Raw genomic sequence first — 69,891 nt, 5'->3', positions numbered from 1 at the left:
GACATTGATGGGGTCACTGTTGGGGACGTGGTGGGGACATGTTGGGGTCACCATTGGGGATGTGGTGGGGACACCGTTGGGGACACCATTGGGGACATGTTGGGGACATTGATGGGGATGCGGTGGGGACGTGGTGGGGACATGTTGGGGATATTGATGGGGTCACCATTGGGGACGTGGTGGGGACACCGTTGGGGACATGGTGGGGACACGGGGGCATTGATGGGGACACGGTGGGGACATGTTGGGGACATGGTGGGGACATTGATGGGGATGCGGTGGGGACACCATTGGGGACATGGGGACATTGATGGGGTCACCATTGGGGACGTGGTGGGGATGTGGTGGGGACATGTTGGGGTCATCTTGGGGACATGTTGGGGACATTGATGGGGACGCGGTGGGGACACAGTGGGGACACGTTGGGGACATTGATGGGGACGCGGTGGGGACACAGTGGGGACATTGATGGGGTCACCATTGGGGCTGCGGTGGGGACACGTTGGGGATATTGATGGGGACATGATGGGGACACAGTGGGGACATTTTGGGGACATTGATGGGGTCACCATTGGGGATATGGTGGGGACATGTTGGGGACATTGATGGGATCACCATTGGGGACGTGGTGGGGACATGTTGGGGACACCATTGGGGACATGTTGGGGACATTGATGGGGTCACCGTTGGGGACGTGGTGGGGACACGTTGGGGACACAGTGGGGACATATTGGGGATGTGGTGGGGACATGTTGGGGACACTGTTGCGGATACTATTGGGGACATGGTTGGGACGCGGGGACATGTTGGGGACATGCTGGGGACGCATTGGGGACACGGGGACGCGTTGCGGACATGTTGGGGACATGGGGACGCGTTGGGGACGCGGCGGTGGCCTGTCCCAGCGCCCCCATCAGGATGTTCGCCTCCTTCCACCCGTCCGCCAACACGGCCCGGAGCGCCAGGTGAGGGGACAGCGGGGACAGCGGGGACACCGGGGTGGCCCTGGGGCCATGGGGGTGTCCCCAGGGCAATGGCGACACGAGGGCTGTCCCTGGGGTGTCCCCAAGGTGATGGGGACACTGGGGCTGTCCCCAGGGTAAGGGGACACCGGGGTGGCCCTGGGAGCATGGGGGTGTCCCCAAGGCGATGGGGACACCAGGGCTGTCCCCAGGGTTGGGGGGACACCAGGGTGGCCCTGGGAGCATGGGGGTGTCCCCAAGGGGATGGGGACACTGGGGCTGTCCCCAGGGTAAGGGGACACTGGGGGCGCCCTGGGAGCATGGGGGTGTCCCCAAGGCGATGGGGACACCAGGGCTGTCCCCAGGGTAAGGGGACACCAGGGTGGCCCTGGGAGCATGGGGGTGTCCCCAAGGGGATGGGGACAATGGGGCTGTCCCCAGGGTAAGGGGACACCAGGGTGGCCCTGGGAGCATGGGGGTGTCCCCAAGGTGATGGGGACACTGGGGCTGTCCCCAGGGTAAGGGGACATTGGGGTGGCCCTGGGAGCATGGGGGTGTCCCCAAGGTGATGGGGACACCAGAACTGTCCCCAGGGTAAGGGGACACTGGGGTGGCCCTGGGAGCATGGGGGTGTCCCCAAGGCGATGGGGACACCAGAACTGTCCCCAGGGTAAGGGGACACCGGGGTGGCCCTGGGGCCATGGGGGTGTCCCCAAGGGGATGGGGACAATGGGGCTGTCCCCAGGGTTGGGGGGACACCAGGGTGGCCCTGGGAGCATGGGGTGTCCCCAAGGGGATGGGGACAGTGGGGCTGTCCCCAGGGTTGGGGGGACACCAGGGTGGCCCTGGGAGCATGGGGGTGTCCCCAAGGCGATGGGGACACCAGAACTGTCCCCAGGGTAAGGGGACATTGGGGTGGCCCTGGGAGCATGGGGGTGTCCCCAAGGCGATGGGGACACCAGGGCTGTCCCCAGGGTAAGGGGACACCAGGGTGGCCCTGGGAGCATGGGGGTGTCCCCAAGGCGATGGGGACACCAGGACTGTCCCCAGGGTAAGGGGACACTGGGGTGGCCCTGGGAGCATGGGGGTGTCCCCAAGGCGATGGGGACAATGGGGCTGTCCCCAGGGTAAGGGGACACTGGGGTGGCCCTGGGAGCATGGGGGTGTCCCCAAGGGGATGGGGACAGTGGGGCTGTCCCCAGGGTTGGGGGGACACCAGGGTGGCCCTGGGAGCATGGGGGTGTCCCCAAGGCGATGGGGACACCAGGGCTGTCCCCAGGGTAAGGGGACACCAGGGTGGCCCTGGGAGCATGGGGTGTCCCCAAGGCGATGGGGACAGTGGGGCTGTCCCCAGGGTTGGGGGGACACCAGGGTGGCCCTGGGAGCATGGGGGTGTCCCCAAGGGGATGGGGACAATGGGGCTGTCCCTGAGGTGCCCCAAGGCGATGGGGACACCAGGACTGTCCCCAGGGTAAGAGGACACCGGGGTGGCCCTGGGACCATGGGGGTGTCCCCAAGGGGATGGGGACACTGCGCTTGTCCCCAGGGTTGGGGGGACACTGAGATGGCTCCTGGGGTGGTGGGGACACCACAGTGGTCCCCAGATGTCCCCAAGGTGACAAGGTCCCCCAACTCCATCCCTAAAGTGCCAGGGTCCCCCAGGGGACCCCCAGGGATTGTCCCCAAACCTCTGATGTCCCCGGACTCAGAAGGGACCTCAGGGTTGTCCCCAAAGTGCCAGGATTGTCCCCAAAGCACCAGGGTCCCCCAGGGCTGTCCCCAAAGTGCCAAGATGTCCCCAAAGCACCAAGATTGTCCCCAAAGCACCGGGATTGTCCCCAAAGCTCTGATGTCCCCAGACTCAGAAGGGACCCAAGAGCTGTCCCCAAGGCTCTGATGTCCCCAAAGCAGCAGGGTCCCCAGGGTTGTCCCCAAAGTGCCGAGATTGTCCCCACAGCACCAGGATTGTCCCCAAAGCACCAGAGTCCCCCAGGGCTGTCCCCAAAGTGCCAGGATTGTCCCCAAAGCGCCAGAGTCCCCCAGGTTGTCCCCAAAGCGTCGGGATTGTTCCCAAAGCGCCAAGATTGTCCCCAAAGTGCTGGGATTGTCCCCAAAGCGCCGGGATTGTCCCCAAAGCACCAGGATTGTCCCCAAAGCACCAGAGTCCCCCAGGGCTGTCCCCAAAGCACCAGGATTGTCCCTAAAGCACCAAGATTGTCCCCAAAGCACCAGCGTCCCTCAGAGTTGTCCCCGAAGTGCCAGGATTGTCCCCAAAGCACCAGGGTCCCCCAGGGTTGTCCCCAAAGGGCCGAGATTGATCCCAAAGCACCAGCGTCCCCCAGGCTGTCCCCAAAGCACTGGGATTGTCCCCAAAGCACCAAGATTGTCCCCAAAGCGCCAAGATCGTCCCCAAGGCGCTGGGATTGTCCCCAAAGCACCAGCGTCCCTCAGGTTGTCCCCAAAGCGCCAGGATTGTCCCCAAAGCACCAGGGTCCCCAGAGTCAGAAGGGACCCAAGAGCTGTCCCCAAGGCTCCGATGTCCCCAAAGCGCCAGAGTCCCCCAGGGCTGTCCCCAAAGCACCAAGATTGTCCCCAAAGCGCCGGGATTGTCCCCAAAGCACCAGGGTCCCCCAGGCTGTCCCCGAAGTGCCAAGATTGTCCCCAAAGCACCGGGATTGTCCCCAAAGCACCAGGGTCCCCCAGGTTGTCCCCAAAGTGCCAGGATTGTCCCCAAAGCACCAGGGTCCCCCAGGCTGTCCCCAAAGCACCAGGATTGTCCCTAAAGCACCAAGATTGTCCCCAAACCGCCAAGATTGTCCCCAAAGGGCTGAGATTGTCCCCAAAGCACCAAGATTGTCCCCAAAGTGCTGGGATTGTCCCCAAAGCGCCAGGATTGTCCCCCAAAGCGCCAAGATCGTCCCCAAAGCGCCAGGATTGTCCCCAAAGCACCAAGATGGTCCCCAAAGCGCCAAGATTGTCCCCAAAGCACCAGGATTGTCCCCAAAGCGCCAGGCTCCCCCCGCGTGGCCGTGTCCCCACTGTCCCCCCCTGTCCCCAGCAGCAGGAGCCCGGAGCCGGCGCGCGCCAGCCCCGAGCGGCCGGTGACGTCCCCCGGCGTCCCCCGCTGTCCCCCGTCCCCGCCGGTGGCCCCCGGCGCGGGGGGGCGGCCACCGCGGCCCGCGGGGGACGTGGCCCGGGTGCTGGCCCGGCGGGTGACACTCGATGGCACCGTCCAGTACCTGGTGGAGTGGGGTGGCAGCGCCATCCTCTGAGGGGACATCGGGGACATCGGGGACATCGGCGCGGAGGGGACATCGGCGCGGAGGGGGGGGCACCGGCGGCAATAAAGAGCGGGCGGCTCCGCGGGGACAAGCGAGGGGACCTCGGGGACGTTTATTGAGGCGCGCGGTGGCACTCGTCACCCGCTGTCACCGGCGTCCTCGCGCGGTGGCACTTGTCACCCGCTGTCGCTGTCACCGGCGCCCTCGGGGACGGCGTCCTGCACCCAGCGCAGGTAGGGGGGGTTGCCCTGCGTCACCGGCACCGCGATGACCTCGGCCACCTCGTAGGGGTGCGCGGAGCTGGGGACACCGCGCGGGGACACGCGGCGGTCAGCGCCCGTGGCACCCGGTGTCACCCCGGTGTCACCCGGTGTCACCCGGTGTCACCCGCCGCTCACCGCACGAACTCGGCCAGCGCCGGGATGCGGGAGCTCCGCGTCTTGATCATCTGCGGGGACAACGGGGACAACAGTGACGCGGCCCCGCGGGTGACACCGGCCGCGGGTGACATCGTCCCAGGGGTGACACGTCACCCCGCGGGTGACGCTGCCCTTGTCCCCACTCACCAGCAGGACCTCGCTGTCCTCCTCCACCTTCCCCTTCCACTCATAGCTGCGGGTGACAAAGCGCCGTGTCCCCGTGTCCCCAACCCCCATGTCCCCAACCTCCCGTGTGTCCCCGTGTCCCCGATCTCCCGTGTCCCCCACCTCCCGTGTCCCCCATGTCCCCAACCTCCTGTGTCCCCAACCTCCTGTGTCCCCAGCCCCTCATGTCCCCAACCCCGTGTCCTCCATGTCCCCAACCTCCTGTGTCCCCATGTCCCCAATTCCCCATGTCCCCAACCCCGTGTCCTCCATGTCCCCAACCTCCTGTGTCCCCAACCCCCTATGTCCTCATGTCCCCAACCCCCCATGTCCCCAACCTCCTGTGTCCCTGACCTCCCGTGTCCCTATGTCCCCAACCCCCTATGTCCCCATGTCCCCAACCTCCTGTGTCCCTGACCTCCTGTGTCCCTATGTCCCCAACCCCCCATGTCCTCATGTCCCCAACCCCCCATGTCCCCAACCTCCTGTGTCCCCAACCCCCATGTCCCCAACCCCCCGTGTCCCCAACCCCCATGTCCCCCATGTCCCCAACCCCTCGTGTCCCCAACCTCCTGTGTCCCCATGTCCCCAACCCCCCATGTCCCTGACCTCCCATGTCCCCCATGTCCCCAACCCCCATGTCCCCAACCCCCGTGTCCCCAACCTGTGTCCCCTATGTCCCCAACTTCCTGTGTCCCCAACCTCCCATGTCCCCCATGTCCCCAACCCGTGTCCCCCACCTCCTGTGTCCCCCACCTCTTATGTCCCCAACCCCCGTGTCCCCAACCTCCTGTCCCCCATGTCCCTAACCCCATGTCCCCAACCCCGTGTCCCCATGTCCCCAACCCCGTGTGTCCCCAAGCCCATGTCCCCCATGTCCCCACCCTCCTCTGTATCCTCCCCCGCCCCGGGCCACCCATGTCCCTCCACCCTGTGCCACCACTGTCCCCATGTCCCCCTGCCAGCACCCGCTCCCTGTATCAACCCCCCCCCCGGCCACCCCCGTGTCCCCTAGTCCCCAACAACTCCCACCCCAGTGTCACCCAGGGCCACCTCCCTGTCCCCATGTCCCCCAGGTCACCCCCATGTCCCCTTGTCCCCAATGACTCCCACACCAGTGTCACCCAGGGCCACCTCCATGTCCCCCTGTCCCCATCCGCATGTCCCCCAGGCCACCCCCATGTCCCCTTGTCCCCAACAACTCCCACCCCAGTGTCACCCAGGGCCACCTCCACATCCCCCTGTCCCCATCCCCATGTCCCCTTGTCCCCAATGACTCCCGTCCTGATGTCCCTCAGGGCCACCTCCACGTCCCCCTCTCTTCATCCCCATGTCCCCCGGGCCACCCCCATGTCCCCTGCGGTGTCACCCGCGGTGTCACCCGTGTCCCCGCTCACATGGAGGTGACCTGGGGCACCACGTTGACACAGGCCGCCAGCCGCTTCTCCACCAGGGCCCTGTGGGAGGGGACAGTGCGTCACCGCGACGTCCCCAAGTGTCCCCAATTGTCCCCAAGCGTCCCCAGATCTCCCTGAAGGTCCCCGAGCACCCCTGAGCGTCCCCAGGTGTCCCTTGGCATCCCCGATCGTCCCCAAGTGTCCCCTGGTGTCGCTAAGCGTCCCTGACCACCTCCAAGTGTCCCTGAGTGTCCCCGAGTGTCCCCAACCACCCCTGGGTGTGCCCCAGTGTCCCCAGGTGTCCCTACGTGAGTGTCCCTGAGTGTCCCCAGGTGTCCCCAACCATCCCCGACCACCTCTGGTTGTCCCCAAGTGTCTCCGAGTGTCCCCAGCCACCCCTGGGTGTGCCCCGGTGTCCCCAGGTGTCCCCACGTGAGTGTCCCTGACCGCCCTTGGTTGTCCCCAAGTGTCCCCAGGTGTCCCTAAGCATCCCCATGAGAGTGTCCCCCAGTGTCCCTGTGAGTCCCCAACCACCCCTGGGTGTCCCCAGGTGTCCCCGTGTGAGTGTCCCCAAGTGACACCAGGTGTCCCCAACCATCACCTGGGTGTCCCTGAGTGTTGCTCGGTGTCCCCAAGGGTCCCCAAGTGTCCCCGAGCGTCCCCAACCACCTCTGGGTGTCCTTCAGTGTCTCCCAGTGTCCCCGACCACCCCGGATTGTCCCCTGTTGTCCCCTGGTGTCCCCCAGCATCCCCAACGACCACCCAGGTGTCCCTGAGTGTCTCCATGTGAGTGTCCCCCAGTGTCCCCAAGCATCCCCGACCACCCCTGGTTGTCCCCAAGTGTCCCCAGATGTCCCCGTGTGAGTGCCCCCAAGTGACCCCAGGTGTCCTCAAGTGTCCCCAACCATCACCTGGGTGTCCCTGAGTGTAATCCAGTGTCCCCAAGTGTCCCCGACCGCCCCTGGGTGTCCCTCAGTGTCCCCGAGTGTCCCCACATAAATGTCCCCCAGTAGCCCCGACCACCCCGATTGTCCCCTGCTGTCCCCCAGTGTCCCCAAGCGCCTCCATGTGAGTGTCCCCCAGTGTCCCATGGTGTCCCCCAGTGTCCCTGACCACCACCTGGGTGTCCCTGAGTGTCCCCCAGTGCCACCAAGCGTCCCTGACCACCCGTGGGTGTCCCCAGGTGTCCCCAAGCGTCCCCGACCACCCCTGGGTGTCCCCCAGTGTCCTCAAGTGTCCCTATGCGAGTGTCCCCCGGTGTCCCCAACCACTCCTGGTTGTCCCCAGGTGTCCCTGTATGAGTGTCCCCAACCACCCCTGGGTGTCCCCCAGTGTCCCCAAGTGTCCCCGACCACCCCTGGTTGTCCCCAAGTGTCCCTGAGCATCCTCATGTGAGTGTCCCCCACTGTCCCCAAGTGTCCCCGACCGCCCCTGGTTGTCCCCAAGTGTCCCTAGGTGTCCCTGAGCATCCCCATGCGAGTGTCCCCCAATGTCCCCAACCACCTCTGCGTGTCCCCCAGTGTCCCCAGGTGTCCCCACACGAGTGTCCCCCGGTGTCCCCAAGTGCCACCCACCTGGCGAGCTCCTTGGCCACCTTCTCGCTGGGGCAGGTGACAAAGGCGGCCGAGAGGCTGCCGGGGACGTAGGTGCCGGTGGCCATGGCCAGGAGGCGCCGGGGACCGAGTGACACCGACGCCACCAGGGCCACCAGCGCCAGCGCCTGTTGGGGGGGGGGGGGAAGGGGTGACACCCGGAATGTCACGACGGCCGGAATGTCGCGACACCGGGAATGTCACGACGGTCGGAATGTCGCGACAGCCGGCGCATGGTGACACCCGGAATGTCGCGACACCTGGCACGTGGTGACACCCGGAATGCTGCGACATGCGGAATGTCGTGACACCCGGAATGTCGTGACACCCCGCACGTGGTGGCACCCGGAATGTCGCGACAGCCGGCGCATGGTGACACCGGGAATGTCGCGACAGCCGGAATGTCACGACACCGGGAATGTCGCGACACCGGGAAATGTTGTGACACTGGGAATGTCACGACAGCCGGCGCATGGTGACACCGGGAATGTCGCAACACCCGGAATGTCGTGACACCTGGCACGTGGGGACACCCGGAATGTCGTGACATGCACAATGTCATGACACGGGGAATGTTGCGACACCCGGTGTGTGGTGACAGCCGGAATGTCACGACACCCGGAATGTCGTGACACAGGGAATGTCATGACACCCAGCATGTCATGACACCCGGAATGTCGCAACACCTGGCGCGTGGTGACACGTGGAATGTCACGACATGCGGAATGTCGCGACATGGGAAATGTCGCAACACCCGGCGCATGGCAACATCCAGAATGCCGCAACACCCGGAAAGTCGTGACACCTGGAATGTCGTGACAGCCGGCACGTGGTGACACCCGGAATGTTGTGACACGGGGAATGTCCCGACACCGTGTGTGTGGTGACACCCAGAATGTCACGACACCCGGAATGTCGTGACACAGGGAAAGTCGTGACACCCGGTGCATGGTGACACCCGGAATGTCGTGACATGGGGAACGTCGCGACACCCGGCAGGTCCCCAGGGCCACCCGTGTCACCACATCCAGTCCCCGTCTATCGCGACACCCGTCCCCAGGGCGTCCCCATCTATCGCGATATCCAGCCCGGGGGGGTCCCTATCGCGATACCTGTCTCCAAGGGGTCCCTATCACTTTGGGGGGTTCCCTATCGCGATTCCCATCTCTGGGGAGGTCCCTATTGCCCCAGGGGGTCCCTATCACGACAGGGGGTCCCTATCACGACAGGGGGGTCCCTATCGCGATACTGGTCCCCAGGGGCGTCCCTATTGTCCCGGGGGGGGGTCCCGATTGTCCCAGGGGGTTCCTATCACGACAGGGGGTCCCTATCACCACAAGGGGTCCCTATCGCGACAGGAGGGTCCCTATCATGATACCGGTCCCCGAGGGGTCCCTATTGCCCCAGGAGGGGTCCCCATCATCCCAGGGGGTTCCTATCGTGACAGGGGGTCCCTATCATGACAGGAGGATCCCTATCGTGATACCGGTCCCCGCGGGGTCCCTATTGCCCCACGGGGGGTCCCTATCACCCCAGGGGGTTCCTATCGCGACAGAGGGGTCCCTATCGCGATACCGGTCCCTGGGGGGTCCCTATTGCCCCAGGAGGAGTCCCCATCATCCCAGGGGGTTCCTATCGTGACAGGAAGTCTCTATCACGACAGGAGGGTCCCTATCGCGATACTGGTCCCTGAGGGGTCCCTAATACCCCGAGGCGGGTCCCTATCGTGACAGGAGGGTCCCTATCGCGACGGGGGGGTCCCTATCGCGACGGGGGGGGTCCCTATCGCGACGGGGGGGTCCCTATCGCGACGGGCGCTGACTCACGGCGCAGCCCGGCCTCATTGCGGGGTGGGGGGGGGACCGTCCTGCCGGAAGAGCCAGCGCCGCGTCACCCCCCCCCCCGCCCCCTATAGGCCCTATAGGGACCCCCCTGCCCCACATACCCCCCCCCAAGGGCCCCTATAGGGTCCCCCCAGCCCCATATATGGCCCCGAGTGCCCCCCCCAGCCGCACGTGCTGCCCCCCCAGCCCTATAGACAGCCCCGAGCCCATATAGGGACCCCCAGCCCCATATATGGTCCCCCTCGGCCCTATAGATAGCCCCAAGACGGTCCCCCCACCCCATGTATTGCCCCCCTGTCCCCATACATGGACTCCCAGCCCCATATACGGCCCCAATCTCCCTCCAGGCCCCACACCCTGCGCCCCCGGCCCTATATACGCCCCCCCCAGCCCCATATACGGCCCCCAACCCCATATATGGCCCCCCAGCCCCCTATACGACCCCTCCAGTCCCATATACGGTCCCCCCAGCCCCACATATGGCCCTCTATACCCCATATATGGCCCCCAACCCCATATACGGCCCTCTATACCCCATATATGTCCCTCCAACCCATATATGGCCCCCCAACCCCATATACGGCCCCTCCAGCCCCACATACAGGCCCCTAGTCCCATATACACCCCCCACAGCCCCATATACGGCCCCCAGCCCCATATATGGCCCTCTATACTCCCCCAAGGCGCCTCCCCCAACTCCTATACGTCCCATAGCCCCGCCCCCCGTCCCCCATAGGGCCCCTATAGACCCTCCCCCCCAGCCCCATATATGGCCCCCCCCGCACCCTATAGGGCCCCCCCGCGCGGGCTCCGCGCTGCGCCCGTACCCGCCGCCGCTCCAGCGCGCCTGACGTCACCGCGCCCCGCCCCCTGACGTCACCGCGCCCCGCCTCTCGCGGCCGGCGTGCCCCGCCCCTTCCCCCGTTACGTCACCGCGCCCCGGCGAGTCCCCGCCCTCCCCTGCACGTCATTGGCCCCGCCCCTTCCTCGCGTCACCGCGCTCCGCCCCCCCCTCCCGCCGTAGCCCCGCCCCCCCACCCGGACACGCCCCCTCCTCGGCGCGCGCGCGCGGGAGCGGGGGAAGGGGCGGGGCCTGCGGGGGCCGCGCGCGTCCCCGCGGCCACGTGGGCGGGAGCGGGACCCCCCCCCCCCGTTAAAGGGACCCTCCCCCGCCGCAACGACCCCCCCCCGTGTGCAACGACCGCGCCGTGTGCAAAGACTCCCCCGTGTGCAACAACCCCCCCGTGTGCAACGACCCCCCCGTGTGCAACAACCCCCCCGTGTGCAACGACCGCGCCGTGTGCAAAGACTCCCCCGTGTGCAACAACCCCCCCGTGTGCAACAACCCCCCCGTGTGCAATGACCCCCCGTGTGCAACGACCCCCCCGCGTGTGCAAAGACCCCGCCGTGTGCAAAGACTCCCCCGTGTGCAACAACCCCCCCGTGTGCAACGACCCCCCCCGTGCAATGACCCCCCCCGCGTGTGCAACCCCTTTTGCACATGCAAATGCCCGTGCAAATCCCCGTGCAAGCACCGCCCACGGGCGTGCAAATTCCACGTGTGCAACGCGCCCAGCGCGGGCACGATCCTGCGTGTGCAAATGCTCGTGCAAAGCCCATGCATGTGCAAATCCTCGTGCATGCGGGGCCTCCGGGCGTGCAAACCCCCTGCGTGTGTGCAAATCCCCATGCACTCGCCACACAGAGGTGTGCAAATCCTATGCATGTGCAAAGCTTTTGCACGCAGGGCTTTTGGGTGTGCCAAGCCCAGTGCGTGTGCAAATCCTCGCGCAAGCGCCACACATAGGTGTGCAAACCCTGAGTGTGTGCAAATCCTTGTGCAAACCCTGAGCATGTGCAAACCCCCGTGCAAGCCTTGGCCTGGGCGTGCAAATCCCCCTGCATGTGCAAATCCCCATGCAAGTACCCCCCCATGAATGTGCAAATCCTCGTGCAAAGCCCATGCATGTGCAAATCCTTATGCACGCACGGCTTCTGGGTGTGCAAACCACAGTGCGTGTGCAAATCCCCATGCAAGCCCTGGTCTGCACATGCAAATCCCCTGCTTGTGCAAATCCCCGTGCAAGCAGCACTCACAAGTGTGCAAACCCCGTGCGTGTGCAAACCTTTGTGCAAGCACCCGAGTGTGCAAATGCTCCTGCAAGCCCCTGCACGTGCAAGCAGCACTCACGAGTGTGCAAACCCTGTGCGTGTGCAAATCCTTGTGCAAGCACCCGAGTGTGCAAATGCTCCTGCAAGCCCCTGTGCATGCAAATCCCCGTGCAAGCAGCACTCACGAGTGTGCAAACCCTTGTGCAAGCACCCGAGTGTGCAAATGCTCCTGCAAGCCCCTGTGCATGCAAATCCCCGTGCAAGCAGCACCCACGAGTGTGCAAATCCTTGTGCAAGCACCCGAGTGTGCAAATGCTCCTGCAAGCCCCTGCACGTGCAAGCAGCACTCACGAGTGTGCAAACCCTGTGTGTGTGTAAATCCTTGTGCAAGCACCCGAGTGTGCAAATGCTCCTGCAAGCCCCTGTGCATGCAAATCCCTGTGCAAGCAGCACTCACGAGTGTGCAAATCCTTGTGCAAGCACCCGAGTGTGCAAATGCTCCTGCAAGCCCCTGCACGTGCAAATCCCCGTGCAAGCAACACTCACGAGTGTGCAAATCCTTGTGCAAGCACCCGGGTGTGCAAATGCTCCTGCAAGCCCCTGCACGTGCAAATCCCTGTGCAAGCAGCACCCACGAGTGTGCAAACCCTCGTGCAAACCCTGCGCGTGTGCAACCCCCACCCACATTGTCACTGTCACCGTCCCTGTGTCCCCCCCTTGCACAGTCGTCCCCCCCTTGCACACGCGTGTGCAACCCCCCCGCCCTCCCTGGTGACCCTGGCGGCCCCCAGTGGCCCTGGGGACACTGGTGCCATCTGGGACATTGGTGACACTGGGGACCCTGGTGCCACTTGGGACGTTGATGACACTGGTGGCCCCAGGGACCCTGGTGCCACCTGGGATGTTGGTGACACTGGTGGCCCTGGGAATGGGTGACACTGGTGGCCCTGGAGACCCTGGTGGCCCTGGGGACACTGATGCCACCAGGGGCCTTGGTGGCCCCGGTGCGGCTGGTGACCCTGGTGCCACATCAGACCCTGGTGACATCAGTGACACTGATGGCCCCGGGGACACCGGTGCCACCTGGGACATTGATGACACTGGTGGCCCTGGGAATGGGGGACACTGGTGGCCCTGGGGACACCGGTGGCACCCAGGACCTTGGGGACACTGGTGCCACCAGGGGCTTTGGTGGCCCTGGTGTGGCTGGTGACCCTGGTGCTACCTCAGATGTCAGTGACATCGGTGACACTGGTGGCCCCTGGTGGCCCTGGGGACACTGGTGCCACTTGGGACGTTGATGACACTGGTGGCCCTGGAGACTCTGGTGGCCCGGGAGACACTGGTGCCACCAGGGATGTCAGTGACACTGGTGGCCCTGGGGACACCAGTGTCACCAGGGGCCTTGGTGGCCCTGATGCGACTGGTGACCCTGGTGCCACTTCAGATGTCAGTGACATCGGTGACACTGGTGGCCCCTGGTGGCCCTGGGGACACTGGTGCCGCTTGGGACATTTATGACACTGGTGGCCCTGGGAATGGGCGACACTGGTGGCCCTGGTGACCCTGGTGGCCCTGGGGACACCGATGCCACCAGGGGCCTTGGTGGCCCCAGTGCAGCTGGTGCCACATCAGACCCTGGTGACATTGGTGACACTGGTGGCCCTGGGGACACCGGTGCCACCTGGGACATTGATGACGCTGGTGGCCCTGGGAACGGGGGACACTGGTGGCCCTGGGGACCCTGGTGGCCCTGGGGACACTGGTGCCACCAGAGGCCTTGGTGGCCCCAGTGCAGCTGGTGACCCTGGTGCCATCAGTGACACTGGTGGCCCTGGGGACACCGATGCCACCCGGGACGTTGGTGGCCCTAGTGCAGCTGGTGCCACATCAGACCCTGGTGCCATCAGTGACACTGGTGGCCCTGGGGACACTGATGCCACCCGGGACGTTGGTGGCCCTGGTGGCACCGGGGGGAGGGGGGGGGTCTCGGTGCCACCCGCGTCGCCGTCCCCGCGAATTGGGGGGGGGGAGGGAGGGAGGGGCGGCCCTTAAAGGGGCCGCGGCCCTTTCCGCCCCCCCCAACCGCAGCCGCCGCCGCCGCGAGCGCCCGGACGCCGGGGCCCCCCCCCACCCCCAACAACCGCTTCCAGCCCCCCCCCCCCGCCCGGACGCCGGGGCCCCTCCCGGACGCCGGGGCCCCTCCCGGACGCCTGGGCCCCGCCCCGGGCGGCTGTGGGTGCCCCCGCGCCGCCCATGCCCGGAGCCCGGGGGTAGCGGAGGAACCACCATGTCCTATGTCCCCTTCCGAGGTACCGGGGGGGGGACACGGCGACAACGGGGGGGGGACATGGTGACAACGGGGGGGGGGACATGGTGACAACGTGGGGGGGGGACATGGCGACAACGCGGGGGGGGGATATGGTGACAACGGGGGGGGGGACGCGGCGACAACGCGGGGACAGCGCCGGGTGGGGGGGGTGACAACGCGGGGGGGGACATGGATGGGGGGGGTCGGTGCTGGGGGGGGGGGTGACAACGCGGGGACCGGGTGGGGGGGGGACCCGGCGGCGCCTTCAGCACCGCGGACAGCGACGGGGGATGGGGGGGGGAACCGGGACCGGAACCGGGACCGGAGCGGGGGGGGGGGGGGGGGACAAGCGACCTGCCCCCCCCCCCCCGGCTCGGCCTGACCCAGTTGGGGACAGAAATGGGGCCGGGGGGGGGCCCAGGCGTCCGGGTGCCCCCCCCCCCCCGCCGTTATGGCCGTGGGAGGCCCAAAGGGGCCCAGGCGTCCGGTCCCCCCCCCGCCCCAACATAGAAGGGGCCCAGGCGTCCGGCCCCCCCCCCCCGCCATTAACAGCGAGGGGGGCCCAGGCGTCCGGGCCCCTCCCTATTGCCCGTGGGAGGCCCAAGGGGGCCCAGGCGTCCGGGCCACCCCCCCTCCCCCAATATATGGGACCTGCCCCCCCCCCCCCCAAATCAACGCGGGGGTGGAGGGGGCCCAGGCGTCCGGGTCCCACCCCCCCAATATAAACGGGCTCCTGGAGGGGCCCAGGCGTCCGGGCGGGAGCGTGGGAGGCCGGAGGGGCCCAGGCGTCCGGGTGCCACCCCCGCGGGGGGGGGTTGGTTATGGGAGGGGGGCCCAGGCGTCCGGGGGGGGGGGGGATAGAGAGGAGGGGGGGCCCAGGCGTCCGGGGATGCTGCGGGGGGGGGCCCAGGCGTCCGGCTGCCCCCCCCCCCAAAAAAAAAAAAACCGCATCGGGGGGAAGGGGCCCAGGCGTCCGGGCCGCCCCCACCCCCACGCGCGCGGGTGGGCCGCGGTTGCCGGGCAACGGCGGCGGCTGCGCGGCCCCTCCCCCACCCCCGGCTTTTTGGGGGGGAATCGCCCGATTTGGGGAGTTTCGCCCCGTTGCGGGGGAATTTCCCCCCGTTTCGGGCAGCTTCCCCCCGGATTTGGGGCGTTTCGCCCCGATTTGGGGGGAGCTTCCCCCCGATTTGGGGAGTTTCGCCCCGTTTTGGGGGAAAACTGCCCCGGTTTGGGGCATTTGCGGCGGTTTCGGGCACTTTGGGCCGTTTTCGGGGGGGGGCGGATTTTGGGGTGATTTATCGGGTTTTTGGGTTTTTTTGCGGGGGGTCACCCACATTGGCGGGGGACCCCGTTTTGGGGTAGAATCCCCCCTTTTAAGTCTATAATTTCCCCATTTAGGGGTAGAATCTCATTATTTTGGGCCTGGAACCCCCATTTTGGGGTAGAATCCCCCCCTTTTGGGTTAGGACCCCCCCATTTTGAGGTAAAATGACCCAATTTGGGGTAGGATCCCCTCAATTTGGGATAGAAACCATCCTTTTGGGGGTAAAATCCCCCATTTTGGATCGGAATCCCCCAATTCTTAACTAGAAATCCCCGTTTTTGGGTGAGTCCCTCATTTGGGGCTAGAACCCCCCATTTGGAGGCAAAATCTTTCAATTTGGGTTAGAAACCCCACATTTTGGGCTAGAACCCCCTCTTTTAGAGCTGAAATCCCCCATTTTGGGGTAGTATTTCCCCATTTTTGGGTAGAATTACCCCATTTTGGGGTGAAATCCCCCGATTTGGGCTATAATTCCCCTTTTTAGACTAGAATCTCCCACATTTTGGGGTGAAATCCCCCAATTTGGCCTAGAACCCCCCCATTTTGGGCTAATAATCCCCCTTTTTGGCCTAGAATCTCCCACTTTGGGGTATACATCCCCTATTTGGGGCTAGAATACCCAGGTTTTGGGCAAATTCCTCCCATTTTGGGGTAATATCCCCTAATTTGGGCTTGAAATCCCCATTTTGGGCTAGAATCTCCTCATTTGGGCTAGAAATCCCCCGTTTTGACCTAGACACCTCCCTTTTTGGGCTATAATTCCCTCATTTTTTGATAGAATCCCCCATTTTAGGGTAAAATCACCCAATTTGGCCTGGAAACCCCCCATTTTAGCTAGAAATCCCCATTTAGGGCTAGAATTCCCCACATTTTGGGGTAAAATCCCCAATTTTGGACTGGAACGCCCCATTTTGGGTTAGTAATCCCCGTTTTCGGGCTAGAATCTCCCATTTTGGGGTGAAATCCCCCAGTTTGGGGTAGAACCTCCACATTTAGGAACAGAATCCCCCATTTTGGGGTAGGACACCCCATTTTGGGGTAGAAACTCCCCATTTTGGGTTTGAATTCCCCTATTTTGGGGTGAAATCCCCCGATTTGGGCTATAATTCCCCTTTTTGGACTAGAATCCCCCACATTTTGGGGTGAAATCCCCCAATTTGGGCTAGAAACCCCCATTTTGGGGTAGAAACTTGTTATTGTGGGCTAGAATATCCCCATTTTTGGCTAGAAACCCCCCATTTTGGGATAGAATCCCCACATTTTGGGGTAAAATCCCCCAGTTTGGGCTAGAAATCGCCCTTTTAGGGCTAGAATCCCCCATTTTTGGGTAGAGTCCCCCCATTTTAGGCTAGAATTCCCCTTTTTGCGGTAGAATTCCCCTATTTTGGGGTAAATTCCCCTGATTTGGGCTAGCAACACCCCGTTTTTGAGTAGGACCCTCCCATTTTAGGGCTAGAAACTCCCATTTTGGGGTAGAAACCCCCGTTTTGGGGTAGAATTCCTTCCTTTTGGGGTAAAACCCCCCAAATTGGGCTAGCAACTGCCCATTTTTGGGCTAGAACCCCCAAGTTTGGGCTAGAAACCCCTCATTTTGAATTCAAATCCCTCAGTTTGGGCCAGCAATTCCCCATTTTGGGCTAGAACCTCCCATTTTTGGGCTAGAATCCCTCATTTTGGGGTAGAACTCCCTCTTTTTGCACTAAAATCCCCCAATTCGGGCTGGAATCCCCCATTTTGGGGCAGGACCCCCCATTTTGGGCTAGAAACTCCCCATTTTGGGGTAGAATCCCTGTATTTTGGGCTAGAACCCCCCTTTTTAGGGCTAGAATCCCCCAATTTTTGGGTAGGACCCCCCATTTTGGGCTACAACCCCCCATTTTGGGGTAAAATTCCCCCATTTTGGGGTAAAATCCCCCAAAATGGGCTAGAACCCCAATTTTGGGGATAGAATTCCCCTATTTTGGGGTAAAAACCCCAATTTGGGCTACAACCCCCCATTTTGGGGTAGAATTGCCTCATTTTGGGGTTAAATCCCCCACTTCAGGCTAGCAAATCCCCATTTTGGGGCAGAATCCCTGCATTTTTGGGGAAAAAAAACACAGTTCGGGCTAGAAACCTCTCTTTTGGGGCTAGAATCCCCCATTTTTGGGTAGGACCCCTCCTTTTGGGGTAAATTCCCCCATTTTGGGCGAGAACCACCCAATTTGGGCTGGAACCTCCACATTTGGGGCTAAAACCCTCCTTCTAGGGCAAAAATCCCCCGTTTTTATGTAGGATCCTCCTATTTTGGGCTAGAAACTCCCCATTTTGGGCTAGAATTCCCCCAGTTTGGGGTAAAATCCCCCAATATGGACTAAAAACCCCCATTTAGGGCTAGAATCCCCCATTTTTGTGTAGGACCCCCCCCATTTTGGGGTAGAAACTCCCCTTTCTGGGGTAGAATTCCCCCATTTTGGGCTAGAACCCCCCATTTTGGGCTAGAACTCCCCAATTTATGGCAAGAACGCCCCCCTTTTAGGGCTAGAATCACCCACGTTGGGGTAAAATCCCCCAGTTCGGGCTTGAAACTTTCCATTTTGGGCTAGAACTCCCCATTTTGGGGCTAGAACCCCCAATTTTGGGGTAGAATTCCCTCCTTTTGGGGTAAAATCCCACAATTTGAACTAGAAACACCCATTTTGGGCTAGAATTCCCCCATTTGGGGGTAAAATCCCCCTGTTTGGGCTAGAACCCCCACATTTGGGGCTAGAATCTCCCCCTTTTAGGGCTAGAATCCCCCATTTTGGGGTAGAATTCCCTCATTTGGGGGTAATATCCCCCAATCTGGGCTAGCAACTCCCCATTTTGGGGTGGAATTCCCCCTTTTTGGGCTAGAATCCCCCTTTTTGGGTAGGACCCCCCCATTTTGGACTAGAAACTCCCCATTTTGGGGAAAAATCCTCCAGTTGGGGCTAGAAACCCCCCTTTTAGAGCTAGAACCCCCCATTTTGGGGTAGAATTAGCCCATTTTGGGGGTAAATTTTTCCAATTTGGGCTAGCAACTCCCCATTTTGGGGTAGAATTCCCTCATTTTGGTGTAAAAAGCCCCCAGTTTGGGCTAGAAATCCCCTTTTTGGGATAGAATCCTCACATTTTGGGGTAAAATCCCCCATTTTGGGCTAGAAATCCCTCTTTTAGGGCTATAATCCCCCTTTTTGGCCTAACACCCCCCATTTCGGGCTAGCAACTCCCCATTTTGGGGTAGAATCCCTGTATTTTGGGGGAAAAAATCCCCAAATTTGGGCTAGAATCCCCCCTTTTACGGCTGGAATCCCCCATTTTTGGATAGAACCCCCTCATTTTGGGCTACAACCCCCCATTTTGGGGTAGTATTACCCCATTTTGGGGTAAAATCTTCCAATCTGGCCTAGCAACTCCGCATTTTGGGATAGAATCCCCACATTTTGGGATAAAATTTCCCTATTTGGGCTAGAAATCCCTATTTTGGGGCTAGAAATCCTTATTTCGGGGCTAGAATGCCCCAGTTTTGGGCTAGAACGCCCCATTTTGGGGTAGAACCCCCACATTTTGGGGTAAAATCCCCCAATTTGGGCTAGAACTCCCCATTTGAAGTAGAACCCCCACATTTTGGGGTAAAACCCCCCAATTTGGGCCAGAAACCCCCATTTTGCCCCCCCTTAACCCCTTCCATAGGTGCCTCCCCCGTCCCATCCCACCTTGTCCGGGGGGGGGGGGGTGCCCCATTTTGGGGCCGTTTTCCCTCATTTTGGGGGCTTTTTTCACCGGGTTTTTGCACATCTGGAGGGGGGGGCCGCCCGGGCTCCCCGCTGACCCCCCCATTTTTGGGGTCCCCCCTCCAGATGTGCGAGGAGCCCCCCTGTCCCGCGGGCCCTACGTGTCGCCCTACGAGCGCCCGCCCTGGAGCCCCCGGTTCTGCATCATCTCCGGGAACCAACTGCTGATGCTGGACGAGGAGGAGGTGAGGGGACACGGGGACACTTGGGGACACCAGGGGACACCGGGGGACACTTGGGGGGACACTTGGGAATGGCACTTGGGGACACTTGGGGACATGGGGGACACTTGTGGACACCAGGGGACATGGGGGGGCACCTGGGGGTGGCACTTGTGGACACTTGGGGACATGGGGGGACCCCTGGGGACATGGGGGGATGCTTGGGGGGACACTTGGGGTGGCACTTGGGGACCCCTGGGGACACTTGGGGACAAGAGGGGACACTGGGGGGGACATGGGGGACACTTGAGAATGGCACTTGGGGACATTTGGGGACACTTGGGGACATGGGGACACAAGGGGGGCACTCAGGGACACCAGGGGGACACTTGGGGACCCCTGGGGACACTTGGGGACAGGCGGGGACATGGGGGGACACTGGGCGGACATGGGGGACGCTTGAGAATGGCACTTGGGGACACTTGGGGACATGGAAACACTGGGGGGACACTTGGGGACACCAGGGGACATGGGGGGGACACTTGGGGGGACACTTGGGGCTGCCACTTGGGGACCTCTGGGGACACTTAGGGACAGGAGGGCACATGGGCAGACACCAGGGGAGACATGGGGACACTTGGGAATGGCACTTGGGGACACTTGGGGACACCAGGGGGGCACTTGGGAATGGCACTTGGGGATCCCTGGGGACACTTGGGGACAGGCGGGGACATGGGGGGACAGCGGGGGACACTTGGGAATGGCACTTGGGGACACTTTGGGAACATGGGGACGCCAGGGAGCCACTCAGGGACACCAGGGGACATGGGGGGACACTTGGGAATGGCACTTGGGGACTCCTGGGGACATTTGGAGACACTTGGGGACATGGGGACACTCGGGGACACCGGGGAGGACACATGGGGACCCCTGAGGACACTCAGGGACACCTGGGGGACATGAGGGGACATGGGGGGGGGGGCACTTGGGAATGGCACTTGGGGACACCAGGGGGGACATGGGGCCACTTTGGGGACATATGGACCCCTGGGGACACTCAGGGACACCTGGGCAGGACACTCAAGGATGACACTTGGGGACCCTTAGGGAGACTGGGGGGACATTGGGGACCCCTGGGGACACTGGAGGACTTTGGGGGACCCTTGGGGACACTGGGGGACATTGGGGACCCCTGGGGACATTGGGGGACACTGGGGGACCCTTGGGGATATGGGGGGGACCTTTGGGGACCCTGCAGGACATTGGAGGACACTTGAGGACATTGGGGACATTGGGGGACCCTTGGGGACATAGGGGACCCTTGGGGACATTGGGGGACACTGGGGGCCATGGGGCACCTTTGGGGACACTGGGGGACTCTTGGGGAAACTTGGGGAAACTTGGGGACATTGGGGACATTGGGGACACTGGGGGACTCTTGGGGACATTGGGGGACACTGGGGCCCATTGGGGCCATTGGGGGACCCTTGGGGACACTGGGGGACATTGGGGACCCCTGGGGACATTGGGGGACACTGGGGGACCCTTGGGGATATGGGGGGGGACCTTTGGGGACCCTGCAGGACATTGGGGGACACTTGAGGACATTGGGGACATTGGGGGACCCTTGGGGACATAGGGGACCCTTGGGGACATTGGGGGACACTGGGGGCCATGGGGCACCTTTGGGGACACTGGGGGACTCTTGGGGAAACTTGGGGAAACTTGGGGACATTGGGGACATTGGGGACACTGGGGGACTCTTGGGGACATTGGGGGACACTGGGGCCCATTGGGGCCATTGGGGGACACTTGGGGAAACTGGGGGACATTGGGGGGACCTTTGGGGACACTGGGGACCGTGGGGGACATTGGCAGACATTGGGGGACACTGGGGTCCATTGTGGCCATTGGGGGGACACTGGGGACCCTGGGGGACATTGGGGACATTGAGGGACATTGGGGGGACCCTTGGGGACATTGGGACCATTGGCAGACACTGGGGGACCTTTGGGGACATTGGGGACATTGGCGGACATTGGGGGACCATTGGGGACATTGGGAGATATTGGGGGACACTGGGGGACACTGGGGAACCCTTGGGGACAATGAGGACATAGGGGGACATTGGGGCGCATTGGGGCCATTGGGGGACACTGGGGGCAACTTGGGGAAATTGGGAGACATTGGGGGGACCTTTGGGGACACTGGGGACCCTGGGGGACATTGGGGGACCCTGGGGGACATTGGGGGACACACTGGGGGACACAGGGGGACACTTCGGGACATTGGGGCCATTGGTGGACATTGGGGGACCCTTGGGGACCTTTCGGGACATCGAGGGACCCTTGGGGACATTGGGGCTATTGGTGAACATTGGGGGACCCTTTGGGACATTGGGGACATTGGGGGACACTGGGGGGACATTGGTGGGACCTTTGGGGACATCAGGGGACCCTTTGGGACATTGGGGACATTGGGGGACACTGGGGTCCATTGTGGCCATTGGGGGGACACTGGGGACCCTGGGGGACACTGGGGCGCATTGGGGGACACAGGGGGACACTTGGGGACATTGGGGGGATCTTTGGGGACATCAGGGGACCCTTGGGGACATTGGGGACATTGGGGACCCCTGGGGACATTGGGGGACACAGGGGGTCCCTTGGGGATACGGGGGGGGGGACCTTTGGGGACCCTGCAGGACATTGGGGGACCCTTGGGGACATTGGCAGACACTGGGACGCATTGGGGCCATTGGGGGACACTGGGGGCAACTTGGGGAAACGGGGGGACATTGGGGGGACCATTGGGGACACTGGGGGACCCTTGGGGACACTGGGGGACCCTTGGGGACAATGAGGACATAGGGGGACATTGGGGCGCATTGGGGCCATTGGGGGACACTGGGGGCGACTGGGGGAAACTGGGGGACATTGGGGGGACCTTTGGGGACATCAAGGGACCCTTGGGGACACTGGGGGACCCTTGGGGACACCGGGGGACCCTTGGGGACATTGGGGACGCTGAGGCCGCGTGTCCCCCCCCCAGATCCACCCGCTGCTGCTGCGCGAGCGCCGGGCCCAGCCCTGCAGGAGCAAAGTGCTGAGGAGGACGGTGAGCGTCCCGGTGGAGGGGCGGCCGGCGCCGGAGCACGGTACGGACACGGAGCGGGACGGAGCGGGATGGAGCGGGAGACGGAGCGGGATGGAGCGGGATGCGGAGTGGGAGACGGAGCGGGATATGGAGCGGGAGACGGAGCACGGTACGGACACGGAGCGGGACGGAGCGGGATGCGGAGCGGGATGGAGCGGGAGACGGAGCGGGAGATGGAGCACGGGACGGACACGGAGCGGGACGGAGCGGGAGATGGAGCGGGATGGAGCGGGAGATGGAGCGGGAGATGGAGCGCAGGATGGAGCGGGAGACGGAGCACGGGATGGACACGGAGCGGGACGGAGCGGGATGGAGCAGGATGCGGAGCACGGGACGGACACGGAGCGGGATGCGGAGCGGGATGCGGAGCGGGAGACGGAGCGGGATATGGAGCGGGAGACGGAGCACGGGACGGACACGGAGCGGGACGGAGCGGGATACGGAGCGGGAGACGGAGCAGGATGTGGAGCGGGATGGAGCGGGAGACGGAGCGGGAGACGGAGCGGGAGACGGAGCAGGATGCGGAGCGCGGGATGGACACGGAGCGGGATGCGGAGCGGGAGATGGAGCGGAAGACGGAGCGGGATGCGGAGCGCGGGACGGAGCGGGATACAGAGCGGGAGACGGAGCACGGGACGGACACGGAGCGGGATGGAGCGGGATGCGGAGCGGGATGGAGCGGGATGGAGCGGGATGCGGAGCGGGAGACGGAGCGGGATACGGAGCACGGGACGGACACGGAGCGGGATGCGGAGCCGGATACGGAGCGGGAGATGGAGCGGGATACGGAGCGGGATACGGAGCAGGATGCGGAGCGGGATACGGAGTGGGATACGGAGCGGGATACGGAGCGGGATGCGGAGCGGGATGCGGAGCGGGAGACGGAGCACGGGATGGACACGGAGCGGGATGCGGAGCCGGAGATGGAGCGGGATACGGAGCGGGATACGGAGCAGGATGCGGAGCGGGATACGGAGCGGGAGACGGAGCGGGATACGGAGCAGGATGCGGAGCACGGGACGGACACGGAGCGGGATGCGGAGCGGGAGACGGAGCACAGGATGGACACGGAGCGGGATGGAGCGGGAGACGGAGCGGGATATGGAGCGGGAGACGGAGCACGGGACGGACACGAGCGGGAGACGGAGCAGGAGACGGAGCGGGATGCGGAGCGCGGGACGGATCGGGATACAGAGCGGGAGATGGAGCGGGATACGGAGCAGGATGCGGAGCGGGAGATGGAGCGGGATGCGGAGTGGGAGATGGAGCGGGATGCGGAGTGGGAGATGGAGCGCGGGACGGAGCAGGATGCGGAGCGGGATGCGGAGCACGGGACGGACACGGAGCGGGATGCGGAGCGGGAGATGGAGCGGGATGCGGAGCGGGAGATGGAGCACGGGATGGACACGGAGCGGGATGCGGAGCCGGAGATGGAGCGGGATACGGAGTGGGAGACGGAGCACGGGACGGAGCGCGGGATGGAGCGGGATACAGAGCGGGGGACGCGGGACGGAGCCCGGACGCCGGGGCCCTTCCCTGGATCCATCCCCATGTGTGAGCCCAAATGCCGGGGCCCTTCCCTGGGTCCATCCCTATGTGCGAGCCCAGATCCATTCCTGTGTGTGAGCCCAGATCCATCCCCATGTGTGAGCCCGGACACCGGGGCCCTTCCCTGGATCCATCCCTGTGTGTGAACCCGGACACCGGGGCCCTTCCCGGATCCATCCCCATGTGTGAACCCAGATCCATTCCCGTATGTGAGCCCGGACACCAGGGCCCTTCCCCGAATCCATCCCTATGTGTGAACCTGGATCCATTCCCATGTGTGAGCCCGGACACCGGGGCCCTTCCCGGATCCATCCCTGTGTGTCAACCCAGATCCATCCCCATGTGCAAGCCCGGACGCCAGGGCCCTTCCTTGGATCCATCCCCATTTGTGAACCCAGATCCATCCCTGTGTGTGAGCCCGGACGCCTGGGCCCTTCCCGGATCCATCCCCGTGTGTGAGCCCGGATGCCGGGGCCCTTCCCGAATCCATCCCTATGTGTGAGCCCGGATCCATCCCCATGTTTGAGCCCGGACGCCTGGGCCCTTCCCCGGATCCATCCCCATGTGACCCCCCCCCCCCCGGACGCCGGGGCCCCTCCTGTTCATCCCACCCCCCCCCCCCCCGCCGGCCCTGGCAACCGCCCCCATCCCATAATAGCCGCTGCCCTGGAGACGGCACCGCGGGCGCCCGGCAACCGTTGCCAGGGCAACCCGGGGCGCTGCTGGCGGCTCCGGGGCGGGGGGGGGGGGCGGGGGGAGGGGGTTGGGGACACTCGTGGCCCCGCCCCCAAAGTGGCTTTTTTTGGTCCCCGAAGCGTCGCCATGGAAACGGGGGGGGGGGGTGACGCGGCCACCGTCACCGGGGGGGGGGGGGGGGGGGGGGGGGAATTGTCACCGGCAGCGACGGAGGCACCGCGGCCACCAGGCCCTGTCCCCAATGTCCCCCCATGTCCCCCACGTCCCCCCCATGTCCCCTAATGTCCTCCCTTGTCCCCCCGTGTCCCTCCGTGTCCCCCCATGTCTCCAATGTCCCCCTGTGTCCCCCCATGTCCCCTCATGTCCCCCATGTCCCTCCATGCCCCCCCACATCCCTCCATGTCCCTCCATGTCCCCCCACGTCCCCCCCGTGTCCCTCCGTGTCCCCCCATGTCCCCTAATGTCCTCCCTTGTCCCCCCGTGTCCCTCCGTGTCCCCCCATGTCCCCAATGTCCCCCCATGTCCCCTCATGTCCCCCCATGTCCCTCCATGCCCCCCCACATCCCTCCATGTCCCTCCATGTCCCCCCACGTCCCCCCCGTGTCCCTCCGTGTCCCCCCATGTCCCCATGTCCCATGTCCCCCAATGTCCCCCCATGTCCCCCCATGTCCCCCCGTGTCTCCCCATGTCCCCCCACGTCTCCAATGTCCCCCCATGTCCCCCCATGTCCCCATGTCCCCCCGTGTCCCCCGTGTCCCCTCATGTCCCCCCATGTCCCTCCACGTCTCCTCCCCCCCCCCCCCCGCAATGACGCGCGCCCCGGCCAAGGGGGCGGAGCCCCCGCCCGGGGCGGGGCGCGTGGGCGTGGCCTCCGCGCACGCACCGCGCATGCGCCTCCCCGTCCCCTCCGCGCACGCGCAGTTCCCCGCACGCACCGGCGTGGGGGGGGGGGGGAGGGCGGGGCGTCCGCGTCGCCCGGGCAACCGCTCCGCGCGCCCCCCCCCTCCGCCCCCGCCCGCTGCCCGCGCGCGCCCCCGCCGGCCCCGCCCCCGGCCCCGCCCCCGGCCCCCCCTTTTCCCGCGCGCGCGCCCCCCGTTCGCGCGCTCCCGTGTCCCCCCCCCCCCCCCCCCTTTTCCAATGGCCCCGGGCGCGGCCGCGAGGCGCTGAGGTGAGTGCGGGGGGGGGGGGCGAGTGTGCAAGGAGGGGGGGGGTTACACGGGGGGGGCGAGTGTGCAAGGGGGAGGGTGGGGGTTGCACGCGGGGGTGGGGGGGGCGCCGGCAGGGGGAACCGCTCGTGCAAGGGGGGGGGTCGGTTGCACGCGGGGGAGGGGAGGGTTCGAGCGTGCAATGGAGGGGGGGGTGATTTGCACGTGGAGGGGGGGTTGCACGTGGAGGGGGGGGTTGCACGTGGAAGGGGGGGTTGCACGTGGGGGGGGGGGTTGCACGTGGGGGGGCACGCGGAGCCGTGCGTGGTGCTGCGGGGGGGGGTGAGTGTGCACGTGTGTGCGGGAGGATGTGAGCGTGCGCGGGGGGGGTAAGTGTGCACGGCGGGGGGGGGAGCGTGCATGGGGCTGGGAGCGAGTGTGAGTGTGAGTGGATGGGGGGGCAGCGTGCCGGGAGTGTGTGTGAGCGTGCAAGGCCCCGGGGGAGCGTGCAAGGGCAAAGGGGACCGTGCACAGTGCCGGGTGAGCGTGCAAGGCCCCGGGTGAGCGTGCAAGCCCCTTGGAGCGAGTGTGAGCGTGCAGGGCTTGCAGCGAGCGTGCCGGGCTGGGAGACGGGGAGCATGCAGCGTGCTGGGGGTGCGTGTGCGTGTGCATGGCCCGGGGTGAGCGTGCAAGGCCAGGGGTGAGTGTGCATGGTCAGGGTGAGTGTGCAAGCCTCCCGGAGTGAGTGTGAGCATGCAGGGCTTGCAGTGAGTGTGCAGAGCTCGAGGCAACGTGCATGGGGTGAGTGTGCAGCATGCATGGGGTGCATGTGTGTGTGCATGGTCCTGGGTGAGTGTGCAAGGCCGGGGTGAACGTGCATGGTCAGGGTGAGCGTGCAAGCCTCCTGGAGTGAGTGTGAGCGTGCAGGGCTTGCAGTGAGCGTGCAGGGCTCGAGGCAACGTGCATGGGGTGAGTGTGCAGCATGCATGGGGTGCATGTGTGTGTGCATGGTCCTGGGTGAGTGTGCAAGGCCGGGGTGAGCGTGCATGGTCAGGGTGAGTGTGCAAGCCTCCCGGAGTGAGTGTGAGCGTGCAGGGCTTGCAGTGAGCGTGCAGGGCTCGGGGCAACGTGCATGGGGTGAGTGTGCAGCGTGCTGGGGGTGCGTGTGCGTGTGCAAGGCCAGGGATGAGTGTGCAAGGCCAGGGATGAGCGTGCATGGTCTGGGTGAGTGTGCAAACCCCTCGGAGTGAGTGTGAGCATGCAGGGCTTGCAGCGAGCGTGCAGGGCTCGGGGCAACGTGCATGGGGTGAGTGTGCAGCGTGCTGGGGGTGCGTGTGCAAGGTCAGGGATGAGTGTGCAAGGCCAGGGATGAGCGTGCATGGTCTGGGTGAGTGTGCAAGGCCCTTGGAGTGAGCGTGAGCATGCAGGGCTTGCACTGAGCGTGCACGCCTCAGGGGAATGTGCATGGGGTGAGTGTGCAGCGTGCTGGGGGTGCGTGTGCGTGTGCAAGGCCAGGGATGAGCGTTCATGGTCTGGGTGAGTGTGCAAGCCTCCCAGAGTGAGTGTGAGCGTGCAGGGCTTGCAGTGAGTGTGCAGGGCTGGAGGGGGGGAGCATGTGGGTTGCGTTTAGTGCATATGGGTGTGCAAGGCCAGGGGCGAGTGTGCATGGTGGGGGTGAGTGTGCAAGTCTCCTGGAGCAAATGTGAGCGTGCAGGGCTTGCAGCGAGCATGTGGGGCTGAGCGTGCAGTGTGCCAGGAGTGTATGTGTGTGTGCATGGCCCAGAGTGAGCGTGCAAGGCTAGGGGCGAGCGTGCATGGTCGGGGTGAGTGCAAGGCTCCCAGAGCGAGCGTGAATATGCATGGCTTGCGGCAAGTGTGCAAGGCTCAGGGCAACTGCATGATGGGTGAGTGTGCAGCATGCTGGGGGTGCATGTGCGTGTGCATGGCCCTGGGTGCGCGTGCAAGGTCAGGGATGAGTGTGCATGGTCAGGATGAGTGTGCAGGGTGCAGGCAGTGCGTGTGAGCGTGCAGGGCTTGCAGTGAGTGTGCACGGCTGGTGGGGTGAGTGTGCAGGGTGCCAGCAGTGCATGTGAGTGCGCATGGCCGGAATTCAGTGTGCAAGGGCAGGGTGAGCGTGCAAACCTCTTGGAGTGAGTGTGAGTGTGCAGGGCTGGAAGGGGCGAGTGCATGGGTTGCTGGTAGTGCATGTGAGTGTGCAAAGCCGGGGTGAGTGTGCAAGGCCAGGGGGCATGTGCAAGCCTCCCGGGGTGAGTGTGAGCGTGCACGGATCAGGGGGAGTGTGCAAGGCCAGGGGCGAGCGTGCATGGTCAGGGTGAGTGTGCAAGCCCCCTGGAGCGAGTGTGAGCGTGCAGGGCTTGCAGTGAGCGTGCATGGCTCGGGGCAACATGCATGGGGGGGAGTGTGCAGTATGCATGGGGTGCATGTGCGTGTGCATGGCCCTGGGTGCGCGTGCAAGGCCAGGGGGGAGCGGGCATGGCCAGGGTGAGTGTACAAGGCCCTGGAGCAAGTGTGACCATGCAAGGCTTGCAGCGAGAGTGTGGGGCTGAGCGTGCAGCGTGCCGGGAGTGTATGTGTGTGTGCATGGCCCAGAGTGAGTGTGCAAGGCCAGGGGCGAGTGTGTATGGTCAGGGTGAGTGTGCAAGCCTCCTGGAGCGAGTGTGAGTGTGCAGGGCTTGCAGCGAGTGTGCCAGGCTGGGGTATGGGGAGCATGCAGTGTGCTGGGGGTGCATGTGCATGGCCTGGGGTGAGTGTGCAAGGCCAGGGGTGAGTGTGCATGGCTGGGGTGAGTGTGCAAGCCTCCTGGAGCAGGTGTGAGCATGCATGGATCAGAGGGAGCGTGCAGCGTGCTAGTAGTGCATGTGAGTGTGCATGGCCCAGGGTCCGCATGCATGGCTGGGTCTGAGCGTGCAAGGCCAGGGGCGAGTGTGCAATGCTGGGGGTGAGCGTGCACACTGCCTGTAACGAGTGTGAGCGTGCACGGTGTAGAGTGAGTGTGCACGCTGTGGGAGGAGGGTGCACAGCGCCGGGTGAGCGTGCATGGAGCAGGGGCAGTGTGCAAGTGTGCAAGCCATGTGGTGAGTGTGCACGGTGCTAGGGGGTGTGCAAAGAGTGGGTGAGTGTGCATGGTATAGAGTGAGTGTGCAAGGCCTGGCAGAGCATGCACACTCTGGGGCGCATGCGCATGGCACTGAGTGCGCAAGGTGCAGCAGCGAGCGTGCAAGCCATGCAGGGAGTGTGCAAAGAATGCAGTGAGTGTGCATGCTGCTAAGTGAGCGTGCAAGGTGCAGCAGTGAGTGTGCAAGCCATGCAGGGAGTGTGCAAGGAATGCAATGCATGTGCATGGTGCTAAGTGAGTGTGGAAGGTGCAGTAGTGAGTGTGCAAGTCATGTAGGGAGTGTGCAAGGAAGGCAGGGAGTGTGTATGGTGCTAAGTTAGTGTGCAACCCCTGGGGGAGTGTGCAAGGAATGCAATGCATGTGCATGGTGCTACGTGAGTGTGCAACTGCTGGAGGAGTGTGAAAGGAATGCAATGCACGTGTATGGTGCTACGTGAGTGTGCAAGATGCAGCGGTGAGCGTGCAAGCCATGCAGGGAGCATGCAAGGAATGCAGGGAGTATGCATGGTGCTAAGTGAGCGTGCAAGGTGCAACAGTGAGCGTGCAAGGTGCAGGAACAAGTGTGCAAGGAATGCAGTGAGTGTGCAAAGAATGCAATGCGCGTGCATGGTGCTAAGTGCATGTGCAAGGCGTGGGGGTGAGTGTGCAAGGCGCGCGGTGCACGTGCATGGGCGGGGGGCGAGTGTGCAAGGGGGGACCCGAGCGCGTGTGCAAAGGAGGAAGAGGAGGGAGGAAGGGGCCGGTTCGCGCCCGGACGCCTGGGCCCCTCCTGGTGCCCGGCCGTGGCCCCCCGAGTGTCCCCAATGTCCCCAATGTCCCCAGAGGTGCCCCCCAAACCCGGGACCCCCCTCAATGTCCCCCCGTCCTCCTGGTGTCCCCAGGGTCCCCCATGGGGTCCCTATAGTGTCACTGTGTCCCCCTGGTGTCCCCGTGATGGCCCCCATTGTCCCCATTGTCCCTCACGCTGTGTCCCCGCATCCTTGGTGTCCCCCATGTCCCCACACTGTCCCCATGTCCCCGATACCCCCCCATCCCCTCACGGTGTCCCCGATGTCCCCATGTCCCCAGTGTCTCCACTTCCCCGATGTCCCCCATCCCCTCACGATGTCCCCAATGTCCCCAATACCCCCTGTACCCCCATGGGGTCCCCATTGTCCCCATGTCCCCGATGCCCCCCAGGGTGTCCCCGATGTCCTCCCCCCCGCTCCCCCTGCGGTGTCCCCGATGTCCCCATTGTCCCCAATGCCCCCTGCCCCCCCGCGGTGTCCCCGATGTCCCCATGTCCCCAGTGTCTCCACTTCCCCCATGTCCCCCATCCCCTCACGATGTCCCCAATGTCCCCAATACCCCCTGTACCCCCATGGGGTCCCCAATGTCCCCATGTCTCCTATGTCCCCCACGGTGTCCCTGATGTCCCCAATACCCCCTGCAGCCCCATGGGGTCCCCATTGTCCCCATGTCCCCGATGCCCCCCAGGGTGTCCCCGATGTCCTCCCCCCTGCTCCCCCCGCAATGTCCCCAATGTCCCCAATGCCCCCTGCCCCCCCGCGGTGTCCCCGATGTCCCCAATGTCCCCAATGCCCCCGATGTCCCCAATGTCCCCTGCCCCCCTGCGGTGTCCCCGATGTCCCTGATGTCCCCAATGCCCCTTGCCCCCCGCGGTGTCCCCGATGTCCCCATGTCCCCGCTGTGTCCCCAGACGCCCACGGCCGCTTGCGCCGCAAGAGTGTCCCCGGGGGGAAGCAGCCGAGTGTCACCATGGAGGGGCCACCCGCGCCGCCCTTCCGGCCCTCGGTGAGTGCACGCGCGTGTGCAAGGGGGGGGACACGTGTGCAACACCCCGCACACGTGTGCAACACCGTACGCATGCAAAAGCCGCGTGTGCAACACCCCATGCATGTGTGCAACACCCCACGTGTGCAACACGCACGTGTGCAACACCCTGCACATGTGTGCAACACCTTACACGTGCAACAGCTGCGTGTGCAACACCCCATGCATGTGTGCAACACCCCACGCATGCAACACGCACGTGTGCAACACCCCATGCATGTGTGCAACACCCCACGCGTGCAACACGCACGTGTGCAACACCCTGCACACGTGTGCAACACCGTACGCATGCAACAGCCGCGTGTGCAACACCCCATGCATGTGTGCAACACCCCACGCGTGCAACACGCACGTGTGCAACACCCTGCACACGTGTGCAGCACCGTACACGTGCAACAGCCGCGTGTGCAACACCCCACGCACGTGTGCAACACCCCACGCGTGCAACACCCACGTGTGCAACACCCCACACACGTGTGCAACACTGTACACCTTATGCGTGTGTGCAACACACCATGCACGTCTGCAACACCCCACGTGTGCAACATCTGCGTGTGCAACAGCCCACGCACGTGTGCAACACACCACACATGCATGCAGCAGCCTGTGCATGTGTGCAACAGCTGCGTGTGCAACACTGCATGCATACACATGCATGCAATAACCCCTGCGTGCAACATCCCATGCACGTGTGCAACACCCTATGCATGTGTGCAAGGCACCTCGTGTGCAACATGTGCAATACCCTGTGCACATGTGCAACACCCCACGCACGTGTGCAACACCCCACGCATGCAACAGTCGTGTATGCAACACCCTGTGCATGTATGCAACACCCCAAGCGTGCAATACCCCATGCACACGTACAATGCCCCACAGATGCAACACCCACGTATGCAACACCCCATGCGTGCAACAGCCACACGCGCAACACTCCATGCAAATGGGTGACACCCCGTGCGTGCAACGGTCGCATGTGCAATGCCCTGCATGCATGCAACACTCCTCGCATGTGCCAAACCCATGCATGTGTGCAACCAACACCCTACGCGTGCAACACCCCCTGTGCATGTGCAACACCCCATGCACGTTGCAACACCTGCATCTGTGACACACCTGCATGTGCAACCGTTGCCGTGTGCAACACCCCGTGTGCTTGAGTAACACCCCATGCATGCGCTTGAAGCCCAGGACACTCGCTGTGTGTGTATTTGCACACCTGGCTGTGCGTGCACACCCTGCTCTTGCACACGTGCACAAACACAGAATGACACAGGACACACGCGTGTGCACGCAGGTGTGTCAGGGTGGTGCAAACGCGCATGGCTGCGGCTGCTTGGGGCATGTGGGTTTGCACCCGTGTCTGCGTGTGCATGCACACTGTGGGCTTGCACACGTGTGTGCACAGCGCACACTTGTGTGCATGCATGCGCTGCAGCATGGTGCACTCGTGCCTGGCTCCAGCTGCTCTGCATGCAGATTTGCACCTGTGTCCACGCATGCATGCACACCAGGTCCTTGCACACTCATACACATGTACATAACAGTGCCATGCACACGCATGTGCGTGCGGCACGCTGCATCCCCGTGCACATGCATTTTCAGCAACACTCTTATGTATCGTTCCAACCTCTCGCTGCATGCAGATTTGCACCCATGCATGAGCATGCATGCACACCTGGCCCTTGCACACTCACACACAAATGCACAGCAGTGCATTGCACACGCACATGCATGCATCGCACCACATCCGCTATGCACATGCCTTTGCAGCGGCACTCTTGTGCATCGCTGCAGCCGCTTGGTGCATGCAGATTTTCAGTCGTGCATGTGGGTGCATGCACACCCGGCCCTTGCACATTCACACACATGTGCACAATGGTGCATTGCACACGTGTGTGCATGCACTGCAACAGGTCCCCCATGCACACGCCTGTGCAATGGCACTCTTGTGCACTGCTCCAGCCACTCGGTGCCTGCAGATTTGCACCCGTGCACAAGCGTGCATGCATACCCGGCCCTTGCACACTCGCACATATGTGCGCAATGGTGCATTGTACACGTGTGCATGCACTGCACTAGATCCCCCATGCACACGCCTGTGCAACAGCGCTCTTGTGCATTGCTCCAGCCACTCGGTGCATGCAGATTGCACCCATGCATGAGCATGCATGTGCACCATCCCCTTGCACACTCACACACAAATGCACAGCAGTGCATTGCACATGTGTGTGCATGCACTGCATCAGGTCCCCCATGCACACGCCTGTGCAATGGCGCTCTTGTGCACTGCTCCAGCCACTCGGTGCCTGCAGATTTGCACCCGTGCACAAGCGTGCATGCACACCCGGCCCTTGCACACTCACACACATGTGCACAATGGTGCATTGCACACGTGTGTGCATGCACTGCACCACATCCCCCATGCACACGCCTTTGCAGCGACGCTCTTGTGACTCGCTCCAGCCGCTCGGTGCATGCAGATTTGCACCCGTGCACAAGCGTGCATGCACACCCGGCCCTTGCACACGCGCGTGCAAGGCTGAGGCGCCGCTGTGCCCCCAGCAAGGCTTCCTGAGCCGCCGCCTCAAGAGCTCCATCAAACGCACCAAGAGCCAGCCCAAGCTCGACCGCACCAGCAGCTTCCGGCAGATGCTGCCCCGGTTCCGCAGCGCCGACCACGACCGGTGAGCGGGGACAGTGGGGACATTGGGGACAGTGGGGACATTGGGGACATTGGGGACATTGGGCATGTTGGGGACATCAGGGGCATTGGGGACAGTGGGGACATTGGGGACATTGGGGACATTGGTGACATTGGGCATGTTGGGGACATCGGGAGCATTGGGGACAGTGGGGACATTGGAGACAGTGGAGACATTGGGCAAGTTTGGGACAGTGGGGACAGTGGGGACATTGGGGACATTGGGCATGTTGGAGACATTGGGCATGATGGGGAGATAGGGGACAGTGGGGACATTGGGGACAGTGGGTACATTGGGGACAGTGGGGACATTGGGCATGTTGGGGACATCGGGGGCATTGGGGACAGTGGGGACATTGGGGACAGTGGGGACGTTGGGCGTGACAGGGACAGCGGGGACAATGGGGAACAATGGGGACATTGGGCATGTTGGAGACATTGGGTGTGACGGGGACATAGGGGACAGTGGGGACATTGGGGACAGTGGGGACATTGAGGACAGTGGGGACACTGGGCATGACGGGGATATCAGGGACAGCCGGGACATCGGGGACATCAAGGACATTGGGGACAATGGGGACATTGGAGACCTTGAGGCCATGGGGGGCACTGAGGATATTGGAGACATTGGGGATGCTGGGGACATTGGGGACTTTAGGGACATTGTGAGCATTGGGGACACTGGGGGAGTTGGGGACTTCAGAGACATTTGGGACATTGGGGACTTTGAGGCATTGGGGATGTTGGGGACTTCGGGGACACTGGGGACATTGGGATGTTGGGAACATTGGGGATATTGGGGACACCAGGGACATGGGGACACTGGGGCCATGGGGACACAGAGACTTGGGGACACGCGTGTGCGGGGACATGGGGACACCAGGGCTTGGGGCCACCCTCCTTGGGGACATCTAGGCAGGGGGTGGTGGGGACAGTCCCCGTCACCCGCAGAGCAGGTCCTTGTCCCCATGGGAAGGTCCCCGTGTCCCCCTTGGGTGGCAGGTGACAGGTGGTGACACCGTTTTCAGCTGCCGCTGTCACTGTCACTGTCACCTGGGACATTATGGCACCTTGTCCCCGTGGCCGGGGCTGGTCCCTGTCCCCGCTGTGTCCCCTGGGGATGGACCCTCATGGAGGTCCCCTGTCCCCCATGGATGTCCCTTGTCCCCCATGGATGTCCCTTGTCCCCATGGACGTCTCTTGTCCCTCATGGAGGTCCCTTGTCCCCAAGGGAGGATCCTTGTCCCCATGGAAGGTCCCTTGTCCCCATGGACGTCCCTTGGCCCCAGTAGAGTTTCCCTGTCCCCCAAGGGAGGCCCCTTGTCCCCAAGGGAGGATCCTTGTCCCCAACGGAGGTCCCTTGTCCCCCATAGAGGTCCCTTGTCCCCAGTGGAGGTTCCCTGTCCCTCATGGAAGTCCCTTGTCCCCTAAGGGAGGTCCCTTGTCCCACATGGTGGCCCCTTGTCCCCCTTCCCCAAGGTGTCCCCTGGGAGGTCCCTTGTCTCCATCCCCTGTCCCCTGTCTCCAAAGTGTCCCCTAGGGGGTCCCTTGTCCCCATCCCCATAATGTCCCTTGTCCCCTGTCCCCAGGGTGTCCCCTGGAGGGGGGGTTCTTTGTCCCTTGTCCCCATGATGTCCCCTGTCCCCAAAGTGTCCCCTGGGGTGTCCCTTGTCCCTATCTCCATAATGTCCCTGGTCCCCAAGGTGTCCCCATCCCCATAATGTCCCTTGTCCCCAAGGTGTCCCCTGAGGGGTCCCTTGTCCCTATCTCCATAATGTCCCTGGTCCCCAAGGTGTCCCCATCCCCATAATGTCCCTTGTCCCCATCCCCATCATGTCCCTTGTCCCCAAGGTGTCCCCTGAGGGGTCCCTTGTCCCTATCTCCATAATGTCCCTGGTCCCCAAGGTGTCCCCATCCCCATCATGTCCCTTGTCCCCAAGGTGTCCCCTGAGGGGTCCCTTGTCCCTATCTCCATAATGTCCCTGGTCCCCAAGGTGTCCCCATCCCCATAATGTCCCTTGTCCCCATCCCCATCATGTCCCTTGTCCCCAGAGTGTCCCCCGGGGGGGGTCCCTTGTCCCCCCCATCCCCATCATGTCCCTTGTCCCCAAGGTGTCCCCTGAGGGGTCCCTTGTCCCTATCTCCATAATGTCCCTGGTCCCCAAAGTGTCCCCATCCCCATCATGTCCCTTGTCCCCATCCCCATCATGTCCCTTGTCCCCAGAGTGTCCCCCGGGGGGGGTCCCTTGTCCCCCCCATCCCCATCATGTCCCTTGTCCCCAGAGTGTCCCCAGGGGGGTCCCTTGTCCCCATCCCCATCATGTCCCTTGTCCCCAAGGTGTCCCCTGAGGGGTCCCTTGTCCCTATCTCCATAATGTCCCTGGTCCCCAAAGTGTCCCCGTCCCCATCATGTCCCTTGTCCCCATCCCCATCATGTCCCTGGTCCCCAAGGTGTCCCCCGGGGGGTCCCTTGTCCCCATCCCCATCATGTCCCCTGTCCCCAAGGTGTCCCCTGGGAGGTCCCTTGTCCCCATCCCCATCATGTCCCTTGTCCCCACCGTGTCCCTCCCCCGGGGGCGTCTCCCTCGTGTCCCCTCCCTGTCCCCAGCCCGGGGGTGGCACCGGCTGCCCGGGTATTTTTAGCGGCGCCGCCCCCGCGCGGTGACAGTGACGCAGGGACACGGAGGGGGGGAGGTGACAAAGGGGGGGGGGGGCTGTTGTGTCCCCAACCCCCCCCCCCTCCCGCCGCTGACGCAGCCCCGGGCTAAAGATAGAGACGGGGGCGCCCCCCCCACCCGGACGCCTGGGCCCCTCTATGGGGTGGGTGGGGGGGGGGCAGGACGCCTGGGCCCCTTTTAGCTCTTAAAGGGGCCAGGTGGGGGGGCAATAGGGGACCCGGACGCCTGGGCCCCTCCTGGCTCTTAAAGGGGCCGCGGAGGGGGGTAATAGGGGACCCGGACGCCTGGGCCCCTTTTAGCTCTTAAAGGGGCCACGGGGGGCAATAGGGGGCCCGGACGCCTGGGCCCCTCCTGGCTCTTAAAGGGGCAGTTGCCCTCCCGGACGCCTGGGCCCCTCTCCCCCCCCCCATTGACTCCGTGTCTCTCTGTCCCCCCCCCGGCGCCGCGGACGTGTCCCCCCCCCCCGGGGCCCGGCTGGGCCCCCCCCGCTGTCCCCAGGTACCCCCCCCCCGCGTGTCACCCCCGCGGCCACCAGCGGCCACCAGCGGCCACCGCCACCCCCCCCCCCCGTCCCCATTGCTGCGTCCCTGGTGTCACCACGTCCCTGATGTCACCGCCGTGTCCCCGATGTCACCACCGTGTCCCTGGTGTCACCTCCACCATGTCCCTGATGTCACCACTGTGTCCCTGATGTCACCTCCATGTCCCTGGTGTCACCCCCACCGTGTCCCCAGCATCACCACCGTGTCCCTGATGTCACCACCGTGTCCCTGATGTAGCCACCATGTCCGGGGTGTCACCTCCACCGTGTCCCCAATGTCGTCACTATGTCCCAAGTGTCACCACCACCATGTCCCTGATGCCACCACTGTGTCTCTGATGTCACCACCACTGTGTTCCTGGCATCAGCACCGTGTCCCCGGTGTCACCGCCACCGTGTCCCCAGTGTCACCTTCACCGTGTCCCCAGTGGCACCACCACCACCACGTTCCAAGTGTCACCGCGTCCCCGGCGTTGCCACCACCACCATGTCCCTGGTGTCACGGCCATGTCCCCAGCGTCACCACCACCCTGTCCCCAGCGTCACCACCACCACCACGTTCCAAGTGTCACCGCGTCCCCGGCGCGGCCACCACCGCGTCCCCAGCACCGCCACCACCACCAGCGCACGCCCGGCCACGGCGTCGTCCCCGGTGCCAGCGGCGCGTGTCCCCGTGTCCCCGTGTCCCCAGGGCCCGCCTCATGCAGAGCTTCAAGGAGTCGCACTCGCACGAGTCGCTGCTGAGCCCCAGCAGCGCCGCCGAGGCCCTGGAGCTCAACCTGGACGAGGACTCGGTCATCAAGGCCGTGCACAGCAGCATCCTGGGCCAGGAGTTCTGCTTCGAGGTGCCACCCGCTCCGCCGTGTCCCCACCGGGTCCACTTGGTGCCCGTTGGGGCCCCTTCAGGCAGGCAGGGCCGTGGCGGAGAGGAGGAGCAGAAGGGGTGGTTGTTTGGATGGTTGGATGGATGGTTGGATGGATGGTTGGATGGTTAGATGGATGGTTGGATGGGTGGTTGGATGGTTGGATGGATGGTTAGATGGTTGGATGGATGGTTGGATGGGTGGTTGGTTGGATGGGTGGTTGGTTGGATGGTTGGTGGATGGTTGGATGGTTGGATGTTTGGCTGGATGGTTGGATGGATGGTTGGTTGGATGGTTGGATGGATGGATGGTTGGTTGGTTGAATGATTAGTTGGATGGTTGGTTGGTTGGATGGTTGGTTGGTTAGATGGTTGGTTGGATGGTTGGTTGGATGATGGTTGGATGGGTGGATGATTGGATGGTTGGTTGAATGGTTGGATGATTGGTTGGATGGTAGGTTGGATGGATGGTTGGTTGGTTGGTTGGTTGGCTGGTCTGTTTATTGGTTGGTTGGTTGGATGGTTGGTTGGCTGGTTGGTTGGTGGGTTGGATGGTTGATTGAATGGTTGGTTGGATGATTGGTTAGATGGTTGGTTGGATGGTTGGTTGGTTGGTTCAATGATTGGATGGTTGGTTGGCTGGTCGGTTGGTTCGTTGGTTGATTGGTGGGTTGGTTGGTTGGTGGGTTGGATGGTTGATTGAATGGTTGGTTAAATGATTGGTTAGATGGTTGGTTGGATGGTTGGTTGGTTGAATGATTGGATGGTTGGTTGGTTGGTTGGATGGTTGGTTGGCTGGTTGGTTGGTGGGTTGGATGGTTGATTGAATGGTTGGTTAAATGATTGGTTAGATGGTTGGTTGGATGGTTGGTTGGTTGGTTGGTTGGATGATTGGATGGTTGGTTGGTTGGTGGGTTGGATGATTGATTAGATGATTGGTTGGGTGGTTAGTTGGTTGGTTGGATGATTGGATGGTTGGTTGGTTGGTTGATTGGTTGGATGGTTGGTTGGTGGGATGATTGGATGATTGGTTGGTTGGTTGGATGGTTGATTGAATCATTGATTGGATGATTGGTTAGATGGTTGGTTGGATGGTTGGTTCGTTGGTTGGATGATTGGATGGTTGGTTGGTTGGTTGGATGGATGATTGGTTGAATGGTTGGTTGGTGGGATGATTGGATGTTGGTTGGCTGGTCGGTTGGCTGGTTGGTTGGCTGGTGGTTGATTGAATGGTTGGTTGGATGGTTGGTTGGTTGGTTGGATGATTGGATGGTTGGTTGGCTGGTCGGTTGGCTGGTGGTTGATTGAATGGTTGGATGATTGGTTGGATGGTTGGTTGGTTGGTTGGATGATTGGTTGGATGGTTGGTTGGTGGAATGATTGGTTGGTTGGTTGGTGGGTTAGTTGGTTGGGTGGTTGGTTGGCTGGTGGTTGATTGGATGGTTGGTTGGATGATTGGTTGAATGATTGGCTGTCTGGTTGGTTGGTTGGTTGGATGATTGGATGGTTGGTTGGTTGGTTGGATGGTTCATTGGTTGGTTGGATGGTTGGTAGGTTGTTTGGTTGCATGATTGGATGGTTCGTTGTTTGGTTGGTTGGTTGATTGGGTGGTTGGCTGGTTGGTGGGTTGGCTGGTTGGTGGGTTGGCTGGTTGATTGAATGGTTGGTTGGATAATTGGTTGAATGGTTGGTTGGTTGCATGATTGGGTAGTTGGTTGGTTGGTTGGATGATTGGTTGGTTGCATGATTGGATGGTTGGTTGGTTGGACAGTTGCTTGGTTGGTTGGCTGGTTGGATGATTGGTTGGTTGGTGGGTTGGTTGGTTGGTTGGATGGTTGGTTGGATGATTGTTTGGATGGTTTTTCGGATGGTTGGTTGGTTGGTTGGTCGATTGGTTGGTTGGTTGATTGAATGTTTGATTGGACGGTTGGTTGGTTGGTTGGATGATTGAATGTTTGGATTGTTGGTGGGTTGGTTGGTAGGTAGGTTGGTTGGATGGATGGTTGGTTGGTTGATTGGTTGGATGGTTGGTTGGATGGTTGGTTGGATGGTTGGTTGGTTGGTAGGTTGGATGGTTGGTTGATTGGTTGGATGGTTGGTTGGTTGGATGATTGGTTGGTTGGTTGATTGGTTGGATGGTTGGTTGGTTGGTCTGTTTATTGATTGGTCAGTTGGTCGGTTGTTTGATTGGTTGGTTGATTAGTCGGTCAGTCGATTGGTTGGTTGGTCAGTTGGTTCTCTGGTTGGTTCATGGCTTGGTTGTTCGTTTGGATGATTGGTTGGTCGGTCAGTTGGTTGGTCAATCAGTTGGTTGGTCAGTTGGTTAGTCGGTCAACCCGTTGGTTGACACCCCGTTGGACGCAGGTCGCGTGAGCAGGAGGCCGCTGTGCCCGGAATTCCATGTTTTGGGAATAACATGCCCGGCAGGAGCAGGGAAGGGACCATCCCCCTGGCCTCACCGCTTGGGTCCCCTCGCCACGAGAAGGACATTGAACCCTTGGGCCCTGTCACTCTCTGTGACTCTGTGCAGGGAGTCCCGTGGGTGGTGGATGCCCAAGTCGGGCTCCTCTCCGGGGTGACTCCCCGGAGAACAAGCGGAAACGGCCCCAGGTTGCTCCAAGGGAGGCTCCGGTTGGAATTTAGGGGTAATTTCTCCATGGGAGGAGCGGCCCAAGCAGAGGCTGCCCAGGGACGTCCCCGTCCCTTGCAGTGTCCCCAGACCCATGTGTTGAGGCCACCTGGGGACAGGGAGCAGCAGGAGGGCGCTGAGGGGCTCCCGGTTGGACTCCCATGAGCTCAAAGGTCTTTTCCAACCATAAGGAGACCCCAAAACACGTGTCCCCCCCCGCTCCTTGACCCTCCCGCTGTCACCGGGGGGTCCTGGTGGCACCTCGGTTGTCCCCCGCAGGTGACAACGGCGTCGGGCACCAAGTGCTTCGCCTGCCGCTCGGCTGCTGAACGTGACAAGTGGATCGAGAACCTGCAGCGGGCGGTGAAGCCCAACAAGGTGCGGGGGTGGCCGTGGCGGTGGCGCGTCCCCAAGCGTGTCACCCGCCCCGGGGTCACTGTCACCTAAAGGCCCCGTCGGGTGGTGTCGCTGGCCCATGGAGCCGGTGTCCCCCATGACGTTTGGTGTCACGGTCCCTTGGTGCCACCACTGCTTGGTGCCACCATCCACGTGGATGTTCTTTGGTGTCACTGTGTGTTGGTGTCACAGTCCTTGGCGATGACCTCACCATCTCGTGGTGTCCCCCTCCCTTGGTGTCACCACCCCTTGGTGTCACCATTCCCTGGGGATGTTCCTTGGTGTCACCGTCCCTTGGTGTCACCGTCCCTTGGTGTCACCATCTGCAGGGATGCTCTTTGCTACCACAATCCCTTGGTGTCACCGTCCCTTGGGATATTGTCCCTTAGTGTCACTACCATCCCCAGGTGTCCCCATCCCCAGGTGTCCCCACCCCTGGCCACCACCATGCCCAGGTGCCACCATCCCCAGATGTCCCCAACCCGGATGTCCCCGTCCTTGGCCGCCTCCATCCCCAGGTGTCCCCACCCCCAGGTGTCCCTGTCCCCAGGTGTCTCCATCTCTGGCCACCCTCATCCCCAGGTGTCCCCATCTCCAGCTACCCCCATCCCCAGCTGTCCCCGTCCTCAGCCATCTGCATCCCCAGATGTCCCCACCCCCAGCTGTCCCCATCCATCTCTGTCCCCAGATGTCCCCGTCCCCAGGTGCCACCACCCTCAGGCGTCTCCATCCCCAGGTGTCTCCATCTGTGGCCACCCCCATCTGCAGGTACCACCACCCCCGCATGTCCCCATCCCCGCATGTCCCCATCCGTGCATGTCCCCATCCCCACGTGCCACCATCCCCACGTGCCACCATCCCCACATGTCCCCATCCCTGCATGTCCCTGTCCCCACGTGCCACCATCCCTAGTCACCGCCACTCCCAGGTATCTCCATCCCCAGCCATCTCCATCCCCACATATCCCCATGCCCAGATGTTCCCATGTTTGGTCACCACCATCTCCAGATGCCACCACCCCCAGCCGCCTCCATCCCCAGATGTCCCCACCCCTACATGTCCCCATCTCCAGGTGCCACCATCAGTGGTCACTGCCAACCCCCGCCACCTCCATCCCCACATGTCCCCATCCCCGGATGTCCCCATGCCCTTGTGTCCCCACCCCGAGATGTCCCCATCCATCCCCATCCTTGGCCACCTCCATTCCCAAGTGCCACCATGTCCAGGTGCCACCACCCCCTCCATCCTCAACCCCCTCCATCCTCAACCCCCTCCATCCTCAACCCTCTACATCTCCATCTCCCTCCATCCTGATCTCCCTTCATCCTCAACCTCCTCCATCCTCAACCACCTCCAGCCTCCACCCCCATCCCCCTCCATCCTCAACCTTCTCCATCCTCAACCACCTCCATCCTCAACCCTCTACATCTCCATCTCCCTCCATCCCCATCTCCCTCCATCCTTAACCTCCTCCATCCTCAACTACCGCCATCCTCAACCACTTCCATCCTCAACCTCCTCCAACCTCAAACGCTTCCATCCACATCTCTCTCCATCCCCATCTCCCTCCATCCTCAACCCTCTCCATCCCCATCTCCCTCCATCCTCAACCACCTCCATCCTCAACCTTCTCCATTCTCAACCCTCTCCATCTCCATCCTCATCTCTCTCCATTTCCATCTCTCTCCATCCTCAACCCCCTCCATCCTCAACCCCTCCTATCCTCAACCACCTCCAACCTCAACCACTTCCATCCCCATCTCCCTCCATCCTCAACCACCTCCATCCTCAACGCTCTCCATCCTCAACCACCTCCATCCTCATCTCCCTCCATCCTCAACTACCTCCATCCTCAACCACCTCCATCCTCATCTCCCTCCATCCTCATCTCCCTCCATCCTCAACCACCTCCAACCTCAACCACTTCCATCCCCATCTCCCTCCATCCTCAACCACCTCCATCCCCATCTCCCTCCATCCTCAACCACCTCCATCCTCAACGCTCTCCATCCCCATCTTCCTCCATCCTCAACCACCTCCATCCTCAACCACCTCCATCCTCAACCACCTCCATCCTCATCTCCCTCCATCCTCATCTCCCTCCATCCTCAACCACCTCCATCCCCATCTCCCTCCATCCTCAACCACCTCCATCCTCAACGCTCTCCATCCCCATCTTCCTCCATCCTCAACCACCTCCATCCTCAACCACCTCCATCCTCAACCACCTCCATCCTCATCTCCCTCCATCCTCATCTCCCTCCATCCTCATCTCCCTCCATCCTCAACCACCTCCAACCTCAACCACTTCCATCCCCATCTCCCTCCATCCTCAGCCACCTCCATCCTCATCTCCCTCCATCCTCAGCCACCTCCATCCCCATCTCCCTCCATCCCCATCTCCCTCCATCCCCATCTCCCTCCATCCTCAACCACCTCCATCCTCAACCACCTCCATCCTCAACCACCTCCATCCTCATCTCCCTCCATCCTCATCTCCCTCCGTCCTCAACCCTCTCCATCCCCATCTCCCTCCATTCCCACCCCTTTCCCTCCCCACCCCCCTCCATCCTCGGCCACCCCCATCCCCAGGTCCCCCCCCCCAGGTCCCCTCCGCCGTCCCCATCCCCGCGCCCCCTCCCGCCGCCCCCCGGTGCCGTCACCACCCGCCCGCCGCAGGACAACAGCCGCCGGGTGGACAACGTGCTCAAGCTGTGGGTGATCGAGGCGCGCGACCTGCCCCCCAAGAAGCGCTACTACTGCGAGCTGTGCCTGGACGACATCCTGTACGCGCGCACCACCAGCAAGGCGCGCGCCGACACCGTCTTCTGGGGCGAGCACTTCGAGTTCAACAACCTCCCGGCCGTGCGCGCCATCCGCCTGCACCTCTACAAGGACACGGACAAGAAGCGCAAGAAGGACAAGAGCAACTACGTGGGCATGGTGAGCATCCCCATCGCCAGCGTCACCGGGCGCCACTTCGCCGAGCAGTGGTACCCGTTGAGTCAACCGGGCGGCGGGAAGAGCAAGGCCGGGTGTCCGGCGCTGCGGGTCAAGAGCCGCTTCCAGACCATGAGCATCCTGCCCATGGAGCTCTACAAGGAGTTCGCCGAGTACGTGACCAACAACTACCGCATGTTGTGCGCCGTGCTGGAGCCCGTGCTGAGCGTGAAGAGCAAGGAGGAGGTGGCGTGCGCGCTCGTGCACATCCTGCAGAGCACCGGCAAGGCCAAGGTGCGCGGCGGGGAGAGCCGGAGGAAGGAGGGATGGGGATGGAGATGGATGGAGATGGAGATGGATGGAGGGTGGATGGACAGATGGAGGAAGAAAGGTAGAGGATGGAGATGGAAGGATGGATGGAGATGGATGGAGATGGAAGGAGAGATGGAGGGCGGATGGATGGTGGAGGAAAAGTAGAGGATGGAGGTTGAAGAATGGGTGGAGGTGGAAGAAGATGGATGGAGATGGATGGAGGGATAAAGGGTGGATGGACGGAGAAGGAAAGGTAGAGGATGGAGATGGAAGGATGGGTGGAGATGGATGGAGATGAGTGGAGAGATGGAGGATGGATGGAGGAGAAAAAGTAGAGGATGGAGATGGAAGGATGGGTGAAGATGGATGGAGATGGATGGAGATGGAAGGAGATGGAAGGAGATGGAAGGAGAGAGGGAGGATGGATGGGGGAGGAAAGGTAGAGGATGGAGATGGAAGGATGGGTGGAGATGGAAGGAGCTGGATGGAGATAGATGGGCATGGATGGAGATGGAAGGAGAGATGGAGGATGCATGGATGGAGGTGGAAAGGTAGAGGATGGAGGTAGAAGGATGGGTGGAGATGGAAGAAGCTGATTGGAGGTGGATGGATGAATGGAGGATGGATGGGCAGGTGGAGGAATAAAGGTAGAGGATGGAGGTGGAAGGATGGGTGCAGATGGATGGAGATGAATGGAGAGGTGGAGAATGGATGGAGGAGGAAAGGTGGAGGATGGAGGTAGAAGGATGGGTGGAGATGGAAGGAGCTGGTTGGAGATGGATGGATGGATGGATGGAGGATGGATGGACAGATGGAGGAATAAAGGTAGAGACGGAGGTGGAAGGATGGGTGGATATGGATGGAGATGGAAGGAAAGATGGAGGATGGATGGAGAAGAAAGAGGATGGCGATGGAAGGATGGGTGAAGATGAATGGAGGGAGATGGAAAGGTTGAGGATGGAGATGGAAAGACAGATGGAGGATGGATGGAAGATGGAGATGGATGGAGATGGGAGGATGTGGATGGAGATGGAAGACGAGATGGAGATGGAGGGATGGATGGATGGATGGAGGATGGAAATGGAAAGGTGGAGGATGGAGATGGAAGGACAGATGGAGGCTGCATGGAAGCACAGGAGATGGGACTCATGGAGGATGGATGGATGGATGGACGGATGGAGGACACCAATAGATGGAAGGCGGATGGGAGGATGGACGGATAGGAGATGCTCAGAGAAGGGAGGCCGGGTGGGTGGAGGCTGGAGGGATGACGGCCGGGCGGGCAGGATTTCCTGTCGGACATGGCCATGACGGAGGTGGATCGGTTCATGGACCGGGAGCACCTGATCTTCCGGGAGAACACCCTCGCCACCAAAGCCATAGAGGAGTACCTGAAGCTCATCGGCCAGAAATACCTCAAGGACGCCATCGGTGAGCGGCATGGGGGTGGCCCTGCCACCCTCGCGTGGTCCTCACCCGTGGCGGTGTCCCCAGCGAGGTGGCACCTCGCGGTTGGGTGGTTCCTGCTGGTGGTCTGGGCAGGAGGTGGTTGGGTGGCCTCCACTTGTGACCAAGTCCCCAGTACAGTGGCTTGGTTTGATGGCCTGACCACCCCATTGCTTGGTTGGTCTCCACTCATGGCGGTGTGTCCAATGGGGAGAACTGATCAGGGGACAGTTGGTGGTCCCCAATGGGGTGGCCTGGCCATGGGACACTTGGGTGGTCCCCAATGACGACCGTGTCCCCAGTGGGGAGGTCTGGCCATGGGACACTTGGGTGGTCCCCACTTGTGGCCATGTGTCCAATGAGGAGACCTGATCATGGGACAGTTGGGTGGTCCCTAATCATGGTGGTCCCCAATGGGGAGCTCTGGCCATGGGATAGTTGGATGGTCCCCCATCATGGTGGTCCCCAACGGGGAGCTCTGGCCATGGGACAGTTGGGTGGTCCCCAATCATGGTGGTCCCCAACGAGGTGGTCTGATCATGGGACACTTGAGTGGTCCCCATTTGTGGCCGTGTCCCCAACGGGGAGCTCTGGCCCTGGGAGGGTTGGGTGCTCCCCAACGACGGCCGTGTCTCCAAAGGGGAGCTCTGGCCCTGGGAGGGTTGGGTGGTCCCCAATCATGGTGGTCCCCAACGAGGTGGTCTGATCATGGGACACTTGAGTGGTCCCCATTTGTGGCCGTGTCCCCAACGGGGAGCTCTGGCCCTGGGAGGGTTGGGTGCTCCCCAACGACGGCCGTGTCTCCAAAGGGGAGCTCTGGCCCTGGGAGGGTTGGGTGGTCCCCAATCATGGTGGTCCCCAACGAGGTGGTCTGATCATGGGTCCCCCCCAGACCATGATGGCTTGAGTGGTCCCCATTTGTGGCTGTGTCCCCAACGGGGAGCTCTGGCTATGGGACAGTTGGGTTCTCTCCCATCATGGTGGTCCCCAATGGGGACGTCTGGCGATGGGACAGTTGGGTGGTGCCCAACGACGGCCGTGTCTCCAACGGGGAGGTCTGGCCATGGGAGGGTTGGGTGGTCCCCAATCATGGTGGTCGCCAGTGGGGATGTCTGGCCATGAGAGGGTTGGGTGGTCCCCAATCATGGTGGTCCTCAACGGGGAGGTCTGATCATGGGGCAGTTGGGTGGTCCCCAATCATGCTGGTCCCCAATGGGGAGCTCTGGCCATGGGAGGGTTGGGTGGTCCCCAATCATGGTGGTCCTCAACGAGGTGGTCTGATCATAGGACAGTTGGGTGGTCCCCAATCATGGTGGTCCCCAATGGGGACGTCTGGTGATGGGACAGTTGGGTGGTCCCCAACGACAGCCGTGTCCCCAACGGGGAGCTCTGGCCATGGGAGGGTTGGGTGGTCCCCAATCATGGTGGTTGCCAGTGGCATGTCTGGCCATGGGAGTGGACATGCCAGTGCCATGTCTGGCCATGGGAGGGTTGGGTGGTCCCCAATCATGGTGGTCCCCAACAGGGAGGTCTGATCATGGGACAGTTGGGTGGTCCCCAGTCATGGTGGTCGCCAGTGGGGATGTCTGGCCATGGGAGGGTTGGGTGGTCCCCAATCATGGTGGTCCCCAACAGGGAGGTCTGATCATGGGACAGTTGGGTGGTCCCCAATCATGGTGGTCCCCAATGGGGACGTCTGGCGATGGGACAGTTGGGTGGTCCCCAACGACGGCCGTGTCCCCAGCGCGGTGGCCCGGCCATGTGGGAGGTCCCCGTGGCCGCTCAGGGCCCCCCGCTGTCCCCGCGCAGGCGAGTTCATCCGGGCGCTCTACGAGTCGGAGGAGAACTGCGAGGTCGACCCCATGAAGTGCTCGGCCTCCACCTTGGCCGACCACCAGGCCAACCTGCGCATGTGCTGCGAGCTGGCGCTCTGCAAGGTGGTCAACTCGCACTGGTGAGCGCCCCGTTGGGGACACCGCGCCGGTGACAACCCCGGGAGGCCGCCGAGGTCCCCCCGAGGACACGCGTCCCTCCCCGGCGCAGCGTGTTCCCGCGGGAGCTCAAGGAGGTCTTCGCCTCGTGGCGGCTGCGCTGCGCCGAGCGGGGCCGCGAGGACATCGCCGACCGCCTCATCAGCGCGTCGCTCTTCCTGCGCTTCCTGTGTCCCGCCGTGATGTCCCCGAGCCTCTTCGGCCTCATGCAGGAGTACCCCGACGAGCAGACCGCCCGCACCCTCACCCTCATCGCCAAGGTCATCCAGAACCTGGCCAACTTCACCAAGTGAGGGCGCAGCGGGGACGGGGGCGGCGGAGGGGACGGTGGGTGTCTGGTGGGTGGGAGATGATGGGTTGGAGATGGATGGGTGGAAGATGGGTGGATGGAAGGTGAGTGGATGGGTGGATAGATGGAAGATGGAGGATCTGATGGGTGGATGGATAGAAGATGGGTGGAAGATGGAGGAGTTGAGGGACAGGAGATGGATGGGTGGATGGGTGGATGGATGGGTGGATGGATGATTGGATGGAAGATGGAGGATCTGATGGGTGGATGGATGGATAGAAGATGGGCGGAAGATGGAGGAGTTGAGGGACAGGAGATGGATGGATGGATGGATGGATGGATGGATGGATGGAAGGAAGATGAGTGGATGGGTGGATGGATGGATGGAAGATGGAAGATCTGATGGATGGATGGATGGATGGATGATTGGATGGAAGATGGGTGGAAGATGGAGGAGGTGAGGGACAGTAGATGGAGGGGGGGATGGGTGGAAGATGGATGGGTAGGTGGATGGATGGATGGATGTGTGGGTGCATGGATGGATGGATGGATGGAGGAATTGATGGGTGGATAGGTGGGAGGTGGATGGATGGACGTGTGGATGGATGGGTGGATGGATGGATGGATGGACGGATGGATGGATGGAAGATCGGTGGAAGATGGAGGAGGTGAGGGACAGGAGATTTAGCGGTGGATGGGTGAGAGATGGATGGGTGGTAGATGGATGGATGGATGATTGGATGGAAGATGGGTGGAAGATGGAGGAGGTGAGGGACAGGAGATGGAGGGGTGGATGGGTAGAAGATGGATGCGTAGATGGATGGATGGATGTGTGGATGGAAGATGGAGGAACTGATGGGTGGATGGGTGGACAGATGAGTGGATGGATGAGTTGATGGCTGGACGGGTGGATGAGCAGATGGAAGATGGACAGAAGATGGGGATGGATGGATGGATGGATGGATGGATGGAAGATGGATGGGAGGGAGATGGACGGCGGGATGAGGTGACGGATGGAAAATGGATGGATGGGAGGTGGACAGAAGATGGATGAGGTGATGGATGGATGGGTGGATGAATGGATGGGTGGATGGGTGGGTGGATGGATGGACAGAAGATGCATAAGTTCCTGGAAGATGGTGAGGGTGCCACCTCTCCTGGAAGAGAGGTGAGTTGGTGGCTGGCTGACCGGATGGGTGGATGAGCTGATGGAAGATGGACAGAAGATGGAGATGGATGGATGGGAGGGAATGGACGGAGGGATGGGGTGACGGTTGGATGGGTAGAAGCTGGATGGCCAGGAGAACGCTGACTGGAGAGCCGGGGGGACCTGCGCACAGGTTCGGCAGCAAGGAGGAGTACATGGCCTTCATGAACGAGTTCCTGGAGCTGGAGTGGGCCAGCATGCAGCAGTTCCTCTACGAGATCTCCAACCTGGACACCCTGACCAACAGCACCAGCTTCGAGGGCTACATCGACCTGGGCCGCGAGCTCTCCACGCTGCACGCGCTGCTCTGGGAGGTCATGTCCCAGCTGAGCAAGGTAGCGCCCGGACGCCTGGGCCCTCCTCTGGAGGAGGTTCTGGGAGGGTCACCAAGAGCATGAGTGGTTGGGTGCTGTGGGTAGGAGGGTGACTGGGACACCTGGGTTGGCTCATGGGGACCTGGGGGCCTCCTAGAGATATTTGGAGATGTTGGGACCTGGGTTCCTCCTAGGGAGATACCAAGATCTGGGTTCCTCCTTGGGGATCTTGGGGGATCCCAAGCCCTGAGTTCCTCCTTGGGACATCTGGGGACACCAAGACGCAGGTTCCTCCTTGGGGATCCCAAGACCAGGTTCCTCCTTGGGGAGCTCTTCAGGGATCCCAAGACCCCAGTTCCTCCTTGGGGAGCTCTTGAGGGATCCCAAGCCCTGGGTTCCTCCTTGGGGAGATCTTGAGGGATCCCAAGACCCCAGTTCCTCCTTGGGGACCTCTTGGGGAATCCCAAGCCCGGGGTTCCTCCCTGGGGAGACGATTGGGGACACCAAGACCCTGGTTCCTCCATGGGGATTCCAAGACCCCGGTTCCTCCTTGGGAAGCTCTTGGGGGATCCGAAGACCCCAGTTCCTTCTTGGGGAGCTCTTTGGGCATCCCAAGCCCTGGGTTCCTCCTTGGGGAGATCTTGGGGGATCCCAAGCCCTGGGTTCCTCCTTGGGGAGATTTTTGGGGACACCAAGACCCCGGTTCCTCCTTGGGGAGCTCCTGGGGGATCCCGAGACCCTGGTTCCTCCTTGGGGAGCTCTTGGGGAATCCCAAGACCCCAGTTCCTCCTTGGGGAGATGTTTGGGGACACCAAGACCCTGGTTCCTCCTTGCGGAGCTCTTGAGGGATCCCAAGACCCCGGTTCCTCCTTGGGAAGCTCTTGAGGGATCCCAAGCCCTGGGTTCCTCCTTGGGGAGATGTTTGGGGACACCAAGACCCTGGTTCCTCCTTGGGGAGCTCTTGAGGGATCCCAAGACCCCGGTTCCTCCTTGGGAAGCTCTTGAGGGATCCCAAGCCCTGGGTTCCTCCTTGGGGAGATGTTTGGGGACACCAAGACCCTGGTTCCTCCTTGGGGAGCTCTTGAGGGATCCCAAGACCCCAGTTCCTCCTTGGGGAGCTCTTGAGGGATCCCAAGCCCTGGGTTCCTCCCTGGGGACACCTTTGGGGACACCAAGCCCTGGCTCCTTCAGGAGGCGCTGCTGAAGCTGGGCCCGCTGCCGCGGCTGCTCACGGACATCAGCGTGGCCCTGCGCAACCCGCACGTGCAGCGGCAGCCCAGCCACCAGGGCGAGCGGCTGCAGGCCAAGCCCCTGGTCCTGCGCGGGCCCTCGGCCGACCTCCAGCCCTACGTCATGAGGGACCTCAACAGGTTGGTGCCACCGAGGAGAAGCAGGGGGGGGACGCCGGGGACACCGGCCCCGGCCTCAACCCCTGCCTCTTGTCGCCCGCAGCTCCGTCGACCTCCAGTCCTACATGGTGCGAGGGCTCAATAGGTGGGTCGTGGCGGCGGGTGTGACCGTGGAGATGGGCCCCAAGGGTGTCCTGGGCATCCAGGACCTTCTGGAGCGGTTGTGTGTGTCACCTGTGTGACCTCGTGGCTGGGGTGGCCCTGAGGGAGCGATGGAGAAGGGCCTCAAATGGAGCCTGTGGGGACGGGAGGTGCGAATGGGTTGGAGCGGTCCCATCCCCGTGTCCTGGTGGCCTTGGGTAGGTGATGGAGATGGTCACCCAACGGGTCCATGTGACACGAGGACCTTCCAAAGGGCCTAGACCTGGCCACAGCTCTCTGGTGGCCTTGGGCAGATGATGAAGGTCACCCAATGGGTCCATGTGACACGAGGACCTTTCAAAGGGCCTAGACCCGTCTCCCTGGTGGCCTTGGGCAGATGATGTAGGTCACCCAACGGGTCCATGCAACATGAGGACCTTCAAATGGAGCTGGATCCTTTTGTCCTGGTGTCCCTGGGTGGGTGATGAAGGTCACCCAATGGGTCCATGTAACATGAGGACCTTCAGAAGGACCTAGACCTGCCTCTTTGTTGGCCTTGGGCAGATGATGAAGGTCACCCAATGGGTCCGTGTAGCACAAGGACCTTCCAAAGGGACTAGACCCGACTCTTTGGTGATCTTGGGTGGGTGATGAAGGTCACCCAATGGGTCCACGTCACACAAGGTCCTTCAGAAGGTCCCTTTGGTGACCTTGAGTAGGTGATGGAGGTCACCCAATGGGTCCACGTCACACAAGGACCTTCAGAAGGTCTCTTTGGTGGCCTTGAGTAGGTGATGGAGGTCTCCCAATGGGTCCACGTCACACAAGGTCCTTCAGAAGGTCCCTCTGGTGACCTTGAGTAGGTGATAAAGGTCACCCAATGGGTCCACGTCACACAAGGACCTTCAGAAGGTCTCTTTGGTGGCCTTGAGTAGGTGATGGAGGTCTCCCAATGGGTCCACGTCACACAAGGACCTTCAGAAGGTCTCTTTGGTGACCTTGAGTAGGTGATGAAGGTCACCCAATGGGTCCACATAACATGAAGACCTTCCAAAGGTCTCTTTGGTGGCCTTGAGTAGGTGATGGAGGTCTCCCAATGGGTCCGCATCACACAAGGACCTTCAGAAGGTCTCTTTGGTGACCTTGAGTAGGTGATGGAGGTCTCCCAATGGGTCCAAATCACACAAGGTCCTTCAGAAGGTCTCTTTGGTGATCTTGGGTGGGTGATGAAGGTCTCCCAGTGGGTCCACGGCCCCTCTGAAGGGGCGAGGCCTCCATCCCTCCATCCTTGATGTCCCCATGGGCTGCCCAGCGGGCGCTGACGGCGCCGCCGTGCCCGCAGCTCGGTGGACATGGCCCGCCTGCCCTCGCCGGCCAAGGAGAAGCCCTCCAAGGACGTGTTCTTCGTGGCGCGGCCTCCGCTCGCCCGCTCCTCGCCCGCCTACTGCACGAGCAGCTCGGACATCACGGAGCCCGACGCCAAGATGCTGAGCGTCAACAAGAGCGTCTCCATGCTGGACCTGCAGGACAGCCGCATGAACAGCGTCTCCAACCTCCAGGCCGTGGGCGACCTCCTCAACTCCAGCCAGGCCTCCATCGGCGGCCTCCGGCCCAGCCGCCTCTCGCAGGGCAGCGCGTCCAGCCTGGCGCCGGGGCTGCGCTTGGGGGTCCCCGGCGAGGGGCCGCCGGCGCCGCCGCCGCCGCTGCGGGTGCCCCTGTCCTTCCAGAACCCCCTTTTCCACCTGGCGTCGGACGGGCCGGCCCGCGCCGAGGCCAACGCGGAGGCCCCGGCGCCGCCGCCGCCGGCGCCGCCGAGCACCTTCGCGCCCTTCCACGGCTACAGCCGCAGCGAGGACCTGGCGGCGGCGGGCGCCAAACACATCACCCACAGCCACAGCTACAGCGACGAGTTCGGCCGCCCCGGCGGGGACTTCGGCAAGCGGCAGCTCTCGCTGCAGGACAACCTGCACAACGCGCTGGCCGTGCCGCCGCCGCCGCCGCAGATCACCATCGGCGCCGCCCCGGCCGCGCGGCCGCCCCCGCGCGCCAAGTCCCACCAGCTCACGGTGGGCGGCGGCGGCACCGGCGTCGCCGCGCACAAGCCCCGGCCGGCCAGCGGGAACCTGCTGCAGTCGCCCGAACCCACCTACGGGCCGCCACGGTCGCGGCAGCCGTCGCTGGCCAAGGAGGCGTCGGTGGCCGGGCTGAAGCCGAGCATCACGAAGCAGGTTGGGGACGTGGGGAGGGAGGATGGGATGGAGGACATGGGGTGGAGGATGGGGTGGAGGACATGGGGTGGAGGATGGGGTGGAGGACATGGGGTGGAGAATAGGATGGAGGACGTGGGGATGGAGGATGGGATGGAGGATGGGGTGGAGGATGGGATGGAGAATAGGACGGAGAACATGGGGATGGAGGACATGAGGATGGAGGATGGAATGGAGAATGGGATGGAGGATGGGGTGGAGGGACGTGAGGATGGAGGTTGGGATGAAGGACGTGGGGATGGAGGACTTGGGGATGGAGGATGGGATGGAGGGACGTGGGGATGGAGGAACCTGGGGATGGAGGATGGGATGGAGGATGGGATGGAGAATGGGATGGAGGATGGGATGGAGGGACTTGGGGATGGAGAATGGGATGGAGGATGGGATGGAGGACGTGAGGATGGAGGATGGGATGGAGGATGGGATGGAGGACGTCGGGATGGAGGATGGGATGGAGGACGTGGGGATGGAGGATGGGATGGAGGGATGTGAGGATGGGATGGAGAATGGGATGGAGGACATGGGGATGGAGGATGGAATGGAGGATGGGATGGAGGATGGGATGGAGGACGTCGGGATGGAGGATGGGATGGAGGACGTGGGGATGGAGGATGGGATGGAGGGATGTGAGGATGGGATGGAGAATGGGATGGAGGACGTGGGGATGGAGGATGGGATGGAGGGATGTGAGGATGGGATGGAGAATGGGATGGAGGACATGGGGATGGAGGATGGAATGGAGGATGGGATGGAGAATGGGATGGAGGACATGGGGATGGAGGATGGAATGGAGGATGGGATGGAGGATGTGAGGATGGAGGACAGGATGGAGGATGGGGTGGAGGATGTGAGGATGGAGGACAGGATGGAGGATGGGGTGGAGGATGGGGTGGAGGATGGGATGGAGGACGTGGGGATGGAGGATGAGGTGGAGGGACATGGGGATGGAGGATGGGATGGAGGATGGGATGGAGGACGTGGGGATGGAGGATGAGGTGGAGGGACATGGGGATGGAGGATGGGATGGAGCATGTGGGAATGGAGGACATGGGGATGGAGGATGGGATGGAGAATGGGATGGAGGACGTGGGGATGGAGGATGGAGTGGGGGATGGGATGGAGGGACGTGGGGATGGAGGATGGGGTGGAGGATGGGATAGAGGATGGGATGGAGAATGGGTTGGAGGGACATGGGGATGGAGGGGAACAGGGGCATGGAGGATGGGATGGAGCATGTGGGGATAGAGGATGGGATGGAGGATGTGGGGATGGAGGGGGATGTGGGGATGGAGGGATGTGGGGATGGAGGGATGTGGGGATGGAGAATGAGATGGACGACATGGGGATGGAGGACGTGGGGATGGAGGGAAACAGGGATGTCCTGAGGCCATGGGGTTCGAGGGGGACCAGGAGTCAGGGGTTCTGCAGGGACAATGGGAGGAAAGACGGGGAAACAGGGCCACCGCGGCAGGGACAGAGGTGCTGAGGGGGCCACCACGATGGGGATGGAGCCAATCCAGAAGGGTTGGGGCCACCACGATGGGGATGGAGCCACCAGGGCTGGGTTGGGGCCACCACGATGGGGACGGAGCCAATCCAGAAGGGTTGGGGCCACCACGATGGGGATGGAGGCACCAGGGCTGGGTTGGGGCCACCACGATGGGGATGGAGCCAATCCAGAAAGGTTGGGGCCACCACGATGGGGATGGAGGCACCAGGGCTGGGTTGGGGCCACTACGATGGGGACGGAGCCAATCCAGAAGGGTTGGGGCCACCACGATGGGGATGGAGGCACCAGGGCTGGGTTGGGGCCACCACGATGGGGATGGAGCCAATCCAGAAGGGTTGGGGCCACTACGATGGGGACGGAGCCAATCCAGAAGGGTTGGGGCCACCACGATGGGGATGGAGCCACCAGGGCTGGAATGGGGCCACCACGATGGGGACAGAGCCACCCCAGAAGGGTTAGGTGGCCCGTGCCGGGTGCCACAGGCCTCGCAGACGCCGTCCACGCTGAACCCGGTGCTGCCGGCGGCCGAGCGCACGGTGGCCTGGGTGTCCAACATGCCCCACCTGTCGGCCGACATCGAGAGCTCGCACATCGAGCGCGAGGAGTACAAGCTCAAGGAGTACTCCAAGTCCATGGATGAGAGCCGGCTGGACCGGGTAAGGGGCTGCCCGCCCGGCGGCACCGGGCGCCGTGGGCCAAGGGAACCCAAGTGGCCATGGTCCAAGAGATCCAGGTGGCCATGGCCCAGGAGATCCGGGTGGCCATGGTCAAGGAAATCCAAGTGTCCATGATCCTGAGACCCAAGTGTCTATGGTCCAAGGGACCCAAGTGGACCTAGTCCAAGAGTCCCCAAGTGTCTATGGCCCAATGGACCCAAGTGGCCGTAGTCCAAGAGTCCCCAGGTGTCCATGGTCAAGGAAACCCAAGTGTCCATGATCCAAGGGACCCAGGTGTCCATAGTCCAAGGGACCGAAGTGGCCATAGTCCAAGGGTCACAAGTGTCCATGGTCCAAGAGACCCAAGTGTCCGTGGTCCACGGGACCCAAGTGGCCAGTTCAAGAGATCCAGGTGGCCATAGTCCAAGAGATCCAGGTGCCATGGTCAAGGAAACCCAAGTGTCCGTGGTCAAGGAAACCCAAGTGTCCATGGTCCAAGGGACCCAAGTGGCCATGGTCAAGGGAGCCCAAGTGGCCATGGTCCAAGAGATCCAGGTGTCCACGGCCCAGGAGATCCAGGTGGCCATGGTCCAAGAGACCCAGACGTCCATGGCCCAATGGACCCAAGTGGCCATAGTCCAAGAGTCCCCAAGTGTCCATGGTCAAGGAAACCCAAGTGTCCATGATCCAAGAGACCCAAATGTCTATGGTCCAAGGGACCCAAGTGGCCATAGTCTAAGCATCCCAAGTGGCCATGGTCCAAGAGGTCCAAGTGTCCATAATCCAAGGGACCCAGGTGTCCATAGTCCAAGGGACCGAAGCGGCCATAGTCCAAGGGTCGGAAGTGTCCATAGTCCAAGAGGCCCAAGTGTCCATGGTCAAGGGAACCCAAGTGACCGTGGTCCAAGGGACCCAAGTGGCCATGGTCCAAGAGATCCAGTTGGCCATGACCCAAGAGAACCAGGTGGCCATGGTCAAGGGAACCCAAGTGTCCGTGGTCCAATGGACCCAAGTGTCCATAGTCCAAGAGGCCCAAGTGTCCATGGTCAAGGGAACCCAAGTGTCCGTGGTCTAATGGACCCAATTGGCCATGGTCCAAGAGGCCCAAGTGTCCATGGTCAAGGGAACCCAAGTGTCCATGGTCCAAGAGATTCAGGCTGCCATGGCCCAAGGGACCCAGTGTCCAGGCTCCAAGAGACTCAAGTATCCTTGGTCTGAAGGACCCAGATGGCCGTGGTCCACGTGACCCAAGTGCCCTTGGCCCAAGTGACCCAGATGTCCCTGGCCCAGGAACCCTGAGTGTCCCTGCTCCAAGAGACCCAAGTGTCCTCGGTGCAGGAACCCCAAGTGTCCCTGGCCCAGGAACCTCAAGTGTCCATGGTCCAAGAGACCCAAGTGTCCACAGCCCAAGATCCCCAAGTGTCCCTGCCCCAGGAACCCCAAGTTTCCATGGTCCAAGAGACCCAAATTTCCCTGCCCCAGGAACCCCAAGTTTCCATGGTCCAAGAGACCCAAGTGTCCATGGTCCAGGTTCCCCAAGTGTCCCTGGCCCAAGAACCTCAAATTTCCATGGTCCAAGAGACCCACGTGTCCATGACCCAAGACACCCAAGTGTCCCTGGCCCAAGAACCTCAAATTTCCATGGTCCAGGAGACCCAAGTGTCCTTGGCCCAGGAACCCCAAGTTTCCATGGTCCAAGAGACCCAAGTGTCCATGGTCCAGGTTCCCCAAGTGTCCCTGGCCCAAGAACCTCAAATTTCCATGGTCCAAGAGTCCCAAATGTCCACGGCCCAGGATCCCCAAGTGTCCCTAACCCAAGAACCTCAAATTTCCATGGTCCAAGAGACCCAAGTGTCCATGGCCCAGGTTCCCCAAGTGTCCTTGGCCTGGGAACCGCAAGTTTCCGTGGTCCAAGAGACCCAAGTGTCCACAGCCCAGGAACCCCAGGTGTCCCTGGCCCAAGAGACCCAAGTGTCCATGACCCAAGACACCCAAGTGTCCCTGGCCAAGAACCTCAAATTTCCATGGTCCATGAGACCCAAGTGTCCATGGTCCAAGAGACCCAAGTGTCCACAGCCCAGGTTCCCCAAGTGTCCCTGGCCCAGGAATCCCAAGTTTCCATGGTCCAAGAGACCCAAGTGTCCATGGTCCAGGTTCCCCAAGTGTCCCTGGCCCAGGAATCCCAAGTTTCCATGGTCCAAGAGACCCAAGTGTCCATGGTCCAGGTTCCCCAAGTGTCCCTGGCCCAAGAACCTCAAATTTCCCTGGTCCAAGAGACCCAAGTGTCCACAGCCCAGGAACCCCAGGTGTCCCTGGCCCAAGAGACCCAAGTGTCCATGACCCAAGACACCCAAGTGTCCATGGTCCAGGTTCCCCAAGTGTCCCTGGCCCAAGAACCTCAAATTTCCATGGTCCATGAGACCCAAGTGTCCATGGTCCAAGAGACCCAAGTGTCCACAGCCCAGGTTCCCCAAGTGTCCCTGGCCCAGGAATCCCAAGTTTCCATGGTCCAAGAGACCCAAGTGTCCATGGTCCAGGTTCCCCAAGTGTCCCTGGCCCAAGAACCTCAAGTTTCCATGGTCCAAGAGACCCAAGTGTCCACAGCCCAGGTTCCCCAAGTGTCCCCGTCCCCAGCCACCCAAGTGTCCCGGCGCGCACTCGGGGTGGCCCCGCGGGCCGCGGCGCGTCCTGCAGTGTGCGCTGTGGCAGGTGAAGGAGTACGAGGAGGAGATCCACTCGCTCAAGGAGCGCCTGCACATGTCCAACCGCAAGCTGGAGGAGTACGAGCGGCGCCTGGTGTCCCAGGAGGAGCAGACGAGCCGCATCCTGCTCCAGTACCAGCACCGCCTGGAGCAGAGCGAGAAGCGCCTGCGGCAGCAGCAGGCCGAGAAGGACTCGCAGATCAAGAGCATCATCGGCAGGTGAGGGAGGGACCCGCGCGGCGGCCACCGCCGCCGTGGGGACGTCGGGGCCACGGCGGGGACGGGATGGAGGGATGTGGAGGGGTTGGAGGGTTTGGGGGGTGTGGGGGGACGTGGGGGGCTTGGAGGGCATGGAGGAACGTGAGGGCTTGGAGGACCTGTAGAACATGAGGGACATGGGGGACATAGAGGGCTTGGAGGACCTGTGGGACATGGGGGACATGGAGGGCTTGGAGGACATGGAGGAACGTGAGGACTTAGAGGACCTGTAGAACATGGGGGACATCGAGGCCTTGGAGGTCTTGGGAGACATGGGGGACATGGAGGGACATGGAGGGCTTGGAGGACATGGAGGAACGTGAGGGCTTGGAGGACCTGTAGAACATGGGGGACATCGAGGCCTTGGAGGTCTTGGGAGACATGGGGGACATGGAGGGACATGGAGGGTTTGGAGGACATGGAGGAACATGAGGGCTTGGAGGACCTGTAGAACATGGGGGACATGGGGAACATGGAGGGCTTGGAGGACATGGAGGAACGTGAGGGCTTGGAGGACCTGTAGAACATGAGGGACATGGGGGACATAGAGGGTTTGGAGGACCTGGGGGTCATGGAGGGACATGAGGACTGAGAGGACCTGTAGAACATGAGGGACATGGGGGACATGGAGGGCTTGGAGGACCTGGGGGTCATGGAGGGACATGAGGACTGAGAGGACCTGTAGAACATGAGGGACATGGGGGACATAGAGGGCTTGGACGACCTGGGGGACATGGGGGACATGGAGGGACATGGAGGGCTTGCAGGACATGGAGGAACGTGAGGACTTGGAGGACCTGTAGAACATGAGGGACATGGGGGACATGGAGGGCTTGGAGGACCTGAGGGACATGGAAGGCTTGGAGGACATGGAGGAACGTGAGGACTTGGAGGACCTGTAGAACATGAGAGACATGGGGGACCTGAAGGCCTTGGAGGACCTGAGGGACATGGTGGGCATGGAGGAACATGAGGACTTAGAGGACCTGTAGAACATGAGAGACATGGGGGACCTGGAGGCCTTGGAGGACGTGGAGGAATGTGAGGACTTAGAGGACCTGTAGAACATGAGAGACATGGGGGACATGGAGGGCTTGGAGGACCTGCGGGACATGGAGGGCTTGAAGGGCATGGAGGAACGTGAGGGCTTGGAGAACCTGTAGAACATGGGGGACATCGAGGCCTTGGAGGACCTGGGAGACATGGGGGACATGGAGGGCTTGGAGGACATGGAGGAGCATGAGGACTTAGAGGACCTGTAGAACATGAGAGACATGGGGGACATAGAGGGCTTGGAGGACTTGACCTGAGGGACATGGAGGTCATGGGGGACATGGAGACCCTGAAGGACATGGAGGGACATGGGTGGATGTGGAGGGACATGGAGGTTGGGGGTAGTGGGTGACATGAAAAGCTAGAGAGGACATGGAGATGGGGGGACACCAAGGGACATGGGTAGAGATGAGACGCGGCTCGTGATCCCCGTCCCCCCCGGGTCCCCTCCCCATGGCCTTGTCCCTATGCCCATGGCCACCTTTGTCCCCATGGCCTTGTCCCCATCCCCATGGCCATGCTCACGGCCATCACCCTGTCCCCAAGCCCGTCGCCGTCCCCAGGACCCCATCCTCATGCCCGTCCCCAACCCTGCGGCCACCTCCAGCTCTCCATGCCTATGGCCGTGGTGCTCCCCATGGCCACCCCATGGCTGTCCCCGTGGCCGTGGTGGACCCATGCCCGTCCCAAACCCTGCAGCCATCTCCAGCACTCCTTGCCCGTGGTCATGGTGGTCTCTATGCCCAGCCCAAACCCTCTGGTGGTCTCCGTAACTCCTTACCCATAGTCTTGGTTGTCCCCATGCCCATGGTGGTCCCCATGCCCATGACGATCTCCATCCTCTTGCCCATGGTGGTCTTCATATCCATCCCCATGCCTATCACGGTCTCCATGCCCATGGCTGTATCCCTACCCTTCCCTGTGCCCATGATGGTGCCCAAACCCATCTCCATCCCCATAGTGGTCTCCAAGGCCATTCCCAATTCTCTGACCATCCCCAGCTCTCCATACCCATAGCCATGGTGGTCTCCACGCCCATCCCCACACCCCTGGTGGTCTCCATACCCATCCCCACATCAATACCCATCCCCGAGGTGGTCTCCACGCCCATCCTGATCCCCATGATGGTCTCCATCCCGATCCCCATGATGGTCTCCATCCCCATCCCCACACCCATGGTGGTCTCCAACCCATCCCCACATCCATGATGGTCTCCATCCCCAGCCCCACATCCATACCCATCCCCGAGGTGGTCTCTATGCCCATCCTGATCCCCATGGTGGTCTCCACACCCATCCCCACATCCATGATGGTCTCCATCCCCATCCCCACATCCATACCCATCCCCGAGGGGGTCTCTATGCCCATCCCGATCCCCATGGTGGTCTCCACACCCATCCCCACCTCCATGATGGTCTCCAACCCATCCCCACATCCATGATGGTCTCCATCCCCAGCCCCACATCCATACCCATCCCCGAGGTGGTCTCTATGCCCATCCTGATCCCCATGGTGGTCTCCACACCCATCCCCACCTCCATGATGGTCTCCAACCCATCCCCACATCCATGATGGTCTCCATCCCCATCCCCACATCCATGGTGGTCTCCAACCCATCCCGATCCCCATGGTGGTCTCCATCCCCATCCCCACTCCCATGATGGTCTCCACGGCCATCCCCACTCCCATCCCCGCCGCCGTCCCCCCCCGCGCCCCACGTCCCCGGCGGTCCCCGCGGCGGTGGCGGTGGCTCCGGGGACGCCGGGGGGCGGCGGCCGAGTGACTCCAGTGAAGCCTGGCCCCGCAGGCTGATGCTGGTGGAGGAGGAGCTGCGCAGGGATCACTTGGGCGCCCACGACGCCTCCGAGGGCCGCAAGCGCCTGCTCGACGCTCAGGTGGAAATTACAATGTCATTGCTCTGCTCCGTGTGCCCATGGCCCATCCCACCGCGGCGCCCGCGCTGCCCACGGGGCGGGGGGACACGGGGTGGCCCTGCCGCCGAGGTGGCCTTCCTGGTGGGGGTCACCCATATGGGAGGTTAGCCCGGGGGGATGGCCGCCTCGAGGGGTGTGGCCTCCTGGGGATGGTCAACTTGGGTTGGTCACCTCCAAGGCTATGGCCACCCATGGGACGTGGCCTCCTGGAGATGGTCAACTTGGGTTGGTCACCCCCCAAAGGACGTGGCCTCCTGGGGATGGTCAACTTGGGTTGGGCACCCCCAAAGGACGTGGCCTCCTGGGGATGGTCAACTTGCATTGGTCACCTCCAAGGGATGTGGCCTCCTGGAGATGGTCAACTTGGGTTGGTCATCCCCAAAGGACGTAGCCTCCTGGGGATGATCAACTTGTGTTGGTCACCCCCAAGGATGTGGCCACCCCAAGGGACATGGCCACCTGGGGATGGTCAACTTGGGTTGGTCACCTCCAAGGGATGTGGCCTCCTGGGGATGGTCAACTTGGGTTGATCACCCCCAAGGCTATGGCCACCCATGGGACGTGGCCACCCCAAAGGATATGGCCACCTGGAGATGGTCAACTTGGGTTGGTCACCTCCAAGGCTATGGCCACCCGAAGGGACATGGCCACCTGGAGATGGTCAACTTGGGTTGGTCACCCCAAAGGACGTGGCCTCCTGGGGATGGTCAACTTGTGTTGGTCACCCCCAAGGATGTGGCCACCCCAAGGGACATGGCCACCTGGGGATGGTCAACTTGGGTTGGTCACCCCCAAGGCTATGGCCACCCACGGGACGTGGCTTCTTGGGGATGGTCAGCTTGGGTTGGTCACCTCCAAGGACATGGCCACCCAAGGGACGTGGCCACCTGGAGATGGTCAACTTGGGTTGGTCACCTCCAAGGACATGGCCACCCCAAGGGACGTGGCCACCTGGAGATGGTCAACTTGGGTTGGTCACGTCCAAGGATATGGCCACCCACAGGACGTGGCCTCCTAGGGGTTGGTCAGCCCCAAGGTTATGGCCATCCAAGGAATGTGGCCACCTGGGGCTGGTCACCACAGGTTGGTCATCTCCAGAGATGTGGCCTCCTGGTGGAGGTCACCCAAGGGTGGTCATCCCTAAAGGATAAGGTCACCCAATGATGATCACCCCAGAGATATGGCACCTCCCAGGGGCATGGCCATTCTCCAGCATGTGGTCACCTGGAGATGGCCCCCACCATGGATCGCCACCCCATGGACACGGTCACCCTCGCCCTGGTCATGGCCACCTGTGGATGGTCACCCCTATGGACATGGTCACCCCCAAGTGACATGTGGCCACCTGAGGATGGCCACCCCAGGGATATGGCCACCCAAGAGACATGTGGCTGCCTGGGGCTGGCCACCCCCATGGACATGGTCACCCCAAGTGACATGTGGCCACCTAGAGATGGTCACCCAGGGATGGCCACTCCTATGGACATGGCCACCCCAAGGGACATGTGGCCACCTGTGGATGGCCACCCATGGATGGCCACCCCCATGGACATGGCCACCCCAAGGGACATGTGGCCACCTAGAGATAGTCACCCATGGATGGCCACCCCACTGGGCATGGTCACCTCAAGGAACATGTGACCACCTGTGGATGGTCACCCCCATGGACATGGTCACCCCAACAGACATGTGGCCACCTATGGATGGCCACTCCCATGGACATGGTCACCCCAAAAGGGACACGGCCAGTTGTGGATGGTCACCCCTGGATGGCCACCCCTATGGAAATGGCCACCCCAAGTGACATGTGGCCACCTAGGGATGGTCACCCTTCCATGGACATGGCCACCCCAAGGGACATGTGGCCACCTAGGGATGGTCACCCCCATGGACATGGTCACGCCAAGTGACATGTGGATGGTCACCCAGGGCTGGCCATCCCTATGGACATGGGCACCCCAAGTGACATGTGGCCACCTAGAGATGGTCACCCACAGGTGGCCACCCCCACGGACATGGTCACCCCAAGGGACACGGCCACCTATGGAAGGTCATCCAGGGATGGCCACCTCCACGGGTGTTGTCACCGCCTAGGGATGGCCACCCCCATGGACGTGGCCGCTCTGGGGTTGACGTGGCCACCCCGGGGGACACGGCCACCCCCGGGGGACACGGATGGCAGGGGAGGGACACGGCCCCCATTTGAGGGCGGGTTTGGCGGGGACATGGGGGACATGGGGGACATGGCCACCCCCTGGCAGGGCCAGGGCCACCCCTTGGGAGGGGACACGCAGCCCTCGCCCCAGCGGGGACACGGTGGGGACAGAGCCACCCCCTTCCCCCCTTCCCCGGCCCTTCCCCGCCGATGGCCGCGGTGGCCACCGTGTCCCCAAGGCCAGCGGCCCGGTGACGCCGCCGTGTCTCTCTTCGTCCTAGCTGTCCGTCAGGTAGCTCGGCCCGGCCCTGCCTTTGTCACGGGACCCTCGGCCTCCGGTGACACGCCAGGTGGGTCCTCCCGTCCCGGCCCGCTTGGGGACACGGATCCGGGTGGCCCTGTCCCTCCTGTGTCCGCCTGGGGACACACGGGGCCATGGATCCCAAGTGTCCCCTCCCCTCCCCGTCGCCCGTCCCCCATGGGGACACTGGGGGACCCCCTGGAGATGGGGATCCAGGTGTCCCCCCCGGGCTGCACGTGTCGCTCTGGGGACATGAGGGACCCTTGGGGACACGGATCCCGGTGTCCTCGTCCCTCCTTGTCCCCCATAGGGACACTGGGAAACCCTTGGGGACAGCAGGGTCCAGAGCATGACCAGGATCTTGTCCCCTCCCCAGCCTAGTTCATGTCTGATCCTTCTTCGTGGACACGGATCTGGGGTGTCCCCATCCCTCTTGTGTCCCCATGTCCCTCCGAGGACGATGGGGAACCCTCAGGGACACAGATCCAGGTGTCCCCATCCCTCTTGTGTCCCCCTGAGGATGATGGGGAACCCTTGGGGACACAGATCCAGGTGTCCCCTTCCCTCTAGAGTCCCCATGTCCTCCTGAGGACAATGGGGAACCCTTGGGGACACGGATCTGGGATGTCCCCATCCCTCTTGTGTCCCCCTGAGGACAGTGGGGAACCCTCGGGGACACAGATCCAGGTGTCCCCATCCCTCTTGTGTCCCCCTGAGGATGATGGGGAACCCTCGGGGACACAGATCCAGGTGTCCCCTTCCCTCTAGAGTCCCCATGTCCTCCTGAGGACAATGGGGAACCCTTGGGGACACGGATCTGGGATGTCCCCATCCCTCTTGTGTCCCCCTGAGGACAGTGGGGAACCCTCGGGGACACAGATCCAGGTGTCCCCATCCCTCTTGTGTCCCCCTGAGGATGATGGGGAACCCTCGGGGACACAGATCCAGGTGTCCCCTTCCCTCTAGAGTCCCCATGTCCTCCCAAAGACTATGGGGAACCCTTGGGGACATGGATCTGGGATGTCCCCATCCCTCTTGTGTCCCCACAAGGACGATGGGGAACCCTTGGGGACACGGATCTGGGGTGTCCCCCTCCCTCTTGTGTCCTCGTGTCCTCCTGAGGACGATGGGGAACCCTCGGGGACACAGATCCAGGTGTCCCCTTCCCTCTAGAGTCCCCATGTCCTCCCAAAGACTATGGGGAACCCTTGGGGACACGGATCTGGGATGTCCCCATCCCTCTTGTGTCCCCGCAAGGACGATGGGGAACCCTTGGGACACGGATCTGGGGTGTCCCCCTCCCTCTTGTGTCCTCGTGTCCTCCTGAGGACGATGGGGAACCCTTGGGGACACAGATCCAGGTGTCCCCATCCCTCTTGTGTCCCCCTGAGGATGATGGGGAACCCTTGGGGACACAGATCCAGGTGTCCCCTTCCCTCTTGAGTTCCCATGTCCTCCTGAGGACAATGGGGAACCCTTGGGGACATGGATCTGGGATGTCCCCATCACTCTTGTGTCCCCATGTCCTCCTGAGGATGATGGGGAACCCTTGGGGACATGGATCTGGGATGTCCCCATCCCTCTTGTGTCCTCATGTCCTCCTGAGGATGATGGGGAACCCTTGGGGACACAGATCCAGGTGTCTCCATCCCTCTTGTGTCCCCATGTCCCCTCGAAGACTATGGGAAACCTTTGGGGACACGGATCTGGGATGTCCCCATCCCTCTTGTGTCCCCATGTCCCTCCGAGGACGATGGGGAACCCTTGGGGACATGGATCTGGGATGTCCCCATCCCTTTTGTGTCCTCATATGCCTTTGGGGACATGGTTGTGCCATGACCCACCCCTCTTGTGTCCCCACATGCCCCTGAGGATGATGGGGAACCCTTGGGGACACGGATCTGGGGTGTCCCCATCCCTCTTGTGTCCTCATATGCCTTTGGGGACATGGTTGTGCCAGGATCCATCCCTCTTGTGTCCCCACATGCCCCTGAGGATGATGGGGAACTCTTGGGGACACGGATCCAGGTGTCCCCCATCCCTCCTCTGTCCCTTTGGGGACATCAGGGAACCTTTAGAGGACATAGATCCACAGTGTCCCCATCCCGCTTGTGTCCCCATGTCCCCATGGACCATGGGGAACCCCTGGGGACTTGGATCCAGGTGTCCTCATCCCTCATGTGTCTCTTTGGAGACATCAGGGAGCCCTTGATCCACACTCAAATTTGTGTCCCCATCCCTCTGTGTCCCCATGTCCCTTCCTTGATACCAGGGAGTCCTTGGGGACATGGATCTGGTGTGTCCCCATCCCTACATGACCCTTTTGGGGACACCAGGAACCCCGAAGGACACAGCTCCTGGGAGTCCCCATCACTGGGGTGGCCCTTTGGGGACACCGGGGAACCCATGGAGATGTGGGTGAGGGGTGTCCTCATCCCTCCATGTCCCCGTGGGGACGATAGGGAGCCCTTTAGGACATGGATCCAGGATGTCCCCATCCCTCTTGTGTCCCCATGTTCCCCTGGGGATGATGGGGAACCCTTGGGGACATAGATCCAGGTGTCCCTCTCATCCCATGTCCCTTGAAGGGCACCAGGGATCACTTGGGGACATGGATCCAGGGGTCCCCATCATCCCGTGTCCTTTGGTGGACACCAAGGCTCCCTTGGGGACATGGAGCCAGATGTCCCCATCCATCTTGTGTCCATTAGGAACAGGGATTGAGGTGTCCTCCTCATCCCGTGTCCCTTGGGGACATGGATCCAGGTGTCCCCATCACTGCGTGTCCCTTGGGGACATGGATCCAGGGGTCCCCATCATCCTGGTGTCCCTTGGACGTCACTAAGACTTCCTTGGGGACACGGATCTAGATGTCCCCATCCCTTTTGTGTCCCTTGGGGACATGGATCCAGGTGTTCCCATCATCCCATGTCCTTTGGGAACATGGACCCAGATGTCCCCATCACTCCGTGTCCCTTAATGGGCCCTAGGGATTCTTGGGGACATGGATCCAGGTGTCCCCATCCCGTTTGTGTCCCTTGGGGACATGGATCCAGGTGTCCCTCTCATCCCATGTCCCTTGGAAGTCATTGAGACTCCCTTGGGGACACGGATCTAGATGTCCCCATCCCTTTTGTGTCCCTTGGGGACATGGATCCAGGTGTTCCCATCATCCCGTGTCCTTTGGGAACATGGATCCAGGTGTCCCCATCACTGCGTGTCCCTTGGAGGACACCAGGTCTCCCTTGGGGACATGGATCCAGGTGTCCCCATCCCTTTTGTGTCCCTTGGGGACATGGATCCAGGTGTCCCCATCACTCTGTGTCCCTTGGAGGACAACAGGACTCCCTTGGGGACATGGATCCAGGTGTCCCCATCCCTTTTGTGTCCCTTGGGGACATGGATCCAGGTGTCCCCATCACTGCATGTCCCTTGGAGGACACCAGGGCTCCCTTGGGGACATGGATCCAGGTGTCCCCATTCCTTTTGTGTCCCTTGGGGACACGGATCCAGGTGTCCCTCTCATCCCATGTCCCTTGGAAGTCATTAAGACTCCCTTGGGGACACGGATCTAGATGTCCCCATCCCATTTGTGTCCCCTGGGGACATGGATCCAGGTGTCCCCATCACTCTGTGTCCCTTGGGGACATGGATCCAGGTGTCCCCATCCCTTTCGTGTCCCCTGGGGACATGGATCCAGGTGTCCCCATCACTCTGTGTCCCTTGGGGACATGGATCCAGGTGTCCCCATCCCTTTCGTGTCCCCTGGGGACATGGATCCAGGTGTCCCCATCACTCTGTGTCCCTTGGGGACATGGATCCAGGTGTCCCCATCCCTTTCGTGTCCCCTGGGGGACATGGATCCAGGTGTCCCCATCACTCTGTGTCCCTTGGGGACATGGATCCAGGTGTCCCCATCCCTTCTGTGTCCCATGGGGACATGGATCCAGGTGTCCCCATCCCTTTCGTGTCCCCTGGGGACATGGATCCAGGTGTCCCCATCACTCTGTGTCCCTTGGGGACATGGATCCAGGTGTCCCCATCCCTTTCGTGTCCCCTGGGGACATGGATCCAGGTGTCTCCATCACTCTGTGACCCTTGGGGACATGGATCCAGGTGTCCCCATCCCTTTCGTGTCCCCTGGGGACATGGATCCAGGTGTCCCCATCACTCTGTGACCCTTGGGGACATGGATCCAGGTGTCCCCATCCCTTTCGTGTCCCCTGGGGACATGGATCCAGGTGTCCCATCACTCTTTGTCCCTTGGAGGACACCAGGGCTCCCTTGGGGACATGGATCCAGGTGTCCCTCTCATCCCATGTCCCTTGGAAGTCATTAAGACTCCCTTGGGGACACAGATGTAGATGTCCCCATCCCATTTGTGTCCCCTGGGGACATGGATCCAGGTGTCCCCATTCCTTTTGTGTCCCCTGGGGACATGGATCCAGGTGTCCCCATCCCTTTCGTGTCCCCTGGGGACATGGATCCAGGTGTCCCCATCACTCTGTGACCCTTGGGGACATGGATCCAGGTGTCTCCATCACTCTGTGTCCCTTGGGGACATGGATCCAGGTGTCCCCATCCCTTTTGTGTCCCCTGGGGACATGGATCCAGGTGTCCCCATCACTCTGTGTCCCTTGGGGACATGGATCCAGGTGTCCCCATCCCTTTCGTGTCCCCTGGGGACATGGATCCAGGTGTCCCCATCACTCTGTGACCCTTGGGGACATGGATCCAGGTGTCCCCATCACTCTGTGTCCCTTGGGGACATGGATCCAGGTGTCCCACCCCCTGGCACTGCCCCCACCGTGTCCCCCACTGTCCCCTCACGCTGGCCCTGTCCCCTGTCCCCCCCCCCTTCCAATTTTGGGTGTCCCCCCCCCACAAGAGCGCGGCCGCCGCGGCGTCACCACCCACCTCGTCTCCATCCTCGGTGTCTCGTGTGTTCGTGTCCCCATGTCACCTGGGGGGGGGGGGACACCAATGACGTCATCATTTTGGGAGGGGCGCATAGTTACGTCATCATTGTGGGGGGGGGGTTGCTGCGTAGCGATGTCATCGTGGGGGTGGTGGTGCGTAGTGATGTCATCACGGGGGGTAGCGGTGATGTCATCATGGGGGAGGGGGCATTGTGGTGATGTCATAATGGGGGGAAGCAGCAGAGTGATGTCACCATGGGGGGGGGATGCAGCAGAGTGACCTTAGCGTGGGGGGGGGGGCGGGTGCTGCATAGTGACGTCACCATGGGGGGCCCGCATAGTGACGTCATCACTGGGGAAGGTGCAGCAGAGCGACGTCACCACTGGGGGGGGGCGTCCTGCATAGTGACGTCACCAATGGGGGCCCTGCATAGTGATGTCACCCCTTGGGGGGGAGGGGGTGTACAGCAGAATGACGTCATTGCGGGGGGGTGCAGCGTAGTGACGTCATCACGGGGGCCGGCGTAGTGACGTCATCACTGGGTGGGGGAGGGAGGGGCAGCAAGTCGGGCTGCTCCGGAGCCCCAAAACCAGGTGAGTGCTGGGGAAGGGGGTGGGGGAGCTGACGTCACGGGTGGGGGGCTGCTGACGTCACGGGGGGCGCGCGCTGACGTCACGGCTCGGCGGGCGGGGCCCCTAACGAGCCCCCTCCTCCGGCTCTTGCAGGAGAGGCAGCGGCGGCGGCCGCTTCCCGCCGTGGGTGCAGCAGACCCGGGTGTGAGCGGCGGGGGCGGGGCGGCGGCGGCGGCCCCGCCCCCTGCGCCGCGGGAGCCCCGCCCCCCGGCCCCGCCCCGCCCCGCGGCTCCGCCTCCGCCCCCGCCACCCCCGAGCGCGGCCCGCGCCGCCTCCTCCTCCTCCCCCCCCCGGCCCCCCCCGCCGCCGCCCCCCTCCCGCGCCCCCCCCGCTGCTGAGCGACGTCACTAGCCCCGCGCCGGGGGGGCCGCCGCCGCCCCCCCGCGGCGCCGACGTCACCGTCGCTGTCCCCAAAGCGGGGGAGGAGGGGACACCCCCCCCCCCACCCCCGCCGCAACGGACTCGTTTTGCACCCAAAACCCCTCGTTTTGCACCCAAAACCCCCCCCCCGAGAGGCACCCGTTGTGGGGGGGGCCAGGATGTCGCCGCCACCCCCGGCCCCGCACCGGACTCGCTTGTCCCCGGGACGGTCCCCAGTGTCACCCGCCCCGTGCGACGGACTCGAGCTGCGCCCGTGGGTGGCACCGCTCCGCGTCCCCCCCCCCGGTCCCGAGTGCACCAGGAGCAGGACGGGCCCCGGCGTCGGTTTTTTTTTGCTTTTTTCCATGGAAAAGACTCTCCGTGCACCCGCTTTCCGCGTGCACCGGGAGCGGGAGCACCCCTGGGTGTCGCATTCCCGTGCACCGGATTCTCCATGCACCCAATTCC

The 69,891-nt window shown here is 62.4% G+C and overlaps 3 protein-coding genes across 3 annotated transcripts in view; 2 read left to right on the top strand and 1 right to left on the bottom strand.

Moving 5' to 3' along the window:
- The window catches only part of PHF1 (PHD finger protein 1), a gene marked incomplete at its 5' end in the record, with an annotated part of 24,197 nt that extends 19,963 nt beyond the window's left edge, over positions 1-4,234 (top strand). Inside the window, one exon of the mRNA XM_088534580.1 lies at positions 4,138-4,234. Coding sequence (XP_088390706.1) covers positions 4,138-4,234 — 97 coding nt within the window. The remainder of the gene's footprint in view (positions 1-4,137) is intronic.
- A 185-nt stretch (positions 4,235-4,419) lies between these two features.
- Positions 4,420-9,660, bottom strand: CUTA (cutA divalent cation tolerance homolog). Its single transcript, XM_088534579.1, has 6 exons — positions 9,643-9,660; positions 7,799-7,944; positions 6,225-6,284; positions 4,810-4,855; positions 4,642-4,691; positions 4,420-4,543 (listed from the first exon to the last, which is right to left on the bottom strand). Exons 1-6 carry the CDS (start codon positions 9,658-9,660, stop codon positions 4,420-4,422), a joined length of 444 nt encoding a protein of 147 aa, XP_088390705.1.
- Positions 9,661-30,723: 21,063 nt separating this feature from the next.
- SYNGAP1 (synaptic Ras GTPase activating protein 1) lies at positions 30,724-63,561 on the top strand. The gene is made up of 16 exons (XM_088534583.1): positions 30,724-30,837; positions 33,442-33,563; positions 37,491-37,644; positions 40,570-40,668; positions 43,366-43,920; positions 45,225-45,369; positions 47,194-47,338; positions 47,428-47,664; positions 49,005-49,206; positions 50,377-50,555; positions 50,638-50,679; positions 52,018-52,903; positions 54,935-55,108; positions 57,818-58,029; positions 60,929-61,016; positions 63,492-63,561. Exons 1-16 carry the CDS (start codon positions 30,802-30,804, stop codon positions 63,504-63,506), a joined length of 3,291 nt encoding a protein of 1,096 aa, XP_088390709.1. The 5' UTR covers positions 30,724-30,801; the 3' UTR covers positions 63,507-63,561.
- Positions 63,562-69,891: the final 6,330 nt, after the last annotated feature.

The sequence above is a fragment of the Tinamus guttatus genome, unplaced genomic scaffold, assembly GCF_059628265.1.
Source record: "Tinamus guttatus ecotype Peru unplaced genomic scaffold, ASM5962826v1 Tinamus_guttatus_pri_ptg000575l, whole genome shotgun sequence".
Lineage (NCBI taxonomy): Eukaryota > Metazoa > Chordata > Aves > Tinamiformes > Tinamidae > Tinamus > Tinamus guttatus.
Note: the sequence above shows the minus strand (reverse complement) of the source record. Positions and strands in the feature narration are given on the sequence as shown.

What these genes read in the sequence shown, in the direction of transcription:
- CUTA (XM_088534579.1), bottom strand. An exon ending in GTGGCCAAGGAGCTCGCCAG is followed by an intron (nt 6,285 to 7,798) that starts GTGGGTGGCACT and finishes CCCCTCCCACAG; the next exon opens with GGCCCTGGTGGAGAAGCGGC. An exon ending in GTGCCCCAGGTCACCTCCAT is followed by an intron (nt 4,856 to 6,224) that starts GTGAGCGGGGAC and finishes TGTCACCCGCAG; the next exon opens with CTATGAGTGGAAGGGGAAGG.
- SYNGAP1 (XM_088534583.1), top strand. Translation starts at nt 30,802, where the DNA reads ATGGAGGGGCCACCCGCGCCGCCCTTCCGGCCCTCG. An exon ending in AACCTGGCCAACTTCACCAA is followed by an intron (nt 47,665 to 49,004) that starts GTGAGGGCGCAG and finishes ACCTGCGCACAG; the next exon opens with GTTCGGCAGCAAGGAGGAGT. An exon ending in ATCAAGAGCATCATCGGCAG is followed by an intron (nt 58,030 to 60,928) that starts GTGAGGGAGGGA and finishes CTGGCCCCGCAG; the next exon opens with GCTGATGCTGGTGGAGGAGG.